This window comes from Micropterus salmoides, unplaced genomic scaffold (assembly GCF_014851395.1).
Source record: "Micropterus salmoides isolate LMB-PRFRI ecotype aquatic unplaced genomic scaffold, ASM1485139v1 Ms_hic_scaffold_21, whole genome shotgun sequence".
Classification (NCBI taxonomy): domain Eukaryota; kingdom Metazoa; phylum Chordata; class Actinopteri; order Centrarchiformes; family Centrarchidae; genus Micropterus; species Micropterus salmoides.
In genome coordinates, this window is record NW_024041262.1 from 21,574,949 (window position 1) to 21,646,677 (window position 71,729).

The following is a 71,729-nucleotide window of genomic DNA, read 5'->3' on the forward strand; positions in this document are numbered from 1 at the left end:
AAGCATTTTATAACTCTCAGCTGATATTTAGGAGAACTCCACAGGTGTCCTAACCTGTTTGGAGTTGCCAGAAGATTGTGTTCAGGCAAAGCCATTCTGTCAGAGGAGAGATGTTTTGGAAATGGTTGATGACAATGAGCCATTTTGACAAAAGCTGGATCATTTTTGTGAGAAACTAATGTCCTTAGCCAACAAATGATTTCAGCAACCATGTAATGTGGGAAAAAAGGCAACCCCCTCATTCATTTCAATTTGACCACACATTAGGGGGTGCTAATGCAGAGGGTTGAACGCTGTGATAAATCTCCAGACTAAAATAGTATAAAATCCTATCCCTCATAGTTAGATCTGTGCTGCGATTTGGTGAGTGAGAAGCCTTCAAACTCATGGATTAATTACTCTGGCCAGACAGACCTCATTTTTTTTCAATCTTCGTACCGGTACCTTACATTACAGGTAAAAGCACAGCTGTGAAGGTTGAATGATAAATTGCCGTTACTTGTCAGGAAAAGCTGAACGATATTGACTCATTTTAAAAGAAACCCCTCATGAATGAAACATGTTGTTACTGTCAACCTTGCAAGTTAAGAGACAACTGTCATTTTTACTCCATGATAACATGTCTGGAGCATTTCGCCAGAGCGGTATGTTCTTTTTTTCTGTTTCTTTGGCTTATTTTCACGCTATACTGAAAACATATCACCAATCTATAACTTCAAATAATCATCAGAAAATGGGATATTATTACTCTTTTATTTTACCATACTGGATTGTTTTTGGTATGTTGTGTGGTCTGATTCCTTTTTGGGAAGTAAAAAAGAAACTAGAAATTGTTGAAATAATTGTGCAGAAATGAATCTGTTTGTGTCCCTAGAGCAACTTGTCTCCGCTCCACTCACTCCCCTTCTCCCCCTGAGAACTAATGACTGATGGTAATTACATTTAATGAGATCATGGGGTCGTCTGCAGGGTGCACTTCTGCAAATTGCTCTCAGCGTGGGGTCTGAAGTGGGATAGGGTAGGGGGCAACAGGGCAGTCGAGGTCGGGGCCAGGAGTGTTTGCAGAGTGTTTGGGGGCCAGGACCCACAGTGGCTTTACCTGTCACTCACTGAGTAGTGAAACATGTCATGCATTTGTCTGCCTTTGTCCTCCTCATTTGTTTGTCTGCTGCTCAATGACTGGTCATTTTGCCACTATTTTCTGCCTGCAGGGGGTTACCCAGGCAATTTAGTTAATCCATTAACAACTAATTGTCTCCTCCTATCCTGTTGCTTGGACAAACAGCCTAGTTGGGGGGGTGTCAAGTCCTGGTGACCTATAAAAGTCATACTGGCTGAAGAGGCAGCCACTGTCGCTGCAGTCCTGGTTTTCTACACATTTACTCGGACATTTAAGCTTTGGATTTTTATTTAGTGTGGAGTCACCCTGACTTTAGTTAATTGTTTCAGTCTGCCTTGCTCTTATTTTTCTTAATTTAATTACATTTTTCGTTGTTGGTGGACATGTTGGGAAATCTGAGGGTACTCTGCCTGTGTCTCTGCTTCTCCTGGGCCAAAGCTCATATATGGGCCTGGATGCTCAACATGCCTCACAGCCCTCCCAAAGAAGGAGCTAAGGCACTTAGAGACAGCGATCCTGTAGCCAAAGCAACCACGGTAAGCCACTTCTGCATACTGTGCATTAAGATAATGCTTCTCGTGAATTAATTCAAACCTTTATTTAATCCTCTGAGAAATCATTAGAGCAAAAAGACAGTTCTGTGTTAGTACAGTGAAGTATTTCTTCTTAAGCCCGAAAATGTGTTTAGAGAAATTGTTATCAGTTTTAATTGTCCCTACTTACATGAAAAAGGGGCTGTTAATGCTTTTGCACATGACAATTCAGTCTTTACATAACTCAAAGTCCAAGATTTATAGGAACATGCAGGACTTAAATTTTAGCAAAAGTCTTTTTCCAAAAGTTTTAACACTTCCCCTCCTTTTACCAGGCTGTGTGCGAACATGACAGGGCCTGTGGGCGGGGTTTCTCCTGTGATCGACACTTTGGTCTTTGTGTTCCTCTACGAGGGGAGGGCCACTACTGTCGGAGGGACGCCCAGTGTGTCCGCGGACTAAGTTGCATGTTTGGGAAGTGCCATCGCAGCATCCCCAACGGACAAGAGGGTAAGAGTGCAGCAGCAAATTGTATTTATTTAAAATATAAAATAGTGGCTTTGTCAGTTTCAGATTCATTATGGCTGGACTTGAAATAATTGCCGTTTCCTTCATCCAGGTGCCAGATGTAAAGTTGACAGGGATTGCGGGGCATCCATGTGCTGCGCACGACACCATGGTGAACAGGTGTGCAAGAGACGTCTGATCTGTGGTGAGAGCTGCTATGTTCCTGATGGAGGCCTGGCATTTAGCATAAACCAGATCTGTCCCTGTGATGAGGGACTACTGTGTCGTGAAAGCAGTGCATCCCACCAGAGAGAGTAAGTACAGCAAACAACCCAAAAGCCCCAGGGTCACTGTTGTACAGTATATGATTAGTTGAAAATTTGTCAGGGAATTCACCACACTTAGTATGTACAATATCAAGCAAAACAGGTCTTGGACAAAGCATAAAAAGTATACTTAAAACAGCCCTCACCATGCATTCTTTAACCAACCATTGAGAATTTGGGTTTCTTTGGTACACTCTTGTCCCACAATGAAATGCACAACGTAAATGGAGGAGCTTCTCACAGCTGGAAAAAATTCTAACAAATTATGGATGTTGGTAAAACAGCTCAAGGGACAACTCAGAAAGCCAAAAAAATAGCTATTAAATCAGTGGAAAAACATTTTGATGTCTATTTGTGAAGTTTAATTGGCAGTGACATTCCAAAGTCGCAGTTTTATTTGACGAGGCGTGCAACTTGTAATAATTCCCAGAAACATTTGATAATGAATGGCGTGATTCACATGGCCTAACCTCAATTTGTTTGTCTTTCAGGAGAGATTTTATTTACAGGCCAGAGCGAACAAGTTGGACCTGCCAAGTGCCCAAACCTTGATGTCAGCCTCAACATTAAAGCTATTTATTATGTAAATATGTTGTATATGATTGTATATAAAAACTTATGTTGCCAAATATGTTGTTTTACTAGATGTTCTTATTAGAGTTATACAGCAAGGATGTTTTTAAAAATATTATTTCATTTTGTATTTTATTGATAAAAGCACTACTGTATGTAGTTGGGCTCAACAATGCCATTATGTCTCATACAGTACCTTCCTCATGCATTTAGTGATCTTTGATTATATGCGTAATGTCTATTCCCCTTCAATTTAAAGAATAAAAATAAATATTTTTCAAAAGCAACAATTTATGGCTATCACTTCATTTGCCAGCTGCCAGTAATAATTCCTTGTCAAGAATAATTACTCATAAGCAAGACAGTGTGACGAAAAGGTTTTGCTGCTCTCTTGTGGTGAACATACAGGGGATGTTTATAATGATTAAACACACAGTAAATTCACATGTACTGTAAAGCAGTTAAAACAGATCATTTCCCTCTGTCTACAGTTGCTGAGCATTTTAAAATCAAATGGTGAATGTTGGGTGGAGTGTAACCTTAACCCACACGTTACTCCGATGACTTTCAGTAACAGTAACAGTAAACCTTTTACAGACACCTTTCAGGTTTAGATGCAGTTAATGTTTCATACTCAAAAGGCAGATTTTGGGTGCAGTATCACTTTATAGCTGACAGTGGACCATACAGACCCTGACTCTGTCTCCCTCTCAGCACATTGAGCATGTTTCTTGGATCGCAGGCTGCGGTTGCATAATATGGTGAAATCCTGCGGCTCCCAATTGTTAGCTTCACCAGATGCTGTAACGTTAGCTGTCCCCTGGTCCGTTCTTAGATTGGTATCTTCCTTGGCCTACTCCTTAGAAATTCCCCTGTTGCTCCATTCAGATGCTAATTGTCTGCAGTTTGCCCCTTCAATTGCTGGGTGACTTGAATTGTTCTGTGAAGGACATAGTGTCTAACCTCTTTGCTATCGTTTTACAGCTCTCATCATTAAGTCTTTGCAAGGATGAATTTGTGAGAACTGCATGATAAAAATAAGAAAGATTTCAAACTTTATTGGTGCATCGTTGATGCTGTGCCTTTCCCTCGAGCATCTTTAGTTTTCTAGCTATTTTAATTTCTTAAGAAATTTGATTTCTAACAGAAAAAATATCACAAACAGACATAAATAATTTACACTCATTACATCAACACTAAAGCTACTGAGGCTTTGGATGGCATGATATAAACTAATGCAAAGGATGTAAACCTGTCAATGAGAACACACGTTTCACGACAGGTAGATGGGACAAAAGCGATATCTAATAGCACAAGACTGTGAGAAACCTTATATTACTGAATGCTGCTAAACACAGTCCTATCATCTCCACTTAAGAACACTAGTTACTAGTGTATGTTGGCTCTTATCTGGGGTACCATCACATTTTAAGCTATCCATACATGTCTGTTTGCACTATTTAGCTTCTTTAATGGTATTATGTTACTGAAAATTTTGGCCAGTAGAACAAAGAGAAGGAACAGGGCTGTCAGTTTCTCTGTCTACCTGATGTTTGCAAGAGATATTAAGTGATTTATCAATAATTTGAATAGTTTACCATTTATGGAAATTAGCTCACTCGCTTTGATGCGACTTTGACTCCACTCTGATGTTTGTCCATTAAATATAAGTCTATAGTCAGTAGCCGATTAGCTTAGCATAGCCTAATGACTGAAAACGGGGAAACAGCTAGCCCCACACTAAATGTTAAAAAATCAAAAAAACAAATTGTCCACATCAAATGTGGACAATTTGTTGTTTCATGTTTGGTTATGTGCTGGACAAGGAAGTTTGTACTCCAAGCCAAGAATTTGTCCAGCAAATAACCTCCTGTAAAATTGTGAAAACACTTTGGTTTTGATACAAATTAAACAAACAATATATAACATGTTAATCAGTGAGCTTTAGAGGGGCTGGTAGGTGGATTTTGTTACCTTTGGACAGAGGCAGGCTAGTTGTTTCCCCCATTTCTCGTCTTTTGCTCCAAGTCACCTATGTTCAATATTCAGTGTATAAAATTGATAAATTCCCTGTCTGCTCATCTCTAGAAGAGGTGACTTAAGCACCCTGAGCACTAATCCTGTGAGACGCTGGTGATTTAAAAGTCAATGTTCGAGCAGCACAGAGAGCTTTTGTGAGCAGCCCCACAATAGAGCTCTTAAACCAATCCTGCCAGGGGGAAAAGTGGAGATGGGAGAATGGGAGGAAAGTTGATTACCCTTACCTGTGACAGTATAAAATACCTCCTTAAGTTGTCAGCATATCAGTTGTAGAGCAACTGGTGCTGCTAACCTGTTGAAGAGCCATGAGGATACTTTGATGTCATACTATTCAAAGGTGTTTTTCCCTACAGGTGAGTATTTTTTGTGACAGATTTCATCATTATATGTTATCCTTAAATATACTTTCATTGCTAAGGCGGACTTCTTAAATCTCTCTGCAGCATCACATTATGGCTTCTGTCGGTGCATTATTAATGCTTTTGCCCGTTGCATGGACATGCTCTCCCCAAAAAGCAGGTAACATCACTATGATGCAGAGATTAGCTGGTACTTATATGCTTGTGTCACATTCGCTGCACAAAACAATGGTCGTCCTGCAGATCCCAGGTATTATAGGCAATCATTTGTCAGGTCCATGGTTCATTAGGAGTTTGACTAATGAAAGATGTAATCCTTACAACATACGACACCATCTATCCTTAGACCCTCAATTCAGATAAGAAAAAAATTTACCCCCCAAAACTGGAAAAAAAACGCAAATGGAATGACATGTAGTAAATGTCTATATAAAGCGTAGACGTAAAATTAAATTAAAATTGCAACATGGAGAAACAGAATCACATTATTAAGTAAATATTACATTTAATAAGTGAGTTTCAGGCAACATGTAAAAGTGTTTTGACAGAAGCCACTTCATCATCTCTAAAGTTTGTCTCTCTGATTGTGTCTGATCTTATTTCAGACTACGTTATGGTGTCATGTTTCCCCAACGCCATCATTGCAAACGTCCCGGAGTGTCCTTACGGCTGGGAGATTGAGCAGCTCTCCCTGGGTGGAGTCTGTTACTCTGGAATACACAGCCCGGGCTACTACCGCTTCATCATCTCAGACCTAACACCCAGAAACCACTCGTACTGCGGCACGCAGTCTGAGGTGAGACAACAAGCAGGTATTAAAGTGCTGTGTTCATTTTATTTTCCCTAAGTTTTGAGATATCTAACCACCCCAGTTTAGTTTGTGGTGCTTTAAAAGTTGACATTTTAAAAATTCACCATCTCTTTCCAGAAAGATGAAAATTAATAAAATACGTCTGTGCGCCAACAACAAAAATACAAGAAAAAGTAAACAAAAATGCAAAATAACATCCGACCTCCAAAGAACATTGACAAACTTTACATTTGAGCTAAGCATTTTTCCAAAAATTTTCAGAATCATCTGCTGCATGAAAAAAAACATTTTTAACCAATTTCCTAAGTTGCATCTACAGTATATTTTGTTTCCAGATGAGTGCTTTGTATGACACATCACGTTTGTTTTTATGAAAATTTACAATAATACATCAGTAGTTACATCAATACAGACTAATGTGACTTTTTGTGACTTTGGCTTACACTGAACACAAGACTTTTCCGGCTACCAAATATCATGCATCAAAAAGAAACTTTTTTTATCCAGATGACTTGAGGTTTCTGGAAATACCTTTAGAACAGCGGTACATTTTACTAAATTACCTTCTGGGTATTTAAAAGATGTCCAGGTATTTTCTTTTTTTTTGGTAAAATGGATGCTGAGATACAAATGTAATGGTAATACATGAGAGACACAGACTGAAGTAACTAAACAAAGCAATTAATAGCTCTGGATCTAATTAGTAAACCACCGCATGATGACCTGATAACTCTAACTGTCAACAGCTTTCATGGGGACTGTTTCTTTGGTAAAAGTAGTTCCAATGAAAACTGATCAAAGTGAAGATATCTGAAAACCTGGGAACATAAAACCAAAACTAACTCTGTGGGTTTAAATGCTAATAGCGCCAGTTGTAAGTTGAGGTTACGGACCCTTTAACACATACAATTATTTAAATGCAACTTAATTAAAGTATTATTGAAGGAAAAGGTTTATCTTATTCACCTCTTCTGCGGTTGATCTCCATTGTTCTCCACAGTACATGCCTGGCAAAGACCCCAAGTACATCTTCTATAACTCCATCGTGTCCAATGACACTTCTCTCACAGTCAGAAACCAGCCTGTTAACTACACCTTCAGCTGCATGTACCGAGCAGCCTACCTAGTAAATAATGCCGTCTTCAGCCAAAGGTAAGCACCGATCTAGGACACGAGGCGACGGCAGATACTGTGTGGAAGATATGTGCATTCTAACCCAATGACTTGCAGTGTTTTTACTAAACCCTCTGCTTTTTCCAGAGTGGCTACAGTTTATGTCAACAACGGGAGTTTAGGCACTTTTAGATCACAGTTGTCTATGAATGTGTTCACGGTGAGTAGCCGCTCCCAGATTCAGTTTCTCCAGTGGAAGCCTTTTGAAACATGTTTAATGCGATCATCCTGTTTTTAAATGTGTTATTTAATAAATCCTGTGCAGAATAGCTGTCTGGATAAATAAAAGTTATGGTATGGGTACAACTTGTTACGGTCATTAGATGTAAATAAAAGAATGCCACCGTCAGATGAAGAAATACAAATATTTTGTAGAATTCAAAGTTCCTGTATGCCAAGGATGCTCCCTATGTGATTGACACTTCTGAGATCGGCTCTGAAGTCTTCATTGGCATCGAGGCGAAAGGACTAAGTAACAGGTATGTCAACAAATAAAAGTAATAAAAGTATATTCCATTATAGAGGATTTCTAATCTTTTTCTGAACTTCTCAGATTCAAAGTTGTAATTAACAACTGCTGGGCGACTCCTACTCCTTACTCAACTGACAAGAAGAGGTGGAGTCTCATCATTAACAGGTAAAATGTAAAAACATTTTACATTCAATTCAGTTAGCTTAACATGTAAAGTTAAATCAACAACTGTTTAGTTACAATGACACACAATACAATTACACGCTGCCCTCAACACTTCCCGCACTGCAACTGTATGCCCAAGAATACTGAAAAGACTCACTGGGGGCCTCTGGAGCTCTACAGATTCAGTGCTTGTATCAGAGTCTGACAGTAGACTCAGTCCTTGTCAGCCTGTGGATGCTAATCCTCCTGCCTGCCTTTGGCGAGACTTGTTATTGACAATTTTAGCGCCTGTTGTTTGCATTTTGATTTATACTTTTATAGACTTCAGGTAATTTCTTAATACTTATACTGTCATGATCTACGAGTTGGTAAAGTTTTATATATTTACTGTCAAAATACACACGATTATCAGTTAAGTAAGTTCAGTTAGGTAAAGTCAGTCATCTTCATTTAGCTTAGAGCTTCAGATTTTGGGGGATAATGAAGCATGCATTGCTTTACTTCCACTCAACACTTGCATATGATGGTAGTATGGGTCTGAAAGATGCACAACACCTACTCCTACAAATACTCAAACACCCGAAATCCAGCATTAGTTACAATTAAATTTACCTTCAATTTACATTTTCTCAGTTTGAAGAGTCAATTGTTCATTTGCAAAACGTATGTAGTTGTGGAGTCACCTTTGTAAAATGTAAATGTAAATGCTCTGTATTTGAACGTGCCTTTCTAGACTTTGCAACCTCTCAAAACGTTTTTTACACTGCATCGCATTTACCCATTTCCACACATTAATACAGTCTAAGTGCTCAAACAGAAACTCACATTCATACACCGGGGGCAAATTCAGGGCTCAGTATAATAATAATAATAATAATCCTTATTTGTAGAGCACTTTTCAAAAACAAGTTACAAAGTGCTTTAACAAGTGTAAAGAATAATACAAAAAAAAAGATAAGAGCATGAAAATTTAATATAAAATTAGTAAAATACAATCAAATAAAAGGGATAAAATAAAGTCAAATAAGATCGGGAAAAGCTCTCCTATAAAAGTATGTTTTAAGAAGGGACTTAAAAGAGTTCACTGACTCAGCCGACCTGATTTCCTCGGGCAGGCTGTTCCAGAGCCTCAGGGCCCTGACAGCAAACGCTCTGTCCCCTTTAGTTTTCAGTCGAGACTCTGGAACAGACAACAGACCTCTGCCCGAGGTCATTTCTGTTTTGTCTGACTTCAGCTGGAGGAAATTATTTGACATCCATTTTTTAACTTCACAAAGGCAGTTGTTAAGTGAACTCAGCATTCCAGGGTCTGTGGATCTGACGGGCAAGTATATTTGTGTGTCATCAGCATAAATATGAAAAGAAATGCCATGTTTATGGATAATATGTCCAAGGGGAAGCAGATACAAGGAAAACAAAATGGGTCCTAAGACCGACCCCTGAGGCACACCATATTTAACTGGACAGAATGAAGAGACATAGTTGTTTACAGTTGTATCTTACCTTTGTACCAGAGCTTGAACAAAAACAACACAGGAGGCTGCTCCCTGTGAACTTAAATTAAAAGTGTAAGGATGTGGTGACAAACACTATAAAAAGAAGGGTCTCTGGAGATTTTTAACCCTTGGAAGTCTGCTAATAGGCTGAGTTCATGTCACAAGACTTCAAGTCAGAACCTATCTTCTGAAACCATCTGAACAGAAAATTACCTTGAAATAAATAAAACTTTAACATCAAGATAAAGATTACTTGATTCTACTTAATTCCTGTGTGATGTTGAATATGAAAGTGTAGTTCTCTATGGCACTTGATGATTGGATCAACTCTCAGATTCAACAGTACTGTCTGTAAAACAGGTTTTGTCTTCCAACAGCTGCTCCTCTGACAACACTGTGACTATTTTTGAGAACGCCAAAGACAGCCGCTCCATGTTCAAGTTCAACTCTTTCCGCTTCCAAAGGCTAGAGAAGGTGTCCACAGTCTGGCTTCACTGTGAGGTCCAGGTCTGTGATGGAGAGAGACTCATCTGTCAGCCAGTGAGTTAAATATTATTATATGATATTAAACATTAAAGCACTGTGAAATGTTCTCTTTTCTGTTTGCATTTTATGTATCTATTTCTTTCTCTCCCATCAAACTTCGACATGCAGACTGAGGAGCCACAGATCTGATAAGGGGACCACCACTCTACCCCCTGAGCCATAGCCGCCCCTATTTAACAGAAATAGTTACAAGTTACTTTTCAAATTCAAGTTAAACCAGTGGTTCCCAACATATTTGGCTTGCATTTCCATGTCATGTTTCAGAAAGCTGTGAGTTGTCATAAAGTGATTTCCCATCTGCTTCAGATTGTTAAACTAGAAGAGGTAAAAATACCCAAAATTTCACATGATTAAAGTGAAGTCCAAAGAATGAAGACAGTTATTATTATCTGATGACACTTTGGAGGGGCACGACCCTTAGGCTGTGCTACCTGACTGTACAAGTATTTAAAACTTGTAAAATGTTGCTTAGTGGTTGGCACTGTCGCCTCACAGCAAGAAGGTCATGGGTTCAAACCCCGATTCCCCCGGCCTTTCTGTGTGGAGTTTGCATGTTCTCCCCGTGTCCGCGTGGGTTCTCTCCAGGTGCTCCGGCTTCCTCCCACCATCCAAAGACATGCAGTCTAGGTTGATTGGTTACCCTAAATTGTCCTTAGGTCCTTATTCGTCTATGTGTGGCCCTGCAATGGACTGGCAACCTGTCCAGGGTGTACCCCGCCTTGCGCCCGATGTCAGCTGGGATTGGATCCAGCCCCCCGCGACCCTGTACGCATATAAGCAGTTGACGATGGATGGAAAATGTTGCTTAGACACTAAAGCTGATGATACACAGCAACTTTTAGAGCAATTGTGCAGGGCAACGACATTACCGTCAATGGTAATGAGTAAAGATTAGTAGTAGAGTAATCCCCTTCCCCCACCACTTCACCACCCGGACTTGTCGGACTTGCTCAAAAAGTTGCCCCGTGTATCATCAGCTTAATACTGAGTAAAAAAAATCTAATAATGTCAGATATAATAAGGTATCAGTCACTGGAGACATTTTAATGCAGAATATATTATTTGTGTACATTTAGTCGATAGTACTTTTTCCTAAGAAGGATTTTGAATGCAGGACTTTTACTTGTAGTGGAATATTTTTACATTATGGTACTGGTACTTTTACTTTTCTGATCCGAGAAGTATCACTTTCATCACATTTAAGCCATTTCACATGCCTCCAAACTATTTTTGAAACTGTTTTTTTCCTAATCGTACACCAAGGTTTCATCCAGCTTGTGACAGACCGCCCCCTCATTTATGAAGGAAGGTGGAGATATTTAAGCCAGAATGTTTATAAAGGATGGGAGGGAGGAGACAATGTGGAGCAGAGCACAGGGGACAACCTAAATAGGAATTTAACAGAAGTTCATCCTGTCTATCTGTTTAATATACTTACATTTATAGTTATTCTTAGTTTAATGTGCTACTTTGGATCCACATGCAACCCATGTTTCTTCCTTGTTTCTTTCCTCAAGGGCCCCTGCTCTTTCAGACGTCTGTCGTCAGAGGCAGAACCAAGTGGGGGGATCCTTACTGCTGAGTTTCACATCAAAGGTACAGTACGCCATGATGCCTATACATGCCCAGGTATTTTGAACTTCTCACAATATTAAATCCTCTCCAGACATGTTTTAAGAAATTTAAAATACTCTGAATGGAATATTAATTTATGTCTGATGATTTTTTCACAATAAAAACAACCTTGAGAGTTAGGGGGATTTTAATAAAATAAACAGCAAACTATTGCATTGTTATTTCCCCTCTTCTTTCAAATTAAGAGACTCCAATAGACTGTACTGTAAAAGCGTGTGTTGTGATGTTTTGTTTTTATCTCTTCACAGGTAATGGGTCCTCCAATAATGGACACATAAAAGGTAAACAAATGTGATGCAATGATAACTGTATTGTATTGATATGCTGAAGTGTTTTTGAACTCAAATATTCAGAGCCATAGCCAGAATCTTAGAAATACTGAGGACATGAGTTAAATGCTGTTATTTTCATTTATTCAGTTAATTACCTTATCTTTTCTTTCCCAACATATTGATTTTGCTTGGTGTTTCAAGCCTTATCTACATCATCCGAAACTTGATTAATTTATTAATTTATAATACCATACCCACCATATGCATATGTTGCAAAACGCCTCAAATGACCAGAAAAAAATTCAAAGTGTCGTCAAAAGCTTCGACTCATGTAATTTTGTTGAAAATAGTTTCTCTTTCATTAACAGTTAATCCTCTGTATTTTCTTTGCCTTTTCCACCACAGGCACTTCACTATTCATCCTGCTGGTGGTCCTAATAAACACATGGTGTGATTTAGTAAATGGGTCAAGAATGTAGTAAAAACTTAGATTTCCATTCGGTTTCTTTTATACACACATACACAGAGGGGAGTGTCACAGGACTCAGGGAGCGTATGAATACATTCCTCCCCCACACTCAAATAAATGATTTTCTCATTTAATTTTCTCACAAAGAATATTTGTAATTAGCATTTATTGAGATTTCCATATCTTCTTGTGAATGAATAATCTTTTAAAATGTTACATATATTACTTCACTGCTTTCTCTAATAAAGATTCTTTGAAAACTAATCCTCGTCCCTCTTGTTTTAAATTCTGCCCAGAACTTTTCTGGGAATCAGCACAATGTTAGTAAATAAATAAACTATTTTATTCAGTCCATAAATTAAAATCAGACTCTCAACATGACAGAAACACAATAAACATAAATGAAATGGATAAACATACTTTGATATTTCTTCTGTGTCCATGATACTTCCTAGAACATTTGTGAATGTGTAACAATAATGGTAATAGATTAAAGATGGTCATCCTTTTGATTGATAAAATAATCTGATGAGGGTCTGTGTACAGAAACGTTGTTATTAAATATTTATGACTGAAAGTGAAGTGGACAGTGTGTGGGAATATTTTGTTCTGTATTGTCAACTCCTTTTCTCCTATTCTCCGATCTATCGGTGTGCAAAAGTTCTGCTCTGTGAGTATTTTTATATCAAAATCTCTCCTTTCTTTTCCTGTAAAACCTAAATATATTTATGATCTTGTACTGATATTTATGAAATGTGATTTCCGCTGACTGACTTCCATATTGCAATTTTGAGGTACTTTACTTGAGTATTTCTACTTTCAGCAAATTTATATTTCACCACTGCGTTTCAGAGGCAAATATTTTATTATTTAGTTAATTTTACTAGAATTATTTGATAACTTTAGTTACTTTGCAGATTCAGATTAATAATAGAAAATATAATCAACAAATGGATTATGATGTATAATTATAGATTAAGATAAGACTAAATTGATCCCCAGGGACAAATTCACAAACAAAAATTATCCCCACCATTACCAGCTGCAACACTAATGTGATGCTTACACATTATAATAAATCTTATTCTGAAATGGGTACTGAGCTAGTGGAGCTTGCAGAACAATATCATATAAGGAGGTGTGTATTTGCATTTCAGTTGACAAAAACTTTGTATTCAATTCCAAAGAATCTGTTGAAGTCTAATTTATTTATTTTACCCATGTCCTACTGATCCAACAACAAAGGTGAAGGAGGTGTGCAGGCAAACATTCCTCCTTATTTTTGATGTGGTTTTGGTTTATAGTAATTTGTGGTGTCTTGGGCAGTTATATGACACAATAATAAAAAACACAAGTCATTTATTGTGGATCCTCTTAAGATATCATGGTTTTCAAACTGCAGAGATTGAATGATTTATAATGTCACATTATTCAACATGATAGTTGCAATTAAAATTGCTTGACTGTCTGTGTTTTAATTGCCTAACATACAATGTTCAACTGCATGAGAAAATGATCATTTAGCCAAGTCTCAGCACAAAATATGTGCTACAAAGAACAGTTTAAATTAAAACATTTAGTAAAAAGGTTGATCCGTAATTGTACCAGAATCACAAAGACTTAAGATGAAAAGTATCTTTAGGCTCTTTAGCATCAGAAAACGCAAGTGCTGCATTCCAGGTTCTCGTCTCAATTTTCTTCTCATGAAGTCAGTGTTTTGTAAATTTACTTCAGTTGTATGTCTCCAGTCCTCCTCTTCACAAACAGTTTTGCACTCTATGAGACCTACATAATTGTCATTTCCTGATATCCCTGTTAATCTATGCAAAATATGGTCAGAATGTCCACTTGTTCTTTAAATGTGCACTGCAGGCATCATCGCATCTGACATGTGTGCTTTGGCCAGAGTTTGGTGGGCCCTTTTCTCAGCAGCTCTGGCAATTCCTAGTTTCTTGAACAGAGATATCCCAAATACAGGTCAAAATACAAAAAAAAAAAATCTACATACTGTGACTGTGCTTGGATATAGAGTGATGGACTTGCCACTGTTGCCTGTCTTTACCATAAAAGGGACAATAATGTGTGTTAATATACCTCTGTTTGTAGTTTGAGATTGTCAGCTGTTGTAGAGCTCTGAGCAAAAAGAGGAGGATTAAATCCATGTTTGCCCAACAGCCAGTAGGTCATTTGACACCCTTTACCCTGTCATGGACACAAACACACTGGTCAAAAACACATCAAAAATTGGTTGTTCAGCTTACAGGGAAAAAATCTGGCTCTTTAGTCACCTTCATTTCGATTTCCCCTCTTTCTTCCAGTTCAAATGATCCAGCCTGGACAAGGATGTCAGCAGTGCACTGAGATATGTGAATCCTCAGGGCTGTGTGACATACACAGAAGAGAAAAACAGTGTAAAGGTATACATTTGACATTTTTTTGAATTTTGATTTAAAGCCAGTATGCTACGAGAGATCATGCTGATGTTTGGGAGGTGAGATTTACTAGGTTAGTTTAGCCATTAGCATGCTAACATTTACTAATTAGCAGAGGTGTGGGCTCGAGTCACATGACTTGGGCTCAAGTCAGACTCCAGTCACAAAAATTATGACTTTAGACTGGACTTGACAAAATCAAAGAAGACTTTGACTTTAACACCAATGACTCGTGACTTCACCTGGACTTAAGCCTTTTGACTTGTGCTGACTTGACACTCCCCATGCCCAACTATAAATTATGAAATAAAAAACTGTGCAGCGCATCAACATAGCGCGATGCTCAATTAGACTGGAGCACGTGGCTTCCTCCAGCATGAGGGAACAATCACCGACCATCCGAAGCGCGCCACAGTAGCTGTGATTAACCATAACATTTCTGACATAAGCTGTTACAATACATTCAGGAATTCCCTGTATTTTCACAAATATTGTTTTTATTATTTAAAAGAAAAAACTGTTAAAAATAAGTTTAATACTGTAAAAACATTTCTTAAACTTGGTACAATTAGTAACAGTTAACCGTAACAAAAAACATTTGTTCTGTAACTTGACAGATTTTCTTGTTAATTGACAAATATCTCCTTTAATTATGGATTTAGAAAATAAAAACATTGAATAAATGTTATTTTAATTAGTATATAGTGTCTACAAGTATTGTTAAACTGTCGAAACACAGTTTTGATCATTGAAAACAGCCATAATTACTGTAATTTCACAGCTTTTGACTTTTACAGAAAGGTAATATTTAATTTATTGTTAAATGACATTGGACAATGACAATCACAATGATTGTTTTTGTTGTGAAGCACTTTGTGGCCCTATACCTGTGAAAGGTGCTATAGAAATAAACTTTTACTTACTTACAGATGTTCACACCTTTTAATGGGGTTAAAAAAGTAAAATTACGGGTTTGTGATGAACAATTAAGTTTAATGCCATTTTACAGATACTTGATTGAAGAGTCTTAGGTATAGGTGTATTATCAAAATCTAAAGTAAACATATTTAAATCCTGTTTTTTTATAATTAAAAATTACCACATTATTACATTATTTTACATATATCCATGTATCCTATAATAGAGACCAGAAACCCATTTTGAGTAATCTTGTACTAGGGTTATTTATTACAGTTTATTATTATTATTATTATTATTATTATTATTACAGTTTCAGACTTCGTCTCTCGCACCAAAGGCCTGTGTCTTATCCATTGCTCCATCACCACCCCACAGACCTTAACAAAGAAAAGTACTTTAGTTTATATATACCTTATTGACGACATTTTTTTAGATCTATTCATTAGAAACCTAAATGGGTCAACATAAAGAATATTTTGTATACGGTTAGACACAGCTCCAAGATTAAAGTGCAATCTGAATGTGAAGTAATTGGAAAGTATTTCTTAAAATGCTGGCATTTTGCTTTCATAGGACTGTACAGAGACATGAAAGGCAAAGGAGAGGGGGAAATGGTGGTTTTACAGACAGTGAACTTATTGCACAATCCAAAGACTTCTTCCCTGGTTTCAGTATGATATTTTATGACTTTCTAAAGCCAGTTTTTGTATCTGGTAAATGTTGTTACAGCTGTATGTGTTTCTCTGTGCTGTGCATCCTTGTTCCTTTTCTGTCCTCTACTTCTGCCCCAGGAGTGCTATAGCTGATTGCTGAATTAGGTCCAACTGGCCTTGCAAGGCAGTGCACAACTGTGTGCACGAGAGTTGGGGAAGTTGAAGAATTTCTAAATTAAATTGGTATACAAAAAAGATGCAAATATATGCAAGTACAAAGACAAGTGCGAATTTGAAGTTTTTCTTGGCAGTCCAAATGAATCCATTTGTTTGCAAGTTTTTGGTATGCAAGCCAAAAGTACATTTTCTGATTCGACTGACTTTGCACAACAACACCTCTGGATGACCTAAAGAAACCACTTGGGTTCTTAGCACAATTGGAAAACAAACAACGGCAAACATGATCAACAGTATATATATCCAAGGTCTGCAAGACATTAAGTTTCCCTTAATAATTGGTATGGTGACCAAATTCTGGAAATGTGTTAGTCCATAGCCCTCCACAGAATTGGGGAAGAATTCAAGTTTGGTGGCTACATGACTGCAAAAATGACCAGAGGAGCAGATTACCACTCCCCCTCCACCACCAGCTCTTCCATTAAGTGTGAGCAATAAGCAAAAGGCAGATGATCTACACTAGCTTGCCGTTCCTTACATCCAAATAGCTTGACAGCGTTTGATTTACAATATAATTGCATTGATAAATAGGACTGTGTGATCTGACGGTATACAAAAGTATTGGGACACCCCTTCCAAATCATTGAATTCAGCTGTTCCAATCACTTCCATGGCCACAGGTGTATAAAATCAAGCACCTAAGCATGTGGACTGCTTCTACAAACATTTGTGAAAGAATGGGTCGCTATCAGGGCTCAGTAAATTCAAGTTTGGTACCTATGAGTCCATTTGTGAAATTTCCTTACTACTAAATATTTCAAGGTGAACTGTTAGTGGTATTCCAACGAAGGTTAAAATGAAGGGCAACTGGACTTGGTTGAAGCTACTGGAAGACGTTTCGCTGAGTTTCCCTGCCAGTCAGTCAGAACTGAAGAAGTCCTTTGGATAAGGGACGAAACGTCTTCCAGTAGCTTCAACCAAGTCCAGTTGCCCTTCATTTTAACCTTCGTTGGATAACTATGACCTGGATGACTGAGAATCTTCATAGACATCATGTTAGTGGTATTATAACTAAGTGGAAGTGGTTTGGAACAACAGAAACTCAGCCTTGAATGGGTAGGCCACATAAAATCACAGAGTGGGATCGGCGCATCTGCAGAAGCTGCCAACTTCCTGTAGAGTCAAGAGCTACAGACCTCCAAACGTTGTGTGGCCTTCAGATAGCTCTAGAACAGGGCATAGAGAGCTTCATGGAATGCCTCTTAGTTCCAGTGAAAGGAACTGTTGATGCTTCAGCATACCATAACATTTAGGACAATTTCATGCTCCCAGCTTTGTGGACACTGTTTGGGAATTGCCCCTTCCTTTTCCAACATGACTGTGCACCAGTGCACAAAGCAAGGTCCATAAAGACATGGATGAGCGAGTTTGGTGCGGAGAACTTGACTGGTCTGCACAGTCCTGACCTGAACCCGATAGAACATCTTTGAGATGAATTAGAGCGGAGACAGGCCTTCTCATCCAACATCTGTCCCTGACCTCACAAATGCCCTTCTAGAAGAATGGTCCAAAAGTCTAATGAACACACACAAACAGCTGATTACCAGTTTTAGAACAGTATTTTGACGTTTTTATTAAAGGAAAATCTAGTATTTGCGGGTGTTGGATCATTCTTTTTTACAAAATATATTGATTACATTAACAAGATTTTTATGGGAAATTATATAATAAAAACAGCACTCTACTATAAATTTTAAGCCTGATTATTTGTATTATAGCAGTGTTCAACTATATTTAAAAGGTAATTTAATTGTTTTTACAGGTGTATATGTTCTTAATTAAACAATAAAAGCCCCAAAAATTGAGATCAACTTTCAACAGACGGCTGAAGAGACCCAAAGGAAAAGGTGAAAGGTTTCTCTCCTAAGTGCTGTGTCTGAGCAGCCCGATCGTAAAACTGGCCACTTTTGGCAACAGCCAAGATAAGCCTTGTTAAAATGTCAAAGAAACTAACCAGAGATTACAAACAGCCAATCGAAACTCTTCAGTAAGAGAGGGCAAGAACCCCCCCCCACACACACACATACACGTAACCATGGCAACTGACCTGCTTTTAATTACCTCTCATCAAAGGGATACTCCTTGTCACACCCAGGTGGGACAAAATCCAGGACACCAAGGACAGCCCTGAACTTTATGTAAACAAAGACTGCTGTCTCCAAAGACTCAAAGCATTACCTGTTTAATTAAATAATCTTTTAGTTACTTGATTAGTTAAGTTACCATGTTGTTGCTATCTGTTGTTGATGTTATTGCTGAAAAGACTCAAGACTCAAATTTTCAGCAAGGGTAAGGACACTCTGTCTATTTATGTGTAACCAATGCTTGTTCACAATACTTTCTCACACAATTCCTTTAGAAATGATGATAAAGAAATGTCATACTATACTCTATTAATTGCCAGCTTGAATTTAAGGCTAAATAACTAAATTTCCCAGTTCCTATGCAAAGATTGTTTTAGGATTAATCTAAGCTGTTGTCATGTAACCTGAGCTCCCCCAAGTGGACGAAATAAGTTTCATTCTGAAATGCTAACCTTTTAAGGTCTAATTACTGGCAATTGTTTTCCTGTTACCAAATGTTTAAACTTAGAACGGTACAACCATTTGACCATTGAGGTTTGATTGTGGGAAGATATTTGATTATAATACACGCAAATAGATTTTCTTTTTCTTTTATAGACATTAAAAGTTTAGAAAGACAGTCCCTCGGGAAACCAGAAATGGCCTGCCCTGCGGGAAACGAAGGACTGCCCTCTGGGGAACCACGCCGCAGACTACAAAAGAGCGACACGCGACGTTGTTCGCTCTGCTCTTGACTCTTCTCTGGTTCCTTGTGCTCTGCTTGGTCCGGCTCTTCAACGGCGCTTCCGCACGCGCCTGGCGTGCCCCCTCTCCAGGCAACGCCCTAACAAAATCCTTTGTTCTTTCAAGCTACACACGCAAAGTGCCGCGACCTCAGTTTTACCTCATTTCCAGCAACTTTCTTTTGTTTTGTTAAAAGTTATCAGTCCGTTAAGTTACGCTAGTTAATTCAGCTTTTTTTTTTTCAGCTTTATGCGTCGAGCTAAGCCCACGGAGGTCGGACGCTGCCACGTGGCCCGCCAGCAATAACCGAGGACGATGAAAACTGCTAACCCGAGCCAGGGTTGGCCCCCACTGCAAGTTTCTCCATTAAAGCCGACAAGATATGGCCCCCGGAGCAATTCCCTGGCAGAGAAAGCGACTGTCCGGCGGCTTGAAGCTGTCCTAAACGAGAACACACGGACTCTGCCAGTGTGAGGCCATTTACCAGCAACCCGGCGTGAAGAAACACAAGCAATAAGACAAAATAAAGCATTCTGTGGTCCGTGATGTCCAATAGTTGTTAATCAATTATCTTAGTCCTTAAACCCCTAGACAAAATTATATATCATCCAATTGCATTCATTAGTTGCTGTATGAGTCAAATGCTTCCCAGAATAGGAACCCCTACTGGTTGTTTAGCCATTGTTTATTTCTTTGTTGTATTTAACCGCAATTTTATATTACCTTAGTTAGTTAATAAATTCACTGTAACCAAGGAATTGTGAGTATTGCCTACTTCTAAGTCCCTGCCAAGAGAATTTACCCTTTAGATATGAGACTGACTGACTGATTTAAGATAATTGAGCGATTATTAACTAACTGATCACTGGTGAATAATTGTATAATTATTAAAAGCTACCTAGATGTCCGGAGACTCTAGGTTAATATCAACTCCGGTGGTGCCCCTTTCGAAATGAGAGCTTTTTATGGATTAATATTTTCTGAATATTAAAATTCATAATTGGTTATTAATTCTCACAAATTTATTAAAATTCATACGTAGTTTAGACATGCTACATGTTATTCCTCACATTAATCACTTTTGTGCATACATTACACAAACACAATAAAACCATATTTTTCTTATTTAAAGTCTTATCCAGAAGGTTTAAATAACGGAATTACAATACTGATAGTCTCAATGACTAGCCTCTGCAAAAGTGACTTAAGTTCACTCACGTAAGCTGTTACTTTCCATGCGAGAGGCCATGTTCACCGTGTCACCAAAGAGACAGTAGCGAGGCATAGTGGTGCCTACCACTCCAGCAACCACTGGACCTACAAAACCCATAACAAACTGTTTGTATACCCATCCAAATTTCTCTAATGTCACTTATTTCATGTACAAACTTCTTGCACAATATTAAGTCTCAATGACAAGTGTGTAGGACCAAAAATCTGTGGGCTTAGAAGGAATGTGAAAACCTGCATTTTGGCTGTCTTTTATTCAATTGATTCTGATTCCTTACACATATTTAATGTACACCAATATGAACAAATCTCAAATAGTACATGAAAAATATACAAATATGGAATATGTTAGCCACATCAAATTATTCCAAATAAGGACAAAGACACCAACAAAACCAAATACTTCACCATTAATTCAAAAGAAAAATGTGCAGTACTGTCTCTTACCAGAGTGTATCCCAATGCGAATCGCAAGACTCTCCGTAGGTATATGACGGATTCTGAAGACCTTGATGGCACTCAGGAAATGAAGAGCCATTGTAGATATCTCCAAAGCGTGCTTATTTTCATTGCTGATAGGTAGACCACTGGCTACCATGTATGCATCACCAATTGTTTCCACCTAATGACAAAGTCAGTTCCACTAAGATGATAAACTTTTACAGCCACCATCTCAAGTAACAGTGGAAAGCTCCATTATACAAACAGCACAACTTAATTAAGCAAACAGGCAAAATAAGCAATCCTTAAAGTGAGGCTGCATCCACAATACTACGTTTTCAATTTAAAACGCAGACCTTTTGTACGACTGCATCTACCGTTCAGACTAAAACAGCAAATACAAAGACCTAAAATTTTAAAAAGTTTGAAAACGCTGCTGACCCTATTTTCGTTTTAAAACTCCATGGTAGCGTATCTCGTAGCAGGCGAAAATGGAGGACTTTGAAAACGATGATGCAGATATTTACATTTGGCTTCCTGATTGGGTATGTAAAGCAAAAACTATGCTACTGAAGGTGATTTTTCTATGGGATTTGTATTAAAATATTTTGCAATGTGCAAATAGCACATTAAACTTGTGCTGTGCATGACGCTGTATTTACTTTGCGACGGCTCCCAGTCTGTTTCCGCCGCCACAGTCGCTTTGTACTCCCGTGTTAGTTTCAGTAACAGTTCCACATTGTTGTCGGTCCATGCAAAAACATCTCTAGTGAGGTTGTTCATATGTTTCTTCTTTCGCCGAATCTTCTGCAGTTGCGAATTAGACATCTGGCTTTATTTTTACACCGGCATGCGCATGCCCAGTGTACGTGAACAGCCACTAGTGTTTTCAGTCATTTTAATATAGAATATCGGAGGACGGAGATCAATTCTAATAAGCAGCTAAAACGTTTGTTTGGATGGAGATTGTTTTTAAACAAAAATGTAGCAGTGTGGATTTAGCCTTAGGTGAGAAGATTGACACTGCTCATGTCTATGTGGTGAAAATGAAGCTACAGTTGGTTAGCTTAGCTTAGCACACGCTGGAAACAGAAGGAAACAGCAAGCCTGTCCCTGTCCAAAGGTAACAAAATCTGCATACCAGCACCTCTAAAGCGCATTGATAAAAAAATTTATTTTGACGGAGAGTTATGTGTCACCTACAAAATACCATACATATTTTGGAGATTTACACCCCCCTCATGTCTCCAATGCATAAAGTTGAATGAGAGTCAAAAAGTGCTCTGCGACTTACTTTGTAGACATCGTACATTTTGATGATGTCGTCAAAGAGGCTGTAGAGGTCGTTAAGGAACGTTACCACCTCCATCGCAGAGCTGACAGAGCACATGGAGGTAAAGCCGACAATGTCAGAGAAGAAGATGGTCACCATCTCGTAGCTTTGCGGCTCCACTGATTTCCCTGCCATCAGCTGATCTGCAATGTACCTATGCCCAATGAAGGAACGGATGTAGTCATGGAAGCCCATTCAACCAGGATTTTTATTGTTTACCATAAATTGCTCATTATCATCATTTTGATGTGGTTACATCTGGTACCTTGGTAACATGCTGGAGAGAAGCTTGTCTGCACGGGTCTTCTCTGCTGTGAGCTGATTGGTCCTCTCCTCCACCACCTCCTCCAAGTGATTTGCATATTTCTCCAACTTTTCCACCATATTATCCAGAATAGTTGCATGACTACAGTACAGAAGATCAGGATCACCTCTATTAAGGAGTTTATGTTTTAAGTCCAAGTTGATTAGTAGTAAACATGACATCTCAAAGTGTTGTTAAACAGATTTCAATAAAATTTCGTGGAATGTTTCATCCGTTTTTGGATCATTTTTGATGGAAATCCAGGATTTGTTTTTGTTTTTTACTTTAGTGCCAATGCTTTTTTGCTATCGTCACATGTATCCAGTCACTATATTTGAAGTGCAGATAACTTATTTAGAGGATTTTACAGCACTGGCAATCTCTGAATGCTCTCTAGTTGATGACAACAAGCTACCTGATTCTCATTTGCTTTCTCTTATAAGTAAAATTAAGGTTTGTAACCATGACATGCTGCATCTGCAGGCCCATATGTGAGACAGGGAGAACAATTTATTTTCTCACACTATTTTGGAGCATAATTATGCATAAGAAAAAAAAATATCCTGACCTATTTGGGCTGATTTCCCTCAGCTGTCTTCTTATAGACCCAAACGATGGTCGATGGTCAGGGTTTTCACTCCAGCAGGCACTCAGTAGTGAGTTGATGTTCTCGTCACACAGCTGCTCAGACAACTCTGGTCGGAGGGGTTCCCCTTGGAAAGGTGTCTGCAACTTCATAATAATCTCTGGAGAAAACATGTAGCAAGATGCAGGAATCATTGCAATGTTGGAATTTGGGAATTTTGGGGGGATTTTTTTTGCCACGATGGCACTGTTGGCGTTTAGACATTCGTTGTCTCTTGACAACAAATCCCTTTGACTTTGATGATCCCCTGACTTTTCCTCTAGCACCACTATCAGGTCAAAATTTTAATGTGTCCAATACTTTGGTTTATGACCAAAAACATGGAAAATTAATGGCATGCCCAGCAAACTCACCTGCCTCTTATCATCCCACCTCCCTGCAGTATATCTTCTCGGGCTATGCATTCACTCATCACCAGATTCTTGTTTCAGCCTAAGTGGATCATTGCCTGCTCCCTGTTTGCTCCCTGTAAGCCACACTACCGTTCACGCCATCTTCACCACCACACAGTGGAGGTAGTGGTGGTCAGTCAACCCAGCTCCCTTACATTATCATTCCCCTGTTCCTAATAAACCAAACTAAATAATGTTTCCTTTAAATTATGTCAGTCATGTAGAGTGGAACTAAATGCTCGGAGAGGTGAATGTAAATTGGACGGACTGATGTCGGACCTGTCTTGCCCAATGTTCAGTATGCTACAATATTTCTAGCCTCTGGAAGCTTGGAAATGAATAAATGGCAACAGAAAATGAATGAATGGCGTTGTATCATGCTGACCTTTGGGCTCCAGGTTGGTGTCATGATATGGGCAAGCCTTAGAGTTGTACATGAGTTCCCACATGATGATGGCAAAGCTGTAAATGTCACCTTTGGGCGTTCCACTGACCGGGACACCGACTTGCCTGAGAAGCTCGGGGGCTGTCCAGTACATCTCTACAACGCAAATACATGGTAACTACCCAACAGTTAGGTTCAAATCACCTCACATGTGTTACTTCTCCTTCATGCTGTGATAAACACAAAGTGCACCCACTGACCGTCATAATTGGGGTTTTCCAGAGGGATGATCTTCGTTTTGCTACCGTATTTAAACTCCCAAAGTCCAAAGCCAGAGAGTTTTATCTGGAGTCGACTATCCACCAGACATGTGCTGGGTTTCAGGTTCCCATGAAATCTCAGGCTACTTTTGTGAATGAACTCCATCCCCTAAAACACAAGTAAACAGATTCAAACTAGGAATTGGCCATTGCAATGTAAAAATAAATAATCAGCCCTGCACTATAACTGCAGTTTGGGTCTGTTTTATTTTGTGGACCTTTTTGTTTGACACTGAGAACAGGTGGTCAACATTAAGCTTTATTCTCCAAATTTAATGAGCATTCAAGGCTGTACTTTAGCAACCTGGGGGGACTTTAAATTCTATTAAAAAAAAAAGACATTGGGAGCAATTTCAAGATATTAAAATATGACTACATTTAGACCAAAATAATTTTGCCAGAATTCTTTTCTGGCAGTGTGGAGAAAGTTTTGATTCACCATATAGACCTTCATGTTGAGAAATAAATATGCATAAAATCTAACATTTTTAAAATATAGTTGGGGGATGCATTGGACAGACTTGAACTTATTTTGTATTTTCATGAAATTGTTGTAGTTATTTATTTCATTTATTTGTACAATTTATTTTGCATGCATTTTAATTTATTTATCAGTAGGCTATATATATTCCATATGATGTCATTATTTCTAAAATCCTGGCTATAACAGCCCCATTTGTGAAACATAGATTGTATTCAATGAATGACATGTCTTTCCCAAAACTATATCATGGCAATAACTTGAACATGCTGCCTAAATGAATTGACTCACATTGACAATGTCATAAGCAAATGACAGTTTAAACATCCTGTCGAGCTCGACATCTGACGCCTTCAGAACATCCTGCAAAAAAAATTACATCAAAAAGCAAACAAAATGTTAAATATGTAATTACATGTCAATAATCCCTGGGTTGGGTCAACATAATTATATTCTTTACTTAGTACCGATGGGTTGTTTTGACCCAGTATTTACTAACAAACTATAATACTGTTATGTGTTTCACACAACAACACTCACATTTTACCTTAAAACTGTCAAACATATGTTGTTAATGTACAAAACAATGTGCATATGAGATTCAAATTGCAAAGGATATATCACTTAAGAATCAGTAACAAATAGTACGTTCAAAAAGAGCTGCACTATAACAGTTTGAAACCATTTTAGTTTTTGATGCTTTTCATTTTAAATTAAAATGTGTATACAAACATGCTGAGAGACTGACCTTTAGACTGCCTTTCCTGCAGTACTGAATAACCAAACAGACATTCGGGGGCTCAATGCACGCACCAAAGAACTGCACCAAGTTCTCATGTTTCATCTCTTTCATCTGTCTTAAAGAGTTTAAAATGGTTAGGCACACAATATATCAATCATTTACTAATATGTCTTAAATAATATTATATTTAGAATTTAAATGGTTATTTGTTGCAAGGGTATAACAAGATCTGCACCATTATTTTAGGTTAAATAAGTTTCTTCTCTGACATGATGTGAACAGACTCTTTTTAGCTGGATATACTGTAGCTGGATTTTAACCAACCAAAAGAAACAACAACAAGTATGTTTGTTCTAGAACAACATGAGGAACTTTACCACATTGAACTCTGCGATCATTGAAGGTTTATGGAAATTTCTGGAAATGTGGTTCTTGATGTACTTGATAGCCACTTGATTTCCCTGTATGGAATTAACGAAAAAATACATTTGGGAAATGCACATATTCTGGAATATGATAATAAACTCTAAGCAACTCTTATATTTGTATGTGAAAGATCACTCTTGTAGGAAGAAGTCATCATGACATTTTAAATTTCTTAAAGTACGACTGTGTAGCTTTTGAAAGATGAAAAAACTATATTCTTCATACAAGTAACAATTAAACAAACACTTTCTCAATTTAATTTTGCTGCTACAGGCTTAATTGGTCTAGGATGACCATTAACTTGCTGTTCTAATATTAGCGACTTTAGCAACATTTTGCTGTCAATCTGACTTTACCGAGTCACTTTTGCTGACCTTATGAGGACTTTTCCACTACACTCCTCCAAGTTTGCCACAACCTGAATCTGTAAGAACCCCATAAGGTCTTGGTTCTAGGTTCTACCCCATTTTCCACTCCACAATGTTTCAGATATACATCACTTAATATATGACACCATATGACGACACCAGGACCGTCGTTTTTACACTGCTTTGTAACTAACTGTGCTGAATGCAGTGCAGTTTTGGGACAACAAGGGGTGTTAATATAGATTTTCTTTTACATTTATATGTGGTTACTTACAAATGTCAGAATTAAATTAATATAAGAGTCCCACACACAGTAGGAAGTGACTTAAACCAGCTCCCACCCTGCTGACCAGCTAGGTACAAATCTGTAACATTGCAGTGAAACACACGTACTGCCTGTATATTGAAACACATTACGTTTTCACTTCTGATGTTTGCTTTGTTGCAAACCAGCTTTGGCATTCTACCCCAAGAGGACCTGCACCTGGATTTACTACCATCTATCCTTTCAGCAACTGGTGTATTTTCTCTGTTGCTTTCTGTTGAGCAGTGCTTAGCTTTAGGTACTTGCCCCCAAAGTGGAGGGTGTTCAGTGGAAACAAAAGGCAATGGCTCTACTTTTACCATTAATCTGTTATTGCCACTGTTCAGGAAAAGTAACTCACTTCAAACTCTACGTATTAATGGTACCTGGTAGAGACCTATGGTGGTGTAGATGTGTTCTTTCCCTGCGTTGTCCCTCAGGCCGTAGCTGTTGCTGGAGAAATTGGACTGAGAGCCACCACTCCCATTATGGCTACCTGTGGTGCTCAGAGACAGAATCCCCTGGAGGAGACACAAACACACAGAACACGCATGTGAACACAAAACCAGGCGAGTAAACACACACATACAGTACATAAACTTTGTTTTCTTATAAAGTTCTCATACTACGGGCTCCCTGATGATGCTGATGTCGCTGTAGTTTATCAGCCACCAGCAGGAGTCATCGAGCTTTGTCTGGAGTCGTAACTTCTGCAGAAAGAGGACCCCGATGCAAAAAATTGCTAGCACACCGATGACAGGGAAGGTCACAAGCAAAGCTAGCAGGGCGATGTCTGTGTCCAATCAAAAAAACAAAGTATGAAGGTGGTTAGCTTGGTCTGAATGTATATAAATATAAAATCATAGAGTGTGAGTCTAAAGGCAAACATAAAATCTGAGATAACTGGTAAATTTACTGGTTGCATGAACAATGCTCTTAAGTCCTACCATTTATCAGCCATTCACAGAGCTCGTTGTTGAAACCACATACTGGTTCATCAGAAGGAGGTCTTCCTTTCGGCCAGACCACAGCAGCAAATGAAGATGTTGGCCTGAAATAAAACATTGTTTGTTTGTGATTTCCCAAAATTTCTTAATTAAAAAAAAGCTGTATTGTTTGACTGAATAAAAGCGTCTGTTACCGGATAGCTTTGGTGTCACTGTCAAAATGAAGGATGGGTACGAAATTGGTGCTGTTTCCTAGATGCTGCAGGTCATAAATGGAATAGTCCAAACTTCTCTCCCCCTCTTCGTCGAAGTGGACTAGTCCAGAGGCACCTGCAGTGATAAGCCAATACTGCATGAAACTGTCTCTGAAAATGTTGCCTTGTGCTTTTAGTGTTTTGAGAGAGGAATAGGGTGAAACAATAAAAATAAATGAATAAATTTAAATAAATATATATAATAATTAATAAAAATAAATTCTCACCATTCAAATATTTTTAATTTTAAGATACAGTGTCTGTCTGCTAAGACTCTGTGGTGATTACGGTAATAAAAAAAATACTGTTCAGAGTAATCAGGACTTCGCTTCTACAAAGAGAGCTTAGTGTTAAAAGTTTTAAATATAACATTTTAAGGCTGTGAATGCCACAAACCAAATCCTGTTCACCCCCACTATGTTAGGGTGGATGCAGAAATCTCATAAATGGATATCTCTTCATGGCCAGATACCAGAGGTAAGTTAAACCGACCCTTTAATTATCTTTAACTAGGTTTAATGCATCTTTAACTGTTTGCAGCCATCATTTGCACATTAAGTGTGCCACATTCATAAAAAATGTTATAAATAAAAAAATATATATATAAACTTAGCCTAGCTCTTAAATTGAGCATGTTGGATGCCTTGTTTCTTAAAATATGATGCAACTACGCAATGAGGATGCCACAGAGACTGCATGTGATGTGATGATTGGCTAGCTGATGGTATAGATTAGTGCCGGTTCATTGCTATTTACAGAACATATACAAAATTTTTCTAAATGAGAACAAAACCATAAACTATTTCTGAACAGATATTCTGTAATTTCTTTGTAAAAAGCCTTACTAACATGCACAAACTGATACCAAACAAAACCTTTTAGTATTTTGCTGGCATGTACTAAACAATGATCTTCACAGATACCAACCATTGAATCGAATGTTGCTTGTTTTCTTTAACCTCTGTAACACCTCCCGTCCATCGTACGGGTCTCTGCCATCTTTGAGGACTTCTTTCAGTCCCATTGCATAAAGAAGCACTGCATCATGCAGATAGGCAGCGTAAGGGCTAACCTGAAAAAACAGAAATAAAACTATTGTGTCTGAGATTTTCCTTTTTAGCAGAATAAATGTGAATGTGTAAATAATGCATTCTTCATGTGTTTGATTTTCCGTTTCTGTCATGCGTGCTTACCTCACTGTCAGATGACAGGTTGCTCCGAAATGGGTGTCCTTTTAGTCTTTCAAAAACTTGCTCAAAGAAGTCATAATAGTCAAAGCCTTCATAGGATTTCTGGCCAATGATAAAAGCCATATCATAGGCTCTTATGGCAGCTGGGTAAATCCTGCTGTCCATGGCATATTTCCATAAGTTATCCTGCTCGTGAAAAAGACGCATGAAAAACAACTTAGTAAAGAGGGGTGGAAGATACTCCGTTTGATCATCTGAAAAGAAAGATTTGTGGGCAGGTGATAATGGTGATGAAATAGCAACTTCAGGCTACAGTAAGTGACCACAACCTGTCTTAATGATCCAAAACATTAGTCTGAATACTAGGACATCTAGCTATACACTGTACACAATACACAATAATGCTGTGTTTTCTATATGGACTGACTGGTGAGGATGCTGACCTTTTGATTGGGACCTACTGGCTTTAACTTCGGTGCAATTTTAAGACCCCTATTGACCCCCTCCTTACTGTTTTCTTCCATTGTGTATTGTATGTATGCAGAAATCAATTTAGTGAAATGCACAATATAAACTAAAAGTATAAAGGCCTAGCGAGAATTCAGAGCCCCTCTGCAAGTTTAGGTGATAATGCTAAGGTCTTACATTAAGGCACCAATCATTTTAGTTTAAAAGGTGCTTTTGTGGTGCAAACTGTATTAACGAACACAGCTTCAATCAATTAAATTACCACACACCACTTATCCTGTGGTGAACCTGGAGCCTTCAGCCCCCCTACTGGTTTGGGGCCCCTGGGAAGTTGCCTGATTTGCCCAGTTGGTAATCCATCTTTGGTTGTTAAGCGCAGGGTTTGGTTTTGGTAATGGCACAATGGCACCAAACCTGACAATTCAGGACGCTGCGCACAATCACTGCATCCAGCTGTTGTTTGACAAGATATAGCTCCAGCACATACCTCCCCGTAAAAACACAAAATCATTTAAAATTAATCAAATTAATGCTAATTTCTTTTGGTTCTAATCAAACTGCTTTTTAAAAACAGTTTTCTTCTATATGATTTGTTTACCAATGGGATTTTACAGCAACACCTTACCTCCATTGTTTTTGTGTTTGAAAGGTTTTACTCACCACACGGCCACTGACCTCAAAATGCTGCACCAGGAAGAACACATAGTCGCCGTTCATCAAACCCTGTCGCTCAGCCTCCAGCAGCAGAGCCACAGAGTCCTCTCTGTTTGTCAGCACCACAATCACTGGAGGACAACAGAAAACATTTGATAAACACAGAAACAGTAGTCAAGTTTGCGACAAAGTGCTCATACTCTCCTTACCTCTGGCAACTGTTGAGATGTACTGAACATTTCGATTAACAAGCTGAGGATCGCTGGTATCAAACTTGACCGCTGCAGCCAGTGTGAATCTCTCTCTCAGCGGCATCTCAACGGTTTTCCACAGAGCGTCAACTTTGTCCCAAGTGTTTGAATCCAATCCCCCTCCAATCATCGCCACATGACTCCACCCGAAGAACTCCAATGTTTTCACCAGGACCTCGGAGCTTCTTTTAAGAGGGGGCACAATTTTGATGTATGAATCATAGACATCGCTGTTGTCCAGTTTGGAGGATTTTCCAACAAAGCCAAACATCGGGATGTTCCATGTGGATGCAATGAGACCAGTGACCTGGAAAGCAGAAATAATTTGAAATAATGTTTAAAATCTATCACCTGACAATCTATAATTACCACCTGTCTGATCGCTTGTTTTACAGAGGTGATCTTGGAAGATGTAGTTTGTGGTGCTGTTTAACTGTATTGTATTATACAGAGAGGCATTTATTATATATATATATATATATATATATATATATATATATATATATATATTTATTATGGAGCCTACCTTAAATGATGTAAATGGTGTAGACAAAATAATAGAAACACCTGTCAGTATAACACAATACGATTCAACAGCACTACAAACTTAAATCAACACTTCTCTGAAACATTATAACCTTCATGAAGGGAGGGATTATTGCAGGATTGTTATATTAGGCTGCATTTATTTTAGCTAGATGTACCTAATAAACTGGCAACTGACTTCATATCTGGTCGAACTCTTCAGTTGCGTCCCAAATGTTGCAGTATTTATAATCTATAGCAGCATGGTTTGAGACCGCATGCTTTCAGCTAAACATGCAATAGCTTTAGCTAGGTGTACCGATAAAGTGTCAAGTGTAACACAGATCAGTGTCGTCTGCATACATCTGAAAACCTGTACAATGGCCTATTTTGGTAAATAATAATATATAAACTGAAGAGAAGTGGACCAAAGACAGACACCTGTGGAATTCCTATTTTACTCTCTAAAAAAGGTGACACAAAAAAGCAAATCTAATTCATGAATTATCAATTTCCATATTTACACACATCAAATCACATCACACAAATCATACCTCGGCTTCTTCAGGACATGCTGGACCAAACAGTGCAGACACATTTTCTTTCCACACCTGGTGAATGAATCCTCCCAGAGAAACTTTGGGATTGCAGTCTGTATCCATGTACACAAAATCCAGACTGTAGTTCCCCAGGAAGGAGGGATTGCTGTTCACCTTCTCTACAGCTATCTGTATGGCTGAGCCCAGCCGCAGGGCACTGAAGGGGAAGGACATATTCCAGGGTGCCTGGAAACCAATGATCAGCTTGTGAGGTTGAGACGCATTGGTGCCGTTATTGATGACAACGGCAGCAGTTAACACAAGTGCAAAGTGAAGCACCAAAATGTGCCTCCTGCCAGAAGAATATGCCGCCTTCTCCATCATTCCCATCCTATTAGTTGCTTCATGTTACAGGCCTTAAATACCCAACTTCCCTGGTGATGCTGGATAGTTTGTTAGGGAGGAGAACATGTAAATATGTGGAGGAGAGTGGGAGGTACAAAGAGGCATTAAGTCCATCATTTTCTATAATTTTTTGCCCTTAAATTCTTCATTAGAGTGTGTCACACAATCACTGCCATAGAAAGAAGTCCCCCTTCTTCCATCCATTCTTCACTGAATGTTTTTAAAAGAAATCAAGGACAACTTCTTTTCAAAGCATAGACTCATTTTAATGCATTAACTGCTTAATTAAAAGTTTAATTTCTGTATTCCATTTCACGGCTCAAATTTCTCACTCAACAAACTTTAACCAAAAAGTGAGTGAACAGTCTTAAATCTAAAATAATATGTAACTCATCTGAAATCATCAAGACAGATCGGTGAGTTAAGTCCCTGATTAGATTTTATCAACTATCAGATCAGTAAATTGCCCCATCCAATCTGCCTTTAGTTATTATATTCATAAATCCCGTGTCAAAGTTCATCATTATCTCTTCTATCTCTGCATGCAAACACACATAGATAAGGAGAAATGACAGTTGACTGTTTTATTTAAAGAATGTAGGCTAATTTAATTAAGATCTATGTTATCAATACAGCAACATCCAAGTGTAAACAGATCTCATGGGAGTGTTCTCTGCAGGGGCAAGGCTGTGGAGACGTATGAGGCAGGTTGAGCCTTGCTTGGTGCGGTCTCACACACCTGTGTGCAGTTTAAGGTGCTAATGACCTCAGGTGGGCAGATTGTACATTAGTGGTGTTGTTGGCTTCAGCTGCTTTTCCCCAGAGGACCCCTGCTCAGCCTGGCCCCAGACTACCTCTTCTAATCCCACCAGGTAAACTTTCAAGGCTTCTCCTAATGAATCTTTACCTTTAGCTCTCTGTCCAGCAGAATTAAATCATTAACACAAGATAACATGTTTGAAGTTTAGCACTGTGATTATTCTTTGCTAATGAAATATATATATATAAGTATGGATTGTAGAAATGTTTGTCAAAATGTAATTTGTCATTCAGTTAAATGTCTTTTAAGGTTATTAGACTTGAACAAAATTACTTATCTGAGAACTTTATTATTCAGGCTTTGCAAGCCACAAAGCTAGTATGTAACTTTTTAAAGAGAAAATACCAGTCTTCCTCTTACAAATGAAAAGTAAACCTCACATGCAGGAAATGCACTGTTAAACAAATAAAAACTGAGTGGTTTTGTTACAGCCTTATTGTTATGTTGGCTGACGTTAGCAAATATAACCAACATAGGAGTCATTCTGCTGTCTTTATGTATCCTCTCCATGTGGCTGTCCAGACAGTGTTGCATGGTCTCACTTTAATAACTGTGATCAAATGTATGGCGCAATTTCGGCTTATCTTTCTCAGTTATTAATGTTAAGCATCAAGTGAACACACACAGGCTGCCCACAAGCTGATTACACCTGCTAAAAACATGACTTAAACAAAACTAAATGAATTTAGTTATTTAAAAAGAATAGATAAAATGCTACTACAGGTTAGTCACTTAAAATTAGTGTTAACTGTTTTTAAAATATTACCATGGATGGAGCAAGAGTGAAAACTTCTGAGCTCTGCTGAATTATACAGTGCGGACTTTAAACTTGTCTGAAGCGTTGGGCCAGTCTTAACTCTGCTCTTAAAATTAGTCCAATGCAAGTTTGACAGTTTCACAAAAGACTTATTGGAGAAAGTTGTGATCAGTATTTGAAAGGGTTTTAAAGAGGTGGCGGATTTAATTTTAGATAGTTTGTGGAGAATCGCACTGCATTATATTACAGATATATTGTAGCATCTTTTCAGTTAATAGTGTTTTGGCGTATTCACATCTACCCCTACTATCTTCATTCTAATCAACAAATATTCAGTCTTTGGCTGTTTAGATTCTACAGAGGGGAAACAATGGCGCAAATCTGAGCTTAAAGAATTTCTGTAACATTTTAAGAATCTCAAAACTTCCAAGGTCCACAGGCTGACCTTAAGGTTATTTAATTAGAGTAGTTGGAGAGAATTTTTTGTATTGTGTATTTGTGCATTCAGGTTCTGTTATGTAAGGACTTTGAACATAATAAACAAGCAGACAAGACCTTTCATCAGCTGTAGCATCTTGTCCTCTGACATTGAGTGTTAAGTTTATCTATCTGGAATAAATTCAAATTAACTGTTAGTTGATAGAGCTGATGGTTAAGCAACTTAATGCAATGCACATTACACACTTTATGACATACATCCCGGAATAATTTTGGCATCTCTACTCATAGGGTTTTTATCAGTGGAAGTGATGGCCAAGGTTCAAAGGTTCCTTCTGCTGCACTGTTTTTTTTTTTTTTTTTTTAAATCTCATTCACCCTTTAGAGCAGTGGAAGAGGATCTGCTGTGCACACACCACACATACCTGCTCATCAGCTGGGAGCGGAACACCTGAGAGGCCCAACTGCAGGTAGGTTAGCCAGAGTGACTTTTGCTTCAGCACTGGTAACTTTAATCTTATTGTACTGGGTCTATATTTATAAATGATGAATTTAACAAATTGGTGTTTAAAGATGGTCAACCTGTTTTGCCACCAGATGCATATTGATTCACTATTAAAATGAGGTGTTTTTTTGTTAATTACCATGTTAACTTTAAATTCTGTAAAACTACCTTGTTCCCAATTACTTATGGTATGTTCTCGTAAAATTGACCTTGAGTTTACAATTGACACATGACCCAATATGTCACATAGGTCAAACTGCCACAACGGTTAAGTGTTGTCAATGAGGGCAATATGTAAATATTGTGCTGAGCTTACTACAACTGTATGCATTGTAATGTTTAAGCATTCGTGGGTTGAACACTACCTTGAGTTATGAACTGTTGCACAAGTCATGTTGACTTTGACCTAAAGTTATTACTGAGACAATATCAAGAGCAGTGTCAAAGAGCATAGAATTACATAATAGGACTATCTTAAGTAAGGGCAACTTTTAGGCCGAACTTATTATATTTAACTAGTGAGCCCATTTTAAAATGCTAAAACTTAATGCATGTCTACTTTATTGCATCGCAGCACCATGGACTTCCTTTTCCAGTTGCTGTTCTCCCCTCTCCCGGCCCCGGCCATCATCTCCCTGTTTGCCCTGGCAGCTGCTACCCTGTTTTACCTCAATACGCGGCCCAGTCCCGTCCGGATCCCCGTTGATCTGAACTGCCAAACTCTGGGCATCAAGGTATAGTGTCAAGTCGTCGTTTCGTAGTTTCATTAGTCTAAAATGCATGCATACCACAGGAACCATGGGCTTCTATCATAGAACAGGCAGGAATTGAGTGTATTTATGAATGTTCAGTATGACATGAACAGTACAGCATACAGTATTGAACAGTTTATCAGTGATGTGCAAGACTGCTGTTCTTGAGTGATTCTGCTTGATGTCCTCAGGATGGAGCAAGGAAGAGTGCATTGCTTGAGGATAACAACAACCTCGTATCGTATTACTATGCTGATGCCAAGACCATCTACGAGATTTTTCAGAGGGGCCTGAGAGTTTCAGGTGATGACTTTCTCTTATTGATGACTCTCACAGGATGGGCTACTGTCCTTCATGCTACTGGCCTGTCATTATTGTCTAAATTTCAATGGTAACAATTTATGAAACTTATGCAAGTCATTGCCGTAGTATAAACAAGAAAATGCTTATTGTTAAATGGTGCATTTTGGTCATTGAGTGTTTAACGTAAGGTTAGGTAAGATGTGCACGGCAATATGAACGGACATTTTTTCATAGTACAATTGGTATACACGTGACTTTCAACTAGACAAGAAAGCGAATAAATGTCACAACTATTCAAGGGTTAACCAGAAGATTAACACTACTCAAATGTCAAGCTGAAAGTGAAGCAGACATGCTGTAAAAAGCGTATTTACTCACTTCTGTTTCCGGTGCTTGTATGTTGGTAGCGTGTCTTACTGCACTCACTAAATACCAGTTAAATTTGTTAGATTTGTCATTACAGCAGCTAACTGTCTAAACACTCAGTTTTTTCCATATTTTAGCGACTCATTAAATATCAGTTTTTGAAAGTTTTAGCAGCTAACGCTACCATACTTAGCTGTTGGTGCCTGTAGCTTTGCAGCTAGCGTTACTCCTTTTGCCTCCTTCAGCGGTGATGGTACATGTAACAAGTCTAGTTTATTTGTAGACATGGAGGTGAGGCCTGAAGTCTGGCTCAGCACCATGATAGCCCAGTTGTTAGCTACTGTAGCTAGCCAGCCCCAGGTAGTGGGTGCGGACCGACCTGAGTTGGCCTCTGCTAGCTGTCCTGCAGCATCTCCTGAGCAGCCTGGAAAGGTTGGCAGGGTGACTGTCCGAAACAGGAATGGTCGTAAGCATTCAAAGCCTACGTGTCACCACCAACCTGTTCACATTTCTAACGGATTTTCCCCACTCAGCGACACACACTGAGAAACCTACTGTTTATTGGCAGCCACATTTTAAGAAACGTAAATTAGGCGACACCAGCAGCCATAGTTAAGTGCATCCCTGGGGCCAGAGTGGGCAACATGAGTCTTATTTGAAACTGCTGGCTAAGGATAAATACAGTAAGATTGTTAACGTCAGTAGTAATGACTCCCGGTTACACCAACTGGAAGTCTGTAAGATTAATGTTGAATCAGTGTGTACATACACAAACCATGTCAGACACTGTAGTTTTCTCTGCACCTGTGCCAAAATTGACCAGTGGTGACATGCTGCTATTTGTCAAGGTGGTGTCAAAACTGGTTTTGTAGATTATTGGCAGACTTTCTGGGGAAGATCTGATTCTGAGAGACCGTATTCATCCCACTTGGAGCAGCTCTTATATCTAGAAATCTGGCCAAGTTTAAATGACCAAATCTGACAGTCCAGAGTTGAGACCAAGAGGCAGAGTCACAATCTAACACACTTCTCTGCTCCCTTTCAGGAGTTACCTAGTCAAAACCCCATAGTGACGGTGTCTGTCCCCCGACTATTATAATTAAATCAAAGGTAAACAGAAGAGGAGCTGTGCATAAAAATTGAAACAAGTGCAAAAGAATAGAAGAATTAAATCTGGTTTCTTACACCAGATCTCTCCTAAAAGGTGTAAAGTAAATGAATATCAGATTTTAATATTACTGAAACCTGGCAGGATGATGGAGAATGTTGGCCTAAATAATCCACTCCTCCCATTCATATACTCGCATTCCTTGAGGCACAGGCCAAGAAGCTGGAGTTGTAGCCATCTTCAGCTCAAGCCTACTAATCTGCTCTAAACCTAAACTAAATTAACTCATTTGAAAGCCTTGTTCTTAGTCTCTCTCACCCAAGTTGGAAATCACTGCGGCCAATTCTATTGGTGTACAAAGGACCTGGTCCATACACTCTATTCTTAATTTGTAGAGGTTTTTAATCAACTTTAATCCTTAAAACTGATCGTTATTGTAGGGGATTTTAATCATGTGGATGTTGAGAATGAATGCCTTTAGTGCTGCGTTTATCTCTCTATTTGGCTTCTCTCAAAGTGTTCATAAATGGACTCACTGTTTGAACCACACCCCTGATCTTGTTCTGGTATATGGTACTGATATTGAACATTTAATACTGTTCCCACAGAATCCCTTTTATCTGACCACTATTTGATAACTTGAGTTTCTTTTGCTGAACCCCATTAGGCAAATCACTATACAATGTCTTTCTGATAGTGCTGTAGCTAAATTTAAGGATGTGATTCAACCAGCTTTTAATTCATTATCAAGTCACAAAGTAACGGACTCCTATGCTAATTTCGGTCCCTCCCAAATCGATCATGATAGTGCTGTAGGCTCACTGCGACGCTATTAGAAACAAAATTCACGAAGACCTGCCCTCAGCTGGCACAGACTTATCTTATGGACTAACTTTAATAATCTCTCCCTCTAAACCATCAGCCTGCATATTAGATCCCATCCTGACTAGGCTGCTTATAGAGGTTTTACCCTTAGTCAGCAATTGATCAATCTGGCTTTATCAACAGGTTATGTACCACAGTACTTTAAAGTAGCTGTAATTGAAGCCCTTCTGAAAAAGCCAGCCTTGATCCAGGGTTTTTGGTCAACTATAGACTTATATCCAACCTTCAATTTCTCTCAAAGATCCTTGAGAAAGTAGCTGCAAACAGCTGTGACCCTCTACAGAGCAATAGTTTGTTTGTGGATATTGTCAGGATTTAGAGTGCATCATAGCACAGAGACGGCACTGGTGAAAACTACTAATGACCTAATTGCATCAGACAAAGGACTTGGCCCAAGCACAAACTGTGCAAGGTCCCTGTTGAAATTGAAGGTTTGTTTTTTTTATATAAAGTAACCTCAATTTGGGGGGGGGGGGGCTAAACGTACTCAAATTCACCAAACTTTGCACAAAATTCAGGAGTGGTGAAATTTCATATTGTTTCACACATGGGGGTGGCACCCCCTACAGAACAGCCCCTGGACTAAGTTTCACCTACATATATGAAATTTCTGTGGTACGTGTATTATGTCCAAACACAGACTACAGTCTATGGTACCAACACTACCTTTACTGTCTGTACCTGTGTACTGTGTAGGCTGCACCCCCCCTATCCTCATCCCTCTATCCTCTTTATGGCTCTCTCATGCACTTTTTCTCTCTCGCTCTTTCTCCCCCTCACCCCCAACCGAGGGGGTCGAGGCAGATGGCTGCCCACCCATTCATAATTGAATTATGAAGCTACAGCCAGGGTACAGTTGGATGCAGGGCATTTAACTGTACCCTATTAGCATGAAGACTGGAAATGGGGCTACATAACTAATGGGGTGTCGAAGCAACAGAAATGTACCTAACCATATCACTAATTGCCTTGTCAGATCTTGCCTGTTATTGGGGTTTATTTGCCAGACTGTTCTGTTGCTGGACCGTGAAGTCACTGTGCCCAGCTAAGAGATGGGCTGACAAATCTCTCCAGGAAAAATTGTCTAGATGTGTCAAGGACATGTATGAAGTATCTTCCAGCTTGACTTGCTATACTAGATCATAAACAGATTAAACAACATATGCTTTCCCATATACTAAGCAAACAGTTTGCTAGCTGTAGCTTATATGCAATAAAAGACACGGTAAAATGTCTGGAAATGAGCCTCTTTGTGTTAAATAACACTGTTCCCTTTTTTGTCAGTGGTGAGCTGAAACCTCTAAATGTGTTGCTGTGCAGCTTTATCTTAAAACTATTCTAATACGTGTACTCATTTTTTCATCTGCAGGCAATGGACCTTGCTTGGGCTACAGAAAACCAGGAAGGCCATTCCAGTGGCTGAAGTACAAACAGGTAAAATGGCATGAAATTCAACATTGGAGGGAGAAAAATATCAAACTACTGGGAATTCCAGGTGACCTTCTACTCCACTTCACTTCCCCTCTATGAAGGTATCTGATAGAGCAGAGCACCTGGGGTCAGGACTTATCCATAAGGGTTTGAAGCCAAACAGTGACACTTTCATTGGCATCTTTGCTCAGAATAGACCTGAGGTAAGTGTGGGCACTACTCAGAGGGGTAACTGGGTGAAGCATTTTTTGGCTTGAACAACATACTGTGAATGCGGTCTCACTTGCAGTGGATTATTGGTGAACTGGCCTGTTACACCTACTCCATGGTAGCGGTTCCCTTGTACGACACCCTGGGTCCTGAGGCTCTTGAGTTCATTATCGACCAAGGTAACTGGAGCTTCTCTTGCACTCTAATGCTGATAATTAAGTGAGAATAGATTAGACCCCTTGACACCGGTCCCTACAGGGATTAGAGTTACTGGACTCTGTATTTATCACACCCGCTCCTTCAATCTGTGCTTCATTTTGCTTGTATCTGATCACTTCTGGACAATTTGTCACAAGACAAAGAGCATGACTACAGTGTGTCTGCTGTTCGCAGTGCGGCTTGTTGTGCGTTTTTTATAAATCCCGTCTTTTACTCTGAATCTTACTGATTACAACATGGTGTCAACAAATGGACTTTAATCTAGTGCAGCTGCTTGGCTTATACAACACTGTCAACTTTCGCTACTATTGTACTGCATATTTAACTGGTAAAATATCATGTTTTCTTTCAGCGGACATCACCACAGTGCTTTGTGACAACCAAAGCAAAGCAGAAACACTGCTGCAGTCCCGGGAGAAAGGCCAGACTCCAGTTCTCAAAACTATCATCATCATGGACCCTTTCAACTCTGAGTTAGTCGAGCGAGGAACCAAGTGTGGGGTGGACATTGTGTCCATGCAGGATGTGGAGGTATTGCATGCTGAACACACTTACTGGGGAGTCATTGCTTGTGTTTATCCTGGCTTCATAAACAATTAGTTCTGTACTTGGAAATAATACTGTTAGAGGCTCAGTCATAACTGGAAACATGATGTGGGTTTGTATTCCAGGCTCTGGGGAAAAGTAATCTTCAAAATCCAGTTGTAAGTTTGACATTTTCATGTAACAAATTTTAAATTTGAGATTTAACAAGCTGCATGCTGTTCTGATATGCTGATTTTCATATCCCTGTAGCCACCAAAGCCAGAGGACCTCAGTATTGTTTGTTTCACCAGTGGCACTACAGGTGATTTTACACTTTCTGGGATTTATTTCATCTGCAGGGTTTTACATTTTATGAATTGTAAAAAGTAGACGGACTTCATTAAATTACTAAGAACAATCTGATTCCTCCATGTTTGAATCTTACATGTGACTTCACAGAATGAACCATATAATCACAATAAGAGAGCAGCCATGGTCAAATTTGTTTTTAGCCACATTGGGCTAAGATAGTCGGGACACCACTCTGGTCCAGACTGAAGTCTATCTAGCTGTTTATTGGCAATCCATCCTATAGTTTAGACATTCATGATCCAAAGAGGATGATTCATAACTTTGGTGATCCCCCTGATTTTTGCTTTTGCACCACCATTAAGCTTTCACTTGAGTGAAATGGCTCAAATGTGGAAAGATTACCATAAAATTTGTTGCACAGGATGTATAACGGCTTTGATCCTGACTCTTCCTCTAGCAGTCTTCTAGTCAAAATGTGTTTCACCCAATCATGTAAAACATCACGATGTTGTGAGCATGTTAGGATCCTAATGTTGGCATTTAGCTCAAAGCACCACTTCGTTGCATAGATGTAATAATGACAATACTCGTTTGTGTTTGATTTGTCAGTTAAATTTTTATAAATGGCTACTTGTTTCCAAGGTATTACCTGAAATAAGTAAAATATATTGTCTCTCTCAGGAAACCCCAAAGGAGCAATGTTGACCCATGAGAATGTGGTATCTGATGCTGCAGGTGTCCTGAAAGGCTTTGAGGTATCTATAAATGACCATTAGATGTCACTTTGTTTTAAATGAGTGCATATGCCATAGACTGTTGCCAACATAGCCTTTGTGCATCCCACAGACGTCAGTTGTTCCAAGTACTCAGGATGTCAGCATTTCATTCCTGCCTTTAGCGCACATGTTCGAGAGAGTTGTACAGGTGAGGTCCAGACTCTACTACGATCACATCATAAAAGCACTTACAGTCCTTGTATTTATAAATGAGACCTGTAAGGATCTCTTGAAATTGTTTTGTAAAGACTACTGCTTCTTGTAGACGGTGATGTATGGTGTTGGGGCCAAGGTGGGATTCTTCCAGGGTGACATCAGACTGCTGCCAGATGATATGAAAACCCTGCAGCCTACAGTTTTCCCCGTAGTGCCTCGACTTCTCAACCGTGTCTATGACAAAGTTAGTCATTTGTCAGACGCAACAGCCCCCTCTTTCCTCTCATTCTGCCTTAAACATCAACCCCTGCACTTCCTGCAGATTTCAAATGCTGTGTTCAAAAATCCTGTTACTAGGTTCAGAGTGGAGCTAAATCTCCTTTCAAGAAATGGCTGCTGAACTTTGCTGTGGAGAGGAAATATGCTGAAGTGAGGGAGGGCATCATCAGGAACAACAGCATATGGGACAAGCTCATCTTCCACAAAGTCCAGGTACCACGTCTGTTCCAACAAACACAATTATGTTATTAGAAACAAAGTCACTGGACATGAACATGCTTAATCTTGGCTGTAGGAGTCTCTGGGGGGACGAGTGCGGATCATGGTGACAGGAGCAGCACCCATATCTCCCTCTGTGCTCAACTTCCTCAGGGCTGCTCTGGGTTGCCAGGTAATAAACATTTATCCCCTCTGCTGCTTGTCTGTTTTCCAAAACCAGGTAATCTCTTGACATGAGAATGTGGTGTTGGGTCGTGTTTACTTGACCTTCAATGACACTTCCAGAAATCATTTACTTTCCCCCACACCTCCTTTTTAGAATGACTTTTCTGGGATCTTGAGAAACTGGGTCAACACTGCTAAACTTATAAAACAGTCCTGTACGATATTTGAACCTTGGTAAACTCTGAGGGGTTTGCAGCTAAATGACACGAACGCTTGTATTTGGGGAGTAGATTTCACAACCAGGTCCAGCTGGCATTGACTGCCTCATGTCATGATAACCGGGCTGCACTCTTATTTAATTGGCACTCTTAGATCTTTGAGGCATATGGACAGACGGAGTGCACAGCTGGCTGCACCTTCACCATGCCAGGAGATGCCTCCTCTGGTATGTAGTTCTAAGGACACCAACTGCCTCACATTGACTTTTTTTAATGTAGACCTGCCCTCATGGTAATGGAAAGTAACTGAGCACATTTACTGAAGTAATGTACTTAAGTTTGACATTGTGGCCAAAAGCAATTATCTATACCTGATCTTTTACCACAGGGCATGTTGGGGTACCTCTGCCTTGTAATGTTGTGAAGTTGGAGGATGTTGAAGAAATGAACTACTTTGCTTCAAATGGAGAAGGGGAGGTAAGTTCATAATGTGTGTGTGTGGGGGGGGGGGGTGGCACTATAAACAGGAAGTATAATGCCACAGATTTGGTGAATAGTGCTGTGGGCTACAACTTGACCCCGTTGCTTCATATTTTTTACACTTTGGCAAAATGGCACTTTTTAAAACTTTTTTTCACTTTTTTTTTTTTTAAGCTACAAGCAGTTTCTGTTCAATGTGGCCTTGGATATAAAGTCCATCACTGGATTACTTTAATACTAAAGAGAACTTAAAAACATGACTATTCTCAAATTCTGAAGGTAAAAGCTTGTTCTAGGATTTCTAAGGAGTTTAAAAGATCACGGTTTAGTTTAGAGACCATAGATTATACTTGCCCACATGTATAAACTTTAGGAATATGTAATGTTTCCAAGGTCTGATGTATTGTTGGTGGTCTTTCCAGGTCTGCATCAAGGGTAGTAATGTGTTCAAGGGGTACTTGAAAGACCCAGAGAAGACTGAAGAGACCTTGGATAAAGACGGTTGGCTCCACACTGGGGACATTGGAAAATGGCTTCCGGTAAGAATCAAGACCATGTGTTCAAGTAGTGTTTAATGAAAGGGATTTGAGGTGGAATCATAGGGTTTCATAACTGTTACTGGTTTTGATGAGGGGTGGTGATGGCACATAAGATGCTTGCCTTTGGTGTGGGAGACCAGGGTTCGATTCCCACTTATCATCCATTGTGTCCCAGAGCAAGACACTTAACCCCTAGTTGCTCCAGAGGTGTGCAACCTCTAACATGTATAGCAATTGTAAGTCGCTTTGGATAAAAGCGTCAGCTAAATTAACAAATGTAAATGATAAACCGGGTAATTTACTCTTGCTTGGGATCACTAGTTTTTTTTTTTTTTTTTTTTGGATTAACTAAGATGAAGTGCTGCAGTTTTAGAGGTGTTTTAGAAATGGGCTCATTCGCGTCCTGTTAGATAAAATAATGCTCACATCTGTCCAAAATGAAGTTGGAGCAAGAAGATGGTTGGTTTAGCACAAAGAACAGAAGTGTGGCAAAGTAGCAGCGGGCCTAGTGTTACGTGTGTGGTCATTGTCCAAGGTGCTCAATTCCACAACACTGAAAATTATCAGCCTTTTTAAAGATACTTGACTTGTATAAGAACAAATAATCCAAGTTATACTTGTATCCTGACTGTTTTGTGAAGAGTGGAGTTCTTAAGATTATTGACCGGAAGAAGAACATCTTCAAGCTGGCTCAAGGGGAGTACATAGCACCAGAGAAGATTGAGAATGTGTATGTACATAGTGGAGCTGTTGCCCAAGTATTTGTGCATGGAGACAGTCTACAGGTATGATAAATACTGGGGGGTGGGGGTGGGGGGTGCGCATACACTCAATCATTCTGATCTTCTGTCTGTAGTCCTTCCTGGTTGCCATTGTTGTCCCTGATCCTGAGGTCCTGCCAGGTTTTGCCAACAATCTGGGGTGCCAAGGCTCCATTGAAGAACTCTGCAAAAACACAGTAATGTTTCCTACCCTTACTGTGTGTGCTCCTCCACCCACACTCCAGAATGGAAGATCTGCAGTAAATTTCATTAACATAAAAAAAAAGTCTGCTTGCTGTGAAATGAGAGATAGAATGTGTGCATGTAGAGCAGTGTTTGATTTTGAGTTCAGGTGAATGTTTTATTGGAATGCTAACAGTGCGTTTTTTTTAAAAACAGGAAATCAAGAAAGCCATTCTTTCAGACATGGTCACTCTAGGCAAAGAAGCAGGACTAAAGTCCTTTGAGCAGGTAATGGCAACTCTTTCAGAGGTCAACATTTGAACTCAGATTTTCTGGTGCTCCACATTTCACTAAGCCTGTCTCAGGTCACCCTCTAGTGTGTTAAAATTGTTTTTGTTGAAAGAACTGTCTCTTGACAAGACAAGATTTCAGACTGGTCATTTCCCCTCCTCAATTTACACACCCACTATATTACTCCAGCAGTACGTAGAGTTTAAAAAAAAAAGAACTTCTAAACAAAGTTTTTGGACTCCTATTTATTCAGTTTCCATCTTGAACATAATCTTGTGTTCAATAATCTGCACTCTCCCCTGCTCCTCTTCTTCCTGATGCAGGTGAAGGATGTTTATCTCCACCCAGAGCAGTTCACCATTGAAAACGGTCTGTTAACTCCCACTCTGAAGGCCAAGAGGGCTGAGCTCAAAGCTTTCTTCCAGCCACAGATTGACAGACTGTATGCTAATGTCCAATAAATCAAATGAAACTACACAACAAACTTGTCTACTTTGGTCCTTGATTCAATTCACCTTGTGCCCTTGCCTTTCTAAACACAAGACACAAGTTCTGCTGTGTTTTGGTTTGATGTCTGAAGCAATGAGATTCTGTTAAACTCATTGGGAGTCGAATAAATCTTGCAGTTCAGCCGGGGGTTTAGTTGGACAGACTCCTTGGCCGCAGCCTAGTGACTCATCCTTCTACAGTTCAGTTGAAGGCTGGAAGCTATAACCTCAGTTAAAGATTTGGGCGTATCGGGTCTGCTTTGCAAAAGCTTTGAATGCACTGTGCTATGTATCAATCATTACATTGCACTTAACTTGGGATGCACAAACTGATTTTGGGGGGGGGGCGGGAGTGGTCAAAGTCGAGGCTGGGAGACTCTGACTTGAGGTCCTCACAATACTTCTGTAAAAAGCTGGCCTCAATGCAGACCTAGAAAAAGGATGGGATGTGAAGTCAGATGTGGGTATTGACTATTGATCAGATGGATTACAAACCATTAACAGTGTAGTCTGATGTACTATAATAGTGATGAAACAAATTGTTTGGAAATGTGCTTAAGTCGGTGTTCCTATAAGCCATCTGAAGACAGCCCGCTAAAAGTACACAAAGGTGAACGGGCACTCAGGATGGCAAAAATAACCATTGCAGATTATAATTTTACTAGGTTGGCCTATTGTACACTCAATCTATTACATGTCTGTCCTGGAAGAGGGCTCCATCCTGTTCTTACTGAAGTTTCCCTGTAAAAGGGCTTTTACTTATCTGAATCAAACACCTAAGGATACAGGGTATTGTACACTTGACAGATTGTAAAGCCCCTTATGGTGGACTTGTGAGATGGTTAAATAACACTGACATGACTCTGACCAGTGAGTCCGTTGGAGTTTGCACTGAAACAGTAGTCTTGTGACATGTTTACTACTTTAAACAAGCAGGCTACAGCCTGGACCTGCTTAATATGAAAAGTGCCCTGTGACAACCTTATGATTTGGCACTGTATTGGCCCTTTAAATGTTTACCATTTTGCTGACATGACAGAAAATAATTGGTCAAATGACATTAGGGCTAATATGTGTATTTATAAATGTAAAGAACAAGGCAATATGCAAGTATTATGATCTCATGTCCACACTGCAATGTTCCTTTTGACTAATTTTTCATTCATTATATAGGCCTACAAGTGCAAGACACTGCTCCTGCCGAATATCCTCATGGTCAGAACTGGCCTCTACTTTGACCTCAATATGTGGAAGGCAGCATTATACACTGCTCAAAAAGATAAAGGGAACACTTAAACAACATAATGTAACTCCAAGTCAATCACACTCCTGTGAAATCAAACTGTCCATTTAGGAAGCAACACTGATTTCACATGCTGTTGTGCAAATAGAAAAGACAACAGGTGGAAATTATAGGCAATTAGCAAGACACCCCCAATAAAGGAGTGGTTCTGCACTTCTCAGTTCCTATGCTTCCTGGCTGATGTTTTGGTCACTTTTGAACGCTGGCGGTGCTTTCACTCTAGTGGTAGCATGAGACGGAGTCTACAACCCACACAAGTGGCTCAGGTAGTGCAGCTCATCCAGGATGGCACATCAATGCGAGCTGTGGCAAGAAGGTTTGCTGTGTCTGTCAGCATAGTGTGTAGAGCATGGAGGCGCTACCAGGAGACAGGCCAGTACATCAGGAGACGTGGAGGAGGCCGTAGGAGGGCAACAACCCAGCAGCAGGACCGCTACCTCCGCCTTTGTGCCAGGAGGAGCAGGAGGAGCCAGAGCCCTGCAAAATGACCTCCAGCAGGCCACAAATGTGCATGTGTCTGCTCAGACGGTCAGAAACAGACTCCATGAGGGTGGTATGAGGGCCCAACGTCCACAGGTGGGGGTTGTGCTTACAGCCCAACACCGTACAGGACGTTTGGCATTTGCCAGAGAACACCAAGATTGGCAAATTTGCCACTGGATGCTCTTCACAGATGAAAGCAGGTTCACACTGAACACATGTGACAGAGTCCGGAGACGCCGTGGAGAACGTTCTGCTGCCTGCAACATCCTCCAGCAAGACCGGTTTGGCGGTGGGTCAGTAATGGTGTGGGGTGGCATTTCTTTAGGGGGCTGCACAGCCCTCCATGTGCTTGCCAGAGGTAGCCTGACTGCCATTAGGTACCAGTGAGATCCTCGGACCCCTTGCAAGACAATGGTAGACCTCATGTGGCTGGAGTGTGTCAGCAGTTCCTGCAAGAGGAAGACATTGATACCATTTGATTTCCATTGATGATTTTTGTGATTTTTGTTGTCAGCACATTCAACTATGTAAAGAAGGGAGTCTTTAATGAGACTATTTCATTCATTCAGATCTAGGATGTGTTGTTTTAGTGTTCCCTTTATTTTTTTTGAACAGTGTATGATTTGGTCTAAATTGAGCGAACAAGTCATTTCCCAAGGCTCTTCTGAAGCAAAACACTTTCTGCTTTGTCAACACTGCCCTCGTGTGTTTCGATGCAAACATTACAGCATATTTTAAATGAGGATGAGGGTAATGGTGCCACCATGCGTTGGGTTTTCCCAGAGAGTCACGCCGGGCTGGGGCTGCATACTGCTCCGCTTCACCTGGAGTTTCCTGCAGGACACGCCGACACTTTCACAGCTCTGCCCGGGCTGCTGTGGGACCCCTGAAAGGAACAAGTCGGAGAGTGAAGCTGTACGCAAATGTCACCTCCTCTTGCGCGTTTATATAGCGACTATTGTACAGTCTGTACGAAGATTTGGCTCGTTGTTCCTCAACAACTCCTGTGATCAAAGTTACCTGTGAGCCGGAGAAGCGCGGCTGCACACTTCTTCAACATGGCTTCTTCCGCCGCAGGTGACCACGAAGAGCAGGTAAGTTAAATACATTTTTACTTATCCGGGGGAAAAAAAACAAACCTTTCCATCTCTGTCAGGATTAATCCACTGGTTTTGGTGTTTTGTAGTTTATAAAGGTTAAGAGGAATACAAAGAGCGTGTTTGTTTCCTCAAAGTTCCTGACTGCTTACGGTTTTGTTTTTCTCTGCAGTAGTTAAATAGTCAAATTACAAATATTTTTGGCTTATTTACTTTGGTTTGCAAATAGTGCAGTCTCCTAACTGTCACGGAAGGCTAGCTGTGTCTTGAGCCTTGTGATATCTTATGGTTTAACGCTTAACGCGAGTTTACGATTCATTCATATCACAGAACATGCATGGGAGTCAACGCTAGTTTACTTTCATTTGCTGATATGACTCCATAAAATGACACAGGACATATCGGTCTTCACCCGAATTGCTGTAACATGCACTTATCCCAAGTTGTTACCACTTACCCGGAGACACCTGATAAAAAGTTTATTGACCGATTAAATGACCATATCGGTATGTTTTCTTAGCTCCTTAACAACATATATGTATGGCTGAGCGTGCTGAGCGTTTTTGTACGGATGTTTTAATCTTTTATTATTTTAGCTCTACCATTCAAGGCAGCCATTGGTTTCCATTCATAATATATGGAAATGTACTGGCAAAGTGTTGAAAGTTGAGGTGGGAATCTATAAAGTCTGCATTAATTTCAGTTAAAGTTACATAATTGTGGTCTTGACATTTAGATCGTGTGTCATTTAAAAAAGATAGAAGGTAAAAATGCCTAAAATTTTCTCAAATGTTAATATTCGCTGGATTTTGTTGTCTGCAGTTTTTGGTTAAGATGAATGTCAACTTGGATTCTTGGAAATCATGATTTTCACTATTTCTTAAATGTTTTTGACATAATGTTGTTGAAATGATTCATTTATGAATCAAGAAAATAAACACTGAGCATAACTATTACTTGCAGTCTGACTGGCAGTTAAAGAGCAGGTTGATTTAAGGGTTGCTTTGAATTATCTAATAATTAGTGTGCAACTTAATATTCATATAGTACAGAAATGAATGGAAAATGAAGGCTGTCTGAAACAGTAGGGCGAATACATCTAAATTTCCTAAACAGTAAGCATGCTTTGCAAAAATGTAAGTTGGGATTTAAAGTATATAGGCTATGTATGTAAATGTGCCAAAACCACCGCGAAAGTGCTTTAATTCCTTTATAGTTGAGTAAGGTGGCTTGAAATCTTGCGCCCTAATGACCGGGATATTATTCACCTAGTTAGATCTTAAAAATATAAAGCCATTTTGTAATAAAACATACTGACAATATCTTGAAGGAGTTATTTTCTTGCTAACATGCACATGGCATCTTTTCATTGGTCTTTTAGTAATCCAGTATGTTACTTTTGTGTGCACTGTATCAGTCCATTTGAGGTGGCTAGTGTCACGGTCTGTCTACTGAACATAAATCCTTATTGTCTGACAACAACTACTACCCCAGAACTGAACCTTGGAACCTGGAAGAATGAGTTTTATAGCCTGAAGAAAATATAAGCAGGCCCTGTTATCAGTATGTAAATATAATCAAAAGCATGTCACAAACAGTGTTCAAATTTCAATGCCTGTCTGTCTGCTCGAGTGTCTTTCCTTCAGTCTGACGGATCATATGTCATGGCGTATTTGTCTTCACTTTTTCTCTCATTATGTGCTATTACAGTTTTTCTGCAGAACACTAGTAGTACTTTTTCTTAATCATCACTCTTAAGGCAAAGGATTGTCCAGTTCAACTCATAGATCGGTTAGTTACGTCTTTCTGTGTATTTAACATTTTATTAACATTAACATTTAATCTATGTTTTGTAATCAGCATTGGTTACAGAGGAAGGGAGTGCTGTAATATCCATGATTTTATGGATGAATAAGTTGGCTCTTGAACCAAGCCTTCTGCCCTTTTGTAAGCGAGGATATTGAGAAGATCAAAAACAATGTCCAATGAATGCAACAACATAATGATGTTTATGCACGACTTTGGCATTTTAGTATACAAGAACTTGATGGACTGCATTGTTTTGAAACCGCACTGGCAGACTACAACTAATAGCAACCTCAGTTTGTTGCCAATTTCAAATTTGAACATGTCATGAATAGTTTGTAAAATATGCAAATGACAGAATGTCTTGTCAGTTGTTTTCTTTTTGTCACTTCTCCAGTGTCATTGTAATGAAAGCTCAACATTGCAATTGCATTACAAGCACTTGCACTCAGATATGGTCATGGATAATGACTTTGTGAAGAAAATTAAACATTCACATTCATAAAGTATTTGAAATGCGTATTACACTGATGAATGGTTTGTAAAGGGTAGAATAGGCTTTTCTGTCGCCTTAAGTCATACCTCCTTTCAAGAAATGTATATATGATGTCGTCTTTTAGCCACACTTTGATCTGTGTGGATTCCAGCCTGTTTGTGCACCTATTTGTCCATGGTTGCTCCCATCTCTCCATTAATGGTTGACCAGATTGTAATGGGAAAAGGAAGGCGGTTCAGTTTCTCAGTGGTTGTAATAATAACTGTCTGTTGTCAGGACACTTTATGTTTATTGTGGCAGAGCAAACACAGTGAGGCTCCACCTATTATCCTGGTCAAAAGCAAATGGACCACACGGTGATTACACTGCACCTGGAGCCCGCAGAGCTGTGTGAGTCTGCACAGGGCAGTCTGAAAGGTTAGAAATGCAAAGCATCCAAGTGTTTTCCTTTTTTATGATTACTGTGCAAATACACCCATGTATGCAACACAGGGTTGCATTGGGCAGTTGGTGATCCGTAGTGGTTAGTCCTCACTGTCCAGACATTCAGTGTCTTATTTGTTGGTTTTGGCTTTCCAGAGCCAAAGGTGACATACTTAAATGTCTTGTTTTGTCCAACCAACACTGTAAAACTCAAAGATTTTCAACTTGTTATCTTGATTTGTATTGATACATCGGTCTAGTAAATTACAAATAATTATCGGTCTAGCTCTAGTTTCAGCATTAAAGCCTGGACACACCAGGATTTAAAATGGCAAAGCCAACTCTTTCACTGCGATCAGGGAATTAGACAGAGGGGACAAAAATTATTCTGGACAAATGTTCTACGAGAGTTCAACTGTACTTTATCATAATACAGGAGTTTGTGGTGCTAGCAAGCTGTGTTGACAGTGCTGACCAATAATAATCACTGGCAAATGTATTTTTGCATCAGTGTTGGGCAAAGACAATAACTGAAACAATTTACACGCTGTACAGTCACAACAATCTGTAACGTAAATTTAAGCCATTTTCTCACTCATACTTGACCGTTAACACAGAAAATATAAAGGCAGACCATATGATGCTTAGTCTAATGTTACATCATCAACAGCAGCAGTGCAGAAATTACTTTTATCATGGTGGCCATAAAGAAACATTTAGAAAATCAATTTTAATTAACTACTAACAGAAATGCTCATGTTAATAATCCTTATATATTGTGCTTGTGTGGAAAAACAAAAAGTAAACAGGATTTGCGGTCCTGACATGCTGACACCTTGACAAAGCTATCAGGCATGATTTCGCTTCAAGTGTTCGTGCACTCCATTTGTGCTGCTTTGATAAGCCATTTCCTATTTGCAGAGCTTACAGAGCACTGCGTCGTTTGGTCTCTGTCTAAAATACTCCCACACACGCTTGTACTGCGGTTTCGCGGCTTGTTCTTGGGGGTTAGGGTTAAGGTTAGATGCTTGTTATGGAAGTCCATGAATCGCCCCATGCTTAATTGCAGGGAGTGTTGGTTTTATAATCAACAACCATGACACATGCTGGAACTCATGCCAAGGTCTGATCAGGACGTAAACCACTTCTGGCTGAGCTAGTGCCAAAAACATAGTAAAACAACACAATTTTGATACACATACATGACATCTGTTGCACAAAACTGCCTGACATGTACTGGCTCAAGCCTCTCAAATGTGAGTTTTTATCACTTTCTTTTTAGACATTTTTAAATGCGATTGTGACAAACATTTTTCTCTTTATTAATGAATCAAATGACAAAAAAAATTAAGTGTATAACTTCACTACATAGTTTACAGTTACATAGGGAATTTAGTAATGCAGTGATTAATAAACTATGAAAGGTCATGAGAACACAAAAGGACAGCGTGGTTAGCTTAATCATTCTAGTTTTTGTATTAATTTACACTACACAAGCCTATTCGCAGTCTCTCTCATTATAATGGGACTAGTTCAGCTGACTCAGCGTGCTGCGGGGGTGGGGGGGTGAGCTTACTGATTCAGTCACACTGGCTTTCAGTCAGTGCAGGGTATTGTAACGAGTAAAGATGACCTCAGTTGTGGTGAGGTAATGTCAAGTCACTGAATTAGTGTTTGTGGAGAAGATGACTTGTTGTTGGTATCAGACCAAACAGCAGTTATAATTATATCACATGCTGTACGTCGTGAGCCAAACAAACATGACATGTAGAAATGGATATGTCAGGTTAGCAGCATTAACATGTATTTCCACTTCAGTGTGATTCTGTAAACGTCTGTTAGCGTGTTTGTATGTGGGTGTATTCTAAACTTAGTGTGTGGACATGTATTACTCATGTTGCGGGGGACATAAATTTGGTTATACAGTCTCATTGTGAGGACTCACCTTCCTTTTAGGAGACAAAACGCAGGTTCCCATAACGTAATCATTTCATTTTAGGGTGAACTCTTGGTTTTTGTATCTCTTGGTGTATTTTTAATAAACCCTGGCATTTTTAATACACCAAGAGATACAAAATGTGTTCCTTTAGGAATATTTCTAAGGTACAAAAATGTAAAAGAGAAATCACACTCTAGGTCCAGAGACAGGGTTGATTTTAATGAGTTCCTATTCAGAGGTGCAAAATATGGGCCAATGGATTGGAAACTTTAACAAATGGGTTACAATTTTACTGTTTCTCACAGCAGCTCCAGTGCAGTGCAATATGATTGAAGCAGCCAGAATAAGCCAGGTTTTTACATTATTTTGTATTACAGGAATGATATAATCAAACGAAGGACTTTCAAAGTTTTTACGTGGGTTTTTTGTTTTTTTTACTGATGACACAGATGTTTTTGTTGAGCGAACATAAGGACATTGAACTAATATTTCCTCAGTCTCAGGATTCAAGTCTGCAGTTCCAAAAGTGCTCAACAAGTTAAGCAGCAGAAAACTCGTTCTTTTGTGCTCCCTTACTTTCTGGGCACTTGTCAGATCTCATTTACACATTTGTTTGTGCGGTTAGATGACAGTAGGGAATGTTTATTGTTCTGCATTAATACTTGACAGGACATGCTGCTGTTGAACAAAGCATCTCTCAAGAGGCACAGACAAATCCTTGCATTACCCAGATTTGGTTTAAGATTATGAGTGACAACGAGACACGTACCAGTATATATTTTAATTTCATATAAACAACAAACTTCTGAACTTGGTCTATAACTGTCACTATCACAATCAATGCTTTTGTTCTACGGGCACAAATAACAATGTCGATATAAGCTTATAAAAGTGCCAATAAAATAGTTTAACTTGTTTTATTTCTTTGTCGGCTGCACAAAAGCCAGACTTTAGCTGTTAAACACTGACAAAATAAAATGTATTTACACATTAACAAGACACTTTGTTAATTAAAAGGTACACAACAGCTTTCTTAAATATATACACTGATGTAAATAAACAGCTCATAACATATCTTGTTTTTTATTTATTTTTTTTATATGCTGTAATGCAAGCATGAAACAGACATGCCTACCCCAAGGTAAGTGGTATATCTAAACTTCTCAATTATTATTTTGAATTTATGAAACTAAAAGTCCAAAAGACAAGAAGTTATAGAAACAATCATGTAAGTATATGCAAAACTCTAGGAAGGTCACGCAATTATAAAATGTGATGCTGCGCTTTAATTTTGAAAAGGAGCATGTTGTTTTTGCATGTTTATGCCATTAAAACTGGGGTAGGTGAAAGAAAGGTGCTGGAGAAACACACGATTTCACAAGAGTATTAAATAATGTTGTAGCAGAATTTAAGAAATACAATGTGTCTTTGAGATAATTTTTAAAGAGCAGGTGCTGGTTTCAAAATTAGAATTTGGAATAAATCTTACATTGGATGGATGGAAATGATGCTGTGGTTTAGCAGCACCATAACTGACAAAAGATCTATTACTGTCTGAACATCTGCACATTGAAAGAATGGATGGATCACTGAATGAATGAGTGCCAGTGTGTGAGCAGCACACTACATGCAGGGTCATAGCACCGACTGACACCAGGGTGTTATAGGGGGGTGTATTCTGTTATATCAATATGAATGGGTCAACGTGTGTCCGCTCACCCTCTTTCCTGGACTCAGCGAGGGTCTGACGTGGGTCAACTTCCCATGAATGGGTTTGTTGTACAGGACCTGTCTGATTATAATGGGAGGTGTGATAACTGTCCCTTGCTACAAATATTAGTGTTGGAAATTGACCGAATGGAGTTGATGTGAATGAGCATGTATATCTTGACAGAAGGAGAGAAGTGAAACTGGTATGTTTCTAATGTGATTCTGTATCATTCTGGAGCTACACTGCAGACTGGAGTCTCTGCTGAAGGTAACAATCAGAGATTATGGGACAGATTGTACTAGAAAAGACTAATACAAGACTGTATTGTTTAAATATGGTGATGATGGTGCACGTTTTCAGACAGTGCCTCTTGGAAGGCATTCAGAGTGTTGAACTTGGTTGCCCACACTAAGAGCACCACAAACGGCTAATGTACGTTCAAAACTTGCCAGCCACTCGGTAGATTACCATAGTTTTTTTTTGAGCTGTTGAGTGAAGCATATCTACCAGCCACCTGCGTATTTGGCTAGTGGTAGTTGTAATTTTGTGCCAGGTGTGTAACAAATGGAAAAGTGCTTGAGAGAGAAGTTCAAAACTAGCGTACTTTCTCCTCTTTGCACAGCTGTCTAATCACGCTGGGGAGCGAGTCCATTAAAATTAGATTTGATCCTGAATTTCAGTGTCATAAATGCTGGTGTGACTTTGCGTTCATTCTCCTTATGTGTCACTTCTTAGTTGGAGTGTGTGTCACTTATGTGAGGCCCACTTTATGCCTGAGGCCAGATTTCTATGTAGGCCTACCCTTCTCGACATATTTCCTTTTCCTTGTTCTCACTCCATCTCTCACTTTCTCCTTTACTCTATGTACCCTTTATTTCTGTCATGTGTGTTTAATGTTATGGTTAACCACAGTTTGAATATAAATGTCCAAGATGTGTCTTTGTGGTGCATCTGGCTGTTACAGTTTATGATATGTTGTTGTGTAAAGAGATGCTGGCAATGTCATCATAGTCCTGTATTTAGCACACCTGTTTTCCTCTGAGCCAGCATTACAGCTGGAGAAACTGTTATGTAACTACCATTAATTTGTTTATGTGCGTGGGTTGGAGATGCGTGTGTGGGTCAAACTTTCCATGTCCTTTATAATTAGCGTGAAGGTGAAGTTAGACTAAATAAATTGGGCTAAAAGTTGAGTTTATAGTTCAGAATTTAAACAAGGACATTATAAATGCGTAATATATTTTTGACTTCACTATTACCGTTTTAGCCACCTGTGAATTTTCTCAATTTAAGTTTTTTTTTTTTTTTTTTTTTTTTTTTTTTATTCTGTTTATGTGATTTGAATTTATGGCTATTCAAAAATGTTTTTAAATGATATTTACTATTACATATTTAATGTTACAGTTCAGCTGTGACCTAACTTTTATTTTTTATTTTTTTTTTACAATGCTGCAAGGTAGATCACTTGAAATGTTTCAAGCTATCTGTCTACTTTTTAACAGATCAAGACACGTGAGTGGACATTGCACTGGCGCATTACACAACCTCTCATGTTTAACTAATGTTATGAAAATGCCAAATCAAACATTAGTTAACCAGACCCACATCCCTCTATCTGGAATTAAAAACACTGAAATCATCAAGACCCCTGTGGCTCCCACAGCTGTTGAATAAAATTATGTTAGAGCGTCACATATGTTTCTGGTAGTTGCAGAAGAGGCTACAAAAAAATTGAAACTATCAGGGTAGATGACTTTGTGATGAAGTACTGCGTGTGTGATTGGATGTGTGTACAAATTGAAGTGGGGGCAGGAAAGGCAGCTTGGTGGTAGAAAGTGAGTCAGGGTCCAACTTTCCAGCTCTGCTCCTGTCACTGTGAGGCTCACTGGGGTTGGCGATGAGACCATTTTAGGCGTGGAACCATGTCCTTTTTGCTGCCATTAGCATTGTGTGAGTGCGCTGGTCCCGAGACAAAGACGGATTGTAAATCAAGGGGAGGTTGGAAAGTCCGTCTCTTTGTGACTTGTGTTGGTGTGTCTGCTCTTTCTCAATAGTCGTGTGTGTGTGTGTGTGTGTGTGTGTGTGTGTGTGTGTGTGTGAGGGATTCCTTTTCTTCTGTGTAAATGAGCCTCTTTTACTTTACGAGTGTTGGTTAACCTTTTCATCAGACACTTAACTTGTGTTTCTCTGGGGTGTTGCAGAAAGAGACCCGTCTGATTGGTCAGTTAAAAGGGACAGAACACCACTAATTGTCCCAGGTTGAAAAGTTGGCAAAAGAATGAGAGTATTTATTCTTTTTTTTTTTGGAGACTGTTGTTCTAATTTTATTCCAAATGATGTAAACTAGTGGTCAACTGATGCAGGTTTTTCAATGGCTGATATACACTCACCTAAAGGATTATTAGGAACACCATACTAATACTGTGTTTGACCCCCTTTTGCCTTCAGAACTGCCTTAATTCTACGTGGCATTGATTCAACAAGGTGCTGAAAGCATTCTTTAGAAATGTTGGCCCATATTGATAGGATAGCATCTTGCAGTTGATGGAGATTTGTGGGATGCACATCCAGGGCACGAAGCTCCCGTTCCACCACATCCCAAAGATGCTCTATTGGGTTGAGATCTGGTGACTGTGGGGGCCATTTTAGTACAGTGAACTCATTGTCATGTTCAAGAAACCAATTTGAAATGATTTGAGCTTTATGACATGGTGCATTATCCTGCTGGAAGTAGCCATCAGAGGATGGGTACATGGTGGCCATAAAGGGATGGACCTGGTCAGAAACAATGCTCAGGTAGGCCGTGGCATTTAAACGATGCCCAATTGGCACTAAGGGGCCTAAAGTGTGCCAAGAAAACATCCCCCACACCATTACACCACCACCACCAGCCTGCACAGTGGTAACAAGGCATGATGGATCCATGTTCTCATTCTGTTTACGCCAAATTCTGACTCTACCATCTGAATGTCTCAACAGAAATCAAGACTCATCAGACCAGGCAACATTGTTCCAGTCTTCAACTGTCCAATTTTGGTGAGCTCTTGCAAATTGTAGCCTCTTTTTCCTCTTTGTAGTGGAGATGAGTGGTACCCGGTGGGGTCTTCTGCTGTTGTAGCCCATCCGCCTCAAGGTTTTGCGTGTTGTGGCTTGACAAATGCTTTGCTGCATACCTCGGTTGTAACGAGTGGTTATTTCAGTCAAAGTTGCTCTTCTGTCAGCTTGAATCAGTCGGCCCATTCTCCTCTGACCTCTAGCATCAACAAGGAATTTTTGCCCACAGGACTGCCGCATACTGGATGTTTTTCCCTTTTCACAACATTCTTTGTAAACCCTAGAAATGGTTGTGCGTGAAAATCCCAGTAACTGAGCAGATGGTGCCAGACGGGCAGTCTGAGTATTTCACAAACTGCCATGCTCAAAATTGCTTAAATCACTTTTCTTTCCCATTCTGACATTCAGTTTGGAGTTCAGGAGATTGTCTTGACCAGGACCACACCCCTAAATGCACTGAAGCAACTGCCATGTGATTGGTTGATTAGATGATTGCATTAATGAGAAATTTTAGGTGTTCCTAATAATCCTTTAGGTGAGTGTATAATGCCAAAATAAAAAAAAAAGTCATGTAAATGCTCCGTGTGTATATATAGCGCCTTTGTAGTGTTTTCGACCACTCAAAGCGCTTTTACACTACATCTGCATTCACCATTCATACACTGGCGGAACAGCCAGTTCAGGGTTCAGTATCTTGCCCAAGGACACTTTGACATGCAGCCTGGGGGAGCCGGGATTGAACCGCCGCCCTTCCGATTAACGGCCAACCCGCTCTAGCTCCTGAGCCACAGCCGCCCCAACAATTCAAAAATTGTACAATTCCATGTAATATATAATATTGGGTTTATATTAGTTTTGCTGTCACTTAGGATTGGATAAATGTGTTAACATTAAGACCAGACAATGGTGACTGAGGAAAGTTTGGCTCAAAACGAACTTTTTCACCACCTTCCCCAAACTCACAGGGGTTTGTGCACAGTGGCCACACCGACAAGGCTGCTTGCAGATGTGTCCGCAGACATTTTTTTTGTTTATCTGCCTCGTGGGTGCAGGAATCCACTGATGCAGATTATCTCAAAATGTCAAAAATCTGACCGATTAATTGGCCGACTGGTCTAGTGTAGACCAGGTGTACTTCCTTTTACCTCAGCACCTTTTGGTAGCTTCATATCCTACCTCATAGTTAGTGATGTTACTATATGTTTGATAAAGAAGCTCTGAGGCATCTGTTGTGTAGATTTGGCTGTATTTCACCACTGTAGACCTACAACTCTTAGGATCTAGCGCATTTTCAGGATATCTATGCCCACCTGGAAACTTACATCATTCAATAAGATGTAATGTAACAAACTCTCTGAATGTTTGTGTCTGAAAGACAGATTAAGACACTGATGAGAGAGAAACTAGTTGCCCAATTGATTGTGACATGATGGTGGTCACGCCAAACTTCTTTCGAAAGCGCTGATTGGTTCACCCAGTGTAATTCTCACAGTTTATGGGGTTGTCATGGAGAAATCATGCCACATTTTTGGTTGTTTCCATGGGGATTGTGTAGTATGAAGTGTGATTTTTATCAAGATATCATTAATATGCAGAGAGTATGATAGTTTGCATAGGGTACAGTTGAATACAGGCCTAAACCTTTGGTCTAAATTTGTTGTGAAGCTACTTTTTTGCAGGTGTAGGAAAAGGGGAGGAGAAGGGATAAAGTGATGACAAGAACAAGTAAGATAAGAGATGAAGGGGGAAAAAATGAACAAGACAAACGTGAAAGAAAAACAGAAAAGAGGAAATGGGTACTTGATATGAGAAAAGAGTGGAGAAGCATTTTTCTTGGCATGGTTTACACGAAACACTGATCTTATCAGTTACCAACATTCCGAGATGGCAAACAGAGGTGCTGCAGAGATAAACGGCACAGAAAAACACATTTCTGAGATTGTTGCTTCTGTTTTCTTTTATAAACTGTTAAAAACATGCAAATCTGAAAATCACCTAATCTGGAACAAAGTTATTATTCATTGAATGATTTTTACTCTGAGATCTGCCACAGTTCTTATTGGGTAAGTTGGATGAGTAACTCTTTGAGTTGAAAATTAATTGTTTTTATAGTACTAATGTTTTATCTATTTTTATTGCTGGATTTCAGAAGCCATGTGTGCAGCCCGCAACTGCATACAAGTTCACACCTGTGCTCTGTGGTTGATCAGAAGGCATTTTGAGAAACTGGATGTATGGGATCAAATACTGAAGTAGATGTTAAGCCTACATGTAGCTGGGAAAGTGTGGAGACCATACTTTTAATCAGTTACAAATTACAGTAATTACTGGAATGCAAAGACGTCTCAGGTTGGTGGTTTACAGTGTAACAGGGTACACATCTGGTCTTCTTCCCCGCCAGTTGCTCATTAGCTCACATCTATGTCAAAACAAACCCATGGCTAGTTTTGCTTTCTCCTTTTGAAACGTGCGCATACAAATCACAGGCTTCAGTGCAGAACCACGCCAAACATGTTTTGCAGGCTTGCACACATGTACAACCCTCCAGTACTCACAGAAAGATTGAGTTCATGTCTGCAGATAGTTGAATGTCAGTGGTTTGTCGGATATTGGACACCGATTAAAATTGATCTGTGCAGACAAAACATAGGAACAAACACTTTCAAGCAAATAGAATAACTGTCTAAACCCATTTAAAAAAAAACTTAAACTTGCCCTTAAACCCTGCCAGTGCCTCTGCCTTTATCCCATATCGGAGTTAGTTTTTTACTTGCAGTGATAGTGAAGTGTTTGGCGTTGATAACACCCACTCAGACAAGCAGGCACAAGCCCATGGGATGGGAGTCGTTTTGGTACCTTTAAACAGTTTGGATTCAACACAAAACCAGATTTTTTTTGTGTGGATATTACACCCAACCTGTTATTATAATGCAAGAGACAAAGATGATAAACTTGTAGACTTGGCACACGGCATACTAATTAATGGATGAAAGTCAAATATGTAATCATCTGTTTAAAATAAATAGGAAGGTTTCCACTAAGGCTAAAGATTTTTAATTCAATCAGGGGAGACTTTATTGACATGTGTACAATGAATTTTGTGAAATGGAAAAAGTCTTTGGCGGTTAGACCCCATCATGATGATATGGTATTAAAAGGGGTTGGCGAGATTGTAGTGGTTTAGAAAACGCCCTGATCGAGTCTAGACACTGGTGGTGGTGTTGAAGGGATGGAAAAAAAACTGGATGTGATGAGGAGAGGACCTCTGCCAAACATGACTGGGCCTATATTTGATGAACTGGTGGTGAATGGGGTGGAGGACATCAGCAGAGAGCAGAACAGATTTTAAAGTTGACAGTGACTGCCCGATTGACTGAGATTGTGGTATGAATCGGATTGGAAGAATGTTACAAGTAACATTAATAACGTTGTGCTACATTGCAGAGAAATACAACACTGTAATAATGAGCCTTTAAAATATACATTTTAAAAGGGAAATGAAGTGAGCTGCATGTTAACAAACAAGCACTAATGATTCTGAATGTGTCCAAACACTGTTGAGGCCCGAGAGAGTTCGGAAAAGTAAATTACATGTGTCCATTTACTTTTAATGAACACATGTAATATGTTTTATACTTTCTGTGAATATAATCCAGTTAATCCTATTTCCAAACTGTATAGACACCTTATTTTGAAAACCTGACGTTGTAACGTGTAAATTCATCAAGTCCGACCCAATATGACAAATAATATTGTGGTTCTCATATCGCATAACATGAGGACTTCACAGCCTCTCTTCAGGTAGGACTCTCATACTGCAACACTTTGAAAAGAGAGAAAACGACAGGAAGCTAACTGGAAGCTAACTGCTAACCTGCCTGTCAGCTCGCACAGGTCCGTTTCGGTGGATTTACCATAAAGGATTGAATATGTGTGCACTCCAAATTTAGGTGCGGCTAGCTTAATCGTCTTCTCAGAGACGAGTGACAAAAACACTCAGATACTTTAAAAGGCTTCCACACTGATGATATGTAAACGTAATTGTTCGGTAAAATTTATTTGGTCTTTTGACTTATTAGGCCGAACACCAAAAGTGCTTTCTTTGCTATTTTTGGCCAATTCATTTCGGTTGCCAAACATTCGGAGCATCTCTAGTGACAGATTGCAGCTACCGAATCATGTTAGTCGATTCTTCTCATTGGGTAACGGTTTAGTCAGCTATTAGAGGTTACATGTAAGCACATTTTAAAGTCCTCCTCCACTCAACACAATGTGTTGTGCTTATTTGTGCTTCACGTGAATGTTTGAGCTTCACTGTACAGAATGATGAATGTACAGAGTTTGACAGGAGGAGAAGGCTGTTTTCACATTTATATGCTTTCTCTGTGCTCACCTTAATTCTGAGTTTACGATGTGTATGTACAAGCAGGAGTTTGTAACATCACATCGAGTTTGGAAGTCCATTGTGGTCCAAAATGCAACTTACACAAGTATGATGTGGAAACCTCCAGTGCACATACACCTAGAATGGCCATATATTTGTATGCTCATTGATTCTGAATATTTCACTAAAGGACTAGATATAGTAATTTTAAGAAGTAATGAATTGGTAATTGGTTCCTTGTCTTGAATTAGTTAACCTACAAAATGTCATTGCTTAAATTCCACCTAATATGTAATTAGTTGTATGTTGATGAATTGACATGTTTCCTCTGTCCACTGTGTGATTGTTTTGTGGCTTTTCTGGTGGAGTGGACATGTATAAAGGTGGATGGCGTAATAAATATACATGTCTACACAGCTGGAAATAAGATGAAGGTCCAAAATGTTGCGCATCTTTGTCAGTTTCCACCTTAGCCAAGTTCATAGCTTCTAATGAACACTGATCTCTGTGACTGAGTGTCCATTTATTTGGTCAAACTACTGTTTATAAAACCAAAACCAATCACAAACCAGTCATCTCTGAAATGTTCCTGTGGCCAAAGTTTGCACCCTCTCTGACAAGAAAGCCAACTAATCAGCAAACTTGCACATGATAGTCGTCGCTACAGTGTGGAATTTAACATACAAATCTCACTGTATAAACATGTAGCTAAATATAGACGAGCAGCCGCCTTCTTTACCGTCTCCCCTCTCTGATCCTTCCCATCTGTCTCCTCTCTCACTCTGAGAAATTACATGAACCATAATGGAAAGAAACCAGTCATCTCTTCTGTCTCTCTCACTCTCATTATCCCATATCGAACATTTCCATAACTATTTAAATGCAAACCAACGGCTGAGCATGCAGATGCTGTGGCCGGCCGCTGCTTCAAACTCCGCTACATTTTATTTCTTTATTTTTGCTTCATTGCTGAAACATGTTACCATGACAGAAATACAGTCAGTCCCAATCCAGGAATTGAGGAATTTGAATTAAAGAGCAGTGGGATTTGAGACAATTGACCCAGCCAGATGAACCGGACCAGGCAGCACATATTATCACGATCTTGATCTAAAAAAATGCACTGAAGAATGATTTCCTGGGTGTATACGTATGTGTGTATATAAATAGCTGTATAGGTCTATATTGTTTTATTTACTTTATGTTGCCCTATTGTCATATAAATGTAATTATCTGTTATGTTATATGTGTGTATCATGAAGGGACTACAAACTTTCATTATGCTGGACAGCCTGGTGTTGTAAAATGAAAATAAATTACCTTGATGCTTACTTGTACTGTAAAGTATCTCACTACTGAACTGATTGTTTTAGTCACATTAGCAACACACTGGCGCTTACCAACCCCTGTCTCCCGTAACCACCAGTTCTCTTTGCCCATAATAATCTACAGTTATAGAGCCCTAGTTATAAAGCCACTCCCTTTTCCAGTAGGCCTTTAATGGCTGACTGAAAGAGAATATTAGCTATAAAAGTGTTGTGTTACCTCTGGGTGCATTGATGGAACAGTTTTGGAGGCACATTATTGTATTTGCGTGTGTGTGTGTGTGTGTGTGTGTGTGTATGTGAGGCTGTCTGATTGAATTCAGGCTGAGAGATGAGACACATCAGAGAGACAGGGATAGAAGGAGAGAGGTGGATTTCAGCAGGACACAGTATAGTGTCTGATGATACACAAACTGAAACTTTAAAACCATATTAGAAAAAAACATATCAGGCCAAATTCAGTTTTTATGCATAATTTATTAAAACTGCTGTTGCCTTGTGAGGTTATTCTTGAATCATGTACCTTTTTAAAGACACCATAACATACATACATAAATAATATAAGGTCATTTGATAGAAGGGGCATAAGTGCAGGATGACTTCAAGGATGTGTGGTGGTATTGGTTTTGATATTTAATGCTCACACCTGCCAGAGCAGGATGACATCATTGTTAAAGATTCATTTCCAGAAAGTGACAACTTCCCAGGAAAGTGTCCAGCTGTGCCAAAATTCAATAAGCTGACTACAAGCAGTGTGTTTTCACACTGGAAAGTAAACTAAATTAAATGAGAAATGTGCCCATTTTTTTCTTACTTTAAAGTCTATTTATAGGTCTTGGGGTGTACTTCTGGATATATGAAAAAAAGCTGCTGTGAGATGTCTGATAATGTTGGCTGGAGCTGAAGATAAGAAATTGGAAAATTAAAAACAATCTGGGAGTGTGGATGCCTCTGTAGCCTGCTCTTCATTGCAGCTTGAGGCCCATTGTGGGTAATGTAGGCGTCAGGTTTTTTAGTTTCACAAGGAAGAAGAATGCGTGGAATAAAACCGATGATATGCTGCCTCAATCTTTTTATTCTTTTTTCGTAAATCTAACCATGTTAAAATAAAGACTGAAAAACACTTCTTTTGAGTGCGTTGTTGCTGATTTACACTATGGTCCCACAATACAATATACAAAGGAAATGAGGGAGATGCTTATAGCTGAAAATAAGATTGTGCATTGTGGTGAGACAGCTCCAGAAAAAAAATTGCTATTATTAAATCTTTGGAAAAGCAGTTGGCTTTCTCTTTGTCAAGGTTTATTGGCTGTGGAAGTCCATTTCCTTTTTGTACAAAATGTACATTTCTTTTAAACTGACTTCAAAAACTGTGATAATTAGTATATGTACAGTGTACAATTGCATTAATTTCATTGTGCCTTTTTATAGGTTTTTAGGATATAAAAGGTGGTTGTCATAGCAAGCCATGGCCACCAGATGTCAGACTGGATTCTTCAGTTCAAACAGGAAGTGATAATGGTAAACTTTATCAACAAACAGTGACACTATTCACATCGGCTCTGCTAAGCCCAGGTGAAATAAAGCACATCATTCTGCATTTTGTTAGCTTTGACATGGATATCATTGTATACACTTTTTTTATACTAAATTTTATTTAATTTTGGTCTGTGCATGAGCAACAGACAGCAAAAGAGAGAGACAGACAGTTACACAAAGTGTGTGTGTGTGTGTGTTAGTGTGTATGTGACTTTGCAGTGAGTGCGTGTGCCCTTCTCCTTAGAGAGTAACAATAATGAATGGCCCTGAATGCAATACTTGAATCCCTATGCTTTGCAATAGATGATACAGTTATAATTGTACTGGGCTCACATTGGCATAATCCACTCACAACACATACACAATAATTGACAGTGATCTGCCACCAGGGGTTTTCTTCTTTGTTCATTAATGATAAGGAAGAGGCAGAGGCATTTTTATCCTGCTTGGCCAATAGGAATCCATCTCTGCTTCACTTCACCGTTCTCTTCTTATGTTACTCTTACTAATAAAGACTAGCTGTTAGTCTCTCCTTCCTTAAAGAGATCTGTGTGACTGGCAGCTCTCACAGAAGGGACAGTTTGATGACCGACAGCTTTCTCCAAACACAGACTGAGGGGGAATCCAGTGATTCATCAGGAACCTTTCAGTCAACTCATCCACTCAATGTCTCCCTTTCATGCTTGAATGTTTCACTGTGATGAGACTAATTAAACATTTATTTCAGATAAAATAATGCTTTTGGTTGTTGTTGATATTTTGTTTCCCCCCCAAACTATTCAGTCTGAGAAAAGTAAACTTGGCAGGTTTTCAAAAAAGGTACCACTTTGGCCCCCATTAACCTGTTTTGCATTTTTGTATATATGCAATATAGATATATTGCTCTCTTTGTATTGCATCTGCTGCACAACAATTTCCCTCGGAATAACAAATCGTCTATCTTATCTTCTCTACCTGACATTACTTGACTTATTTCCCGAGTATATTAATTTTTTGTCTGTAAAATATCCAATACTAACAAACACACATTTTCATTCATAAACACAAGATTAATCTGTGAAAACAACTCTTTCTTGATCTGCTTTCTCTATAACCTTTTTTGATATGTTATTTTCTTTGGCATTATCTGTCTTAACTTGTTGAAGAAACACACTATCCTCTCTCTCTCTCTCTCTCTTGCTCTCGACACAGCACACACAAAAACAACTGCCGATGAGCTAATATTGATTGCTATTAATACTCAAGCCCCTGTAGCTTGTTGCTGCTCTGCTCTCACTTGTGGAGCGTGTGGGAGGCAACCACAGCCACGAACAGGTAGAAGTGAAGTGTTTGTGTGAAAGAGAGAGAGACAGACAGAGAGAAAGAACGAGAATGTCTCTCCATCGCTCCAGCCGGGCAGCCTTGTTGGCTCCTCTCCTCGCGGACAGAGCGTGTGTGTGTGTGTGTGTGTGTGTGTGTGTGAGAAAGTGGGTGTGAGCAACTGAGTTGGTCGCTTTGCACGTTGAGAGTGGCTGCTACTCCACTCTTCTGCGCTCATCCATGCTGGATTAAAGAAAAACCTTTTTTGGACTCATACACACATCTGTTTGGGACATATATACACACACACTCTCACAGCTGCTGAAATGAGCGAGGAGGTTAAAGAGAAGGCTACGGGGAAGTCAGCTCATCGCAAGAAGAAAGGAAAGAAGGTAAAAGACTTCATTAAGCCTGACTTGGGTTTGTAAACAACATGGTGTGGCTGCTTCAATTGAAACCAAAATTGAGTATTCGTGATTCAGACAGGAAGTGAGGGCTGTGGTTCTGCTTGCTTTATTTATTACACAAAAGTTATAGACCATTTTTTGATAAATATGTCTGATTTGATATTAGAACAGGATTATTTTAATGCGTTAGTTTTGGATATATTGCCTTTGGAAGTTGTGTGTGTTTTTTGTTGATGGAGAGCAGCTCTTTTGTTGTGGTTGCTGTCAGCCTTTGTTAAGTGGTGATTTGATGACAGAGCACTATCATGGCATAGCAGGGACTGTAATGGCTAGTTAGGCTTTTGTTCTTCACTCATTCAATATAAAAGGGCAATTTATTCATTCTGAATATAATATTTTTTGTTGTAATGTTCATTGTGTACATTTTCCCTATTGAAGTAACTACAGATGTGTGCAATGTGATGATGTTGCTAGGATGCTTCCATGGATTTGGATTTGTTTGTCATGTGTTGGATTGCAGGAGACATTTTATGTAGCAATACTGCCTCCTAGGCAAAATATTTCCCTTACCTTTTTTCTCCTATAAAGTGGAATACCAATCCTTTTTTGAACCACAATTGCAGGCATCAAGCACCTGTTAATCTGTTAATTTGCCCAGTGAGAGTAAGAGGATCAGAAATGAAAGAGAGAGCGTGATCAGGTCCAAACAGAAATTAGAAGGATGTGAACAGGAGAAAAGAAATTACATAGGCACAAGAGAAAGAGATGAGACTAAGAAAAGGCTAAGAGAGGGGTAGAATAGGGAAGAAAACATTGAATAGGTGAAGAAGACGAGTAGGACAGGAGGTGAAAGTGAAAAGAGACGTGGGAGAAAATCAAGGAGTGCAGGAGATAGAGTGAGTGTGAAAAAGACATTTGTTTGTGTATGAATCAACACATTGCAACCAAGAATTATCCCACAGATATTTCTCTTTAATTATTTTATTTTTGTTCCAGCTTCCCTAACAACATCTACTTTAAAGTCATGGTAACAACAAAATGGAAAATATTTCTTTTGAGGTACCAACATTCTGCAGCACTACAACATGAATGAGCCAATATGGTAGTAATTTGTTGCGATGATGATGCAGAAAATGCCTCGGTGCTTGTACAGTGATTTAAAATGAGTTTTCCTGTGCTTAGTGGAGACATTAGGATTTATAGATCCACATTAGCTGGCTGTCTGGCTGGGTGGGAGAAGTTTTGTGTATGTAGCCTTTGTTTATGCCACAAAATACAAATCCTAACATGAAAGAAACTCTGGGAAAGTGATCACTTTTGAGATGTTTGGTCTTGAGAAAAGATTTATAAAGTGAGAATGAGATTAGTATTTGAGTTTGGTACCGATACAAAATGATACTTTACCGATATCTTACTTACTTAAAACTATAAACATGTTTTTCTACAGAATTATATTCTTTATTTAACATTTAAATAATTTAATGTTTAATACTGTCTAGACAACTTGCAGGAGTAGCAGGTGAATTACTTTAGCTGGCGAGCTGGTCTGCTGGCAACATGCTTTTATCTATACCATATTCTCCTCCCTAGCATTTTGTTCGCAGAATTGTACGTCATTTCATTTAACAAAGAGTTCTTGAAAAAGCTCAGAGATTTTATTTCCTAACAGCCACAACACAGTTGACATTAGCTCATTAGCTTAGCTCGATCTACAGTTATTTGTACCATTGACTCCTGTCTTATAGCTGTCTGCAAACAATGTCTCTTTTGTGGAGAAGTTTATACTCCAACAGAGGAGGTTAAATAAAAGCAACACAGCTAACAAGCTACGATAGCTTCCTCCATGTTCTGATTCTTTCTTTCTGTTCCGTCAAAGGTCAACATTGTCAAGACGGCTATTGATCTAGCGTGCAGATTTGCTTGTCAAAGTCCAATAAAGTTGAACTGAAACAATTGGTGCAAATTTCCCTGCAACATTTTGACTTTTTAAACGCTGTTGTCACCGGCATGCAAAACTGGCATAAGTAAACAAGAGTCTGACTAAACAGTTTATGCTTACTTTCAGTACAGGTCCTCAGTGCTATAGATACATTTTAATTAATCAAAACAAAAACGTGTTTGATACCCAGCCCTATCAAGGAGTATACTGCTGTTCTCTTATGTCTTAAAGCGTAGCCCAAACTATGATTGTGTATTACTCTGCTTTTATATGCCTGTGTATGTGTTTCTTTGCGGAGCCTGCTGCTGTGAAAAAGGCTGCTGGCTAGGCACCTTTTATTCTATGAGATTCAGCCTTATGGTTAGTCAGCTGTTCTTAATTGTCTACACACACACACACACACACACTCCTACACACACACACACACACACACACACACCACAAGCTTCTCTATTTGTTTAGTGTAACAGGTGGTTATGGTTCTCCCGGGGGACAAAGATGGCATCATACAGTGTATATGATTTAGTACATCTTTTAGTTATGACGTTATGTCCTTTGGAAGGGACAGGGCTTTCAGAATTTATGTCTGTGTATGATGGGTTATTGTATTGGAGCTGAGATTAATGATTCTTTTTGTATGTATTGGGTCCAAATAGGCACTACACAGACGATAGAGGGAAAGGGAGCTGGAGAGAAAGTACCAGAAAAAATAGAGGAGGAGTCAAAAAGGGTGGGGAGGAAGAGATGGAGAGGAAAATCTCAAAGTGGAGAGAGTCAGGATGAAGGAAGACGGGAGGTGATGAGGGAAGAAAGAGAGGTAATGTAATGATAAAGTGGAGGAAGAGAAAAGAGAGCTGAAACGAAAACCTCACGATTCTGTTGTGAGACAGCGTCTCGACTGATGAGAGATGACTGTTGTGTCGCTGTGATCCTGTGGAGAAGAGACAGTCGGGGAGTAATGGAAGACAGGGGGAGAGAAGACGGCAAAAGCAGATGAAGAAGAAGAGTGCAGAGTAAAGAAAAGGAGACGAAAAGGAGCTTGATGGCTTTATTTTAGGGAAGAGGCAAGAAGGCAGATGAAGAGAAGGGTAGGCAGAGTGAAGAGGAGGAAAAATAGAGGAAGGCTATTAAAGGAGTAAGTAGACAAGATAAGTAGAGAGATCAGGAGAACAGAAAGCAATCTGGGGGGAAAAAAGGAGAGGAACATGTTTTTGCATGTTTTTTTTTTAGATAAGTGTTTGCCTCCACTCCACCTGTTTCTAGGGACACAGGGCATCTATGGTGAACCACAGTAAAAACTGTAGCACTGATGTGGATGACAACATGCAGCATGTGTATGAGTAACCATCACATACTACACGAAGGAACAATTGAATGATTGGATGTGGGTGCGTTTAAGTATAAGTTTACAAAAGATATTTAGTGGGAGAAATACTTCAGTTCAGCCCACATGTCAATAAACAAACCATTGTCATGAGTGGTTATTAAGCAAGCCCGTAATGCTGCTTTATTATTGCAAATTAGGCTTCCTGGGTGGGAAGATAGGTGCCATTATTGTATTTTATCAAACCTTTAGTTAGAAGTTCATTTTCAGCTCTATCTTTATTCTGGTTTTCCAGTAGAGTAAAATAAATGGTAAAAAAATCTTTTACTGGCCCTTTAGTTCATCTTATGACTGAAACAAGCCATTTTAGCTCCCCCCCATAGTTGACTTTCTTTTGATTGGCCAACTTCAACAACACCTCATCCTTGTGGCTCTTGTGTGTTCTCGACTGCATATGACAGCTTTAACTTATCTTGGAAAATAGTGGACCACCGGCAGGAGAAGGTTTTCTGGCCTGGGTTCTGACCTCCCAGTCCGAGCAGAGTCAGCTAGCTAATGGGAACTCTAGCTGCACAGCTAGCTGAGCTAACAGCAGCTACCATTAGCAGTAGTTAGCCACGGTTCATTTGGCAACAAAGAAAGCCACCTGTCCATCAACATACTAATTACAACCTATAAAGTACTTTCTGCGAGACATATTAAGCAACATCGAAAAACTAAAGTAGAGAGTAGTCCTGAGTTGAGTAGTATCGCATCTCCACACTTTGTATAAGCGCCGTGCCAGCTTTAGAGTACACATCCGTGTACTTCATTTTTTAAAGGGGTATACCAACTATTTGATTTTGTATATAAGTTGGGGGACTTGTGACTGACAAAAAAAAAGGACTGTCAAGATCAAAGCAGCAGAGGCCGAGACATCATGACTTTGACTCCCTGAAAAACACTGGATCCTACACTTACCATTATGCATCTCAAGAATGTTTAATTCACCTGGTCTTTTCCCACATATTTAATTTGTAATATTTTATAGGCTAATTTCTATAAAATTGCAGTTTAAGCCAAGATAACCGAAATGACATCACTATGACATGACCAAAGCTTTCCCATCAGAGAAATCTGACTATTCTCATAAATTCTGATGCTGAATCGGATCCGATTGCTGATTACACATTTTGAAAGATTATGTATTATTTAAAGTGTCAGTAGTGTAAGTAATTAAAATTAAACTTATATATGGTGATCCTTGGTGGTTGTACATGATCTCTGAGTGCTTTGTTTATAATAAGTATGACCTGAAGTTGACACTTGGTCTCAAACGGTAAATCCTATTAAATCACTGTTATTTTACTTATTACATAACAGTTTTGAAAATATAATTTATTTAATTCATGTAAAGGTTAATTAAAACATTCACATACAAGATAGAAATGTTTTAGAGAGTAGTGGCAAATAAAATGTGACACACCGTGACACATCCTCGATATTTGAATTTTTGTTTCTTACCGCCATGTTTGTGTCTTTGTCTACTCTACCTGTAATTACATGCCAGCGGCCTTCTGTGACTGTCACAGAAATGGGAGGCATGAAAGGAGAGAGAGAAAGAGAGAAAGACATGGGGGACCTAAGAGCTTAGCAGGTGTGTTAATGGATGTAACTATGACAACCAAAGGCCCGCTGGGAGAGGGAGAAGGAGGAAGTGCGAGAACCAGTTTTGAGCTGTGGAAGTTAGTCATCGGGTAGAGAAATTGCATCCAGCTTAACATTAAATATTGTTGGTTTAGAACTGGTACTTTGAGTTTTAAATGCACTGAAGTACTGAAGTGTATTTCTGATTGAACTGGATGAACTCCAGTTCAAGAGGA

General features: G+C 39.2%; 4 protein-coding genes across 5 annotated transcripts; 3 read left to right on the forward strand and 1 right to left on the reverse strand.

Annotated features, from left to right (window-relative positions):
• Positions 1-851: 851 nt before the first annotated feature.
• LOC119916224 (dickkopf-related protein 3-like) lies at positions 852-3,343 on the forward strand. The gene is made up of 4 exons (XM_038736158.1): positions 852-1,656; positions 1,989-2,163; positions 2,273-2,474; positions 2,978-3,343. The coding sequence occupies exons 1-4, from the start codon at positions 1,504-1,506 to the stop codon at positions 3,036-3,038; spliced, it is 591 nt and encodes a 196-aa protein (XP_038592086.1). The 5' UTR covers positions 852-1,503; the 3' UTR covers positions 3,039-3,343.
• Positions 3,344-6,066: 2,723 nt separating this feature from the next.
• tectb (tectorin beta) lies at positions 6,067-12,761 on the forward strand. Its single transcript, XM_038736131.1, has 9 exons — positions 6,067-6,254; positions 7,270-7,421; positions 7,530-7,602; positions 7,818-7,921; positions 7,996-8,079; positions 9,953-10,115; positions 11,639-11,717; positions 12,005-12,037; positions 12,434-12,761. Exons 1-9 carry the CDS (start codon positions 6,072-6,074, stop codon positions 12,505-12,507), a joined length of 945 nt encoding a protein of 314 aa, XP_038592059.1. The 5' UTR covers positions 6,067-6,071; the 3' UTR covers positions 12,508-12,761.
• Positions 12,762-13,855: 1,094 nt separating this feature from the next.
• gucy2g (guanylate cyclase 2g) lies at positions 13,856-32,137 on the reverse strand. Its single transcript, XM_038736576.1, has 22 exons — positions 31,763-32,137; positions 30,642-30,990; positions 30,454-30,563; positions 29,314-29,496; positions 29,048-29,192; positions 28,061-28,196; positions 27,867-27,970; positions 27,546-27,712; positions 27,306-27,440; positions 26,199-26,282; positions 25,828-25,932; positions 25,371-25,442; positions 24,539-24,707; positions 24,279-24,434; positions 23,424-23,601; positions 22,817-22,957; positions 22,513-22,705; positions 21,225-21,399; positions 20,766-20,864; positions 14,786-14,877; positions 14,592-14,699; positions 13,856-14,448 (listed from the first exon to the last, which is right to left on the reverse strand). Exons 1-22 carry the CDS (start codon positions 32,135-32,137, stop codon positions 14,353-14,355), a joined length of 3,372 nt encoding a protein of 1,123 aa, XP_038592504.1. The 3' UTR covers positions 13,856-14,352.
• A 793-nt stretch (positions 32,138-32,930) lies between these two features.
• acsl5 (acyl-CoA synthetase long chain family member 5) lies at positions 32,931-45,334 on the forward strand. Of its 2 annotated transcripts, none has more exons than XM_038736141.1 (22): positions 32,931-33,024; positions 34,553-34,637; positions 35,247-35,406; positions 35,616-35,727; positions 39,456-39,520; positions 39,619-39,720; positions 39,807-39,906; positions 40,299-40,477; positions 40,618-40,650; positions 40,742-40,793; positions 41,465-41,538; positions 41,630-41,707; positions 41,825-41,959; positions 42,073-42,207; positions 42,290-42,385; positions 42,751-42,823; positions 42,985-43,073; positions 43,499-43,615; positions 44,257-44,400; positions 44,472-44,636; positions 44,776-44,847; positions 45,174-45,334. In XM_038736141.1, the coding sequence occupies exons 3-22, from the start codon at positions 35,251-35,253 to the stop codon at positions 45,309-45,311; spliced, it is 2,115 nt and encodes a 704-aa protein (XP_038592069.1). In that variant the 5' UTR covers positions 32,931-33,024; positions 34,553-34,637; positions 35,247-35,250; the 3' UTR covers positions 45,312-45,334. The 2 variants fall into 2 exon arrangements, with proteins under 2 accessions (XP_038592069.1, XP_038592070.1); XM_038736142.1 differs by having other exon boundaries at positions 32,932-33,024; positions 44,472-44,573.
• The last annotated feature ends 26,395 nt before the right edge of the window (positions 45,335-71,729 follow it).

Coding starts and splice junctions, on each gene's coding strand:
- LOC119916224 (XM_038736158.1), top strand. CDS start 1,504: ATGTTGGGAAATCTGAGGGTACTCTGCCTGTGTCTCTGCTTCTCCTGG. Junction 1,657..1,988: donor CTGTAGCCAAAGCAACCACG/GTAAGCCACTTC, acceptor TCCTTTTACCAG/GCTGTGTGCGAACATGACAG. Junction 2,475..2,977: donor AGTGCATCCCACCAGAGAGA/GTAAGTACAGCA, acceptor TTTGTCTTTCAG/GAGAGATTTTATTTACAGGC.
- tectb (XM_038736131.1), top strand. CDS start 6,072: ATGGTGTCATGTTTCCCCAACGCCATCATTGCAAACGTCCCGGAGTGT. Junction 7,922..7,995: donor GCGAAAGGACTAAGTAACAG/GTATGTCAACAA, acceptor TGAACTTCTCAG/ATTCAAAGTTGTAATTAACA. Junction 10,116..11,638: donor AGAGACTCATCTGTCAGCCA/GTGAGTTAAATA, acceptor TCTTTCCTCAAG/GGCCCCTGCTCTTTCAGACG.
- gucy2g (XM_038736576.1), bottom strand. CDS start 32,137: ATGGGAATGATGGAGAAGGCGGCATATTCTTCTGGCAGGAGGCACATT. Junction 28,197..29,047: donor AAGCAACATTCGATTCAATG/GTTGGTATCTGT, acceptor TTATCACTGCAG/GTGCCTCTGGACTAGTCCAC. Junction 20,865..21,224: donor TCGCATTGGGATACACTCTG/GTAAGAGACAGT, acceptor TGGGTTTTGTAG/GTCCAGTGGTTGCTGGAGTG.
- acsl5 (XM_038736141.1), top strand. CDS start 35,251: ATGGACTTCCTTTTCCAGTTGCTGTTCTCCCCTCTCCCGGCCCCGGCC. Junction 40,651..40,741: donor GTAATCTTCAAAATCCAGTT/GTAAGTTTGACA, acceptor ATATCCCTGTAG/CCACCAAAGCCAGAGGACCT. Junction 41,539..41,629: donor GTGTCCTGAAAGGCTTTGAG/GTATCTATAAAT, acceptor TGCATCCCACAG/ACGTCAGTTGTTCCAAGTAC.